The following is a 72089-nucleotide window of genomic DNA, read 5'->3' as shown; positions in this document are numbered from 1 at the left end:
TAAATATCAGAGCATAATCAGAGATGAATTTTCACAATAAATTAATCTTCCCTAAGAAAGATTGCGTAGTCTTCTTATTCACTAGGAACGAGATCTGAATAATAGATTTGACCCTTTCAGGATCAACTTTAATTCTACTTTTCGCAATGATGTGTCTTGAGAGAGTTCCTTTTAACACACCGAATATGCTTTTCTTGGTATTGAGAGAAATCCCATATTTGTGACGCCACTCAAATATTTTCTTCAAATGACATGCATTATTTGATTTTATTTTGGAAAACATAGTAACATCATCAAAATAAACGACTACACTTTGGCCAATCAAGCCATGGAAGGTGATGTCCATCACTCTTTGAAATGTAGCACCATCATTGATAAGCACAAATGGCGTACACTTAAAGGCGAATGTTCCCCACTTGGTCTTGAAGGTAGTTTTAAGACAATCTAGTTATGCTACTAAAACTTGATTGTAACCAAAAACGCCATCTAGTAGTAATAAAATCTCACACCCAAATTTTGTTTGGAGGATTTGTTTCATGGATAGCACAAGGTAATTATCTTTATATGATGTCTGGTTGAGAATGCGAAGATCGACACATAACCTTATCTCATCAGACTTCTTTCTAACTCGGACCAATTTCAAAACCCAAGTGGAATGTCTAACTTTGAAAATGATATGAGCATCCAACAACTTTATTAATTCCTTTTCAATCAAGGGCTCCAATGTAGGATGGACTTTCCTTAGTTTCTATTGGAAAGGTGTCACTACTTCTTTGATGGGAATGATGTGTTGGATAATATTAGTATCATATGTCTTTAAGTCATCGTACTTGGTCCAGCTACAGGCTGAGCAACTTCCCCAACAAAATTGCACATTTTTGGAGGGAAACCAACCTTCCCGCGAGAAATTTCACAATTCTGTTTGGCAGCCTGTTGGGCTCCAGAATTGTGCAATTTTGCCAGCCAACATTCCCAACAGAAACTGCACAAATTTCCACAGCAAGGATGCTCAGCCTAGAAGTTGCGTAAATCTAGGCAGCAGTCAGCTGCATTGCCTAGAAATTGTGCAAACCTCCTGGGCAGTCAACCCATCTCTCAGCCAGAAACACACATTTTTCTCAAGCAGTTGAGTGGCCGCATGCATCAGTGGTTTGGTTGACCAGTTCTACCCGGGACCAAGGAAACTTGACTTGGATGCATGCATGACTTGATCTTCTCAGAATAGAAAAAGGAAACATGCAAAAGGCATCACATGATTTAGGGAGCTATTTTTAGCAGACGGGGGTTACATGTAAAGTTTTTTTAGAAACTTCTCTCCAAGTGTCGCTTTTTCCTAGATTTGTGGGATGCACGTCATGAGCCCAAACTTATTTATTTGATGCATCAGAGCTCATTCTTTCATATTTCTCTTGGAGCTTTGACATCCCATAGCACATCTAGGACACTTCGACACATCCAACTCAACTATTCATGGGTAAGTGGCCTCAACTTGTCTTTTTTAGCATTTCTGTTGCTTTTTGTGTATTTGCTTGTGTGAGTGTTGTTTTCTTGATTTCTTTGAACACATTCTATCATTTACATGTATACTAGCTTTTCGTAGCACTGTTTCAGTTTTCGTTGCTATCTCACTATTGTTGCATGCATGAAATTGTTTTGCACAAACGTTCACCGAACCGGCGAATCACTTCACCCACATGCATGTTGATCTATTTGTTGAATCATTCATTCATGTTTTGTATGCACTGTCAATCACTTATGCTATCACTTAGTGTCGCCATGCATTCACTATCTGATTTTCTTTTAGTTTCCTGTCGGCGTGTTGGGCCAAACTTGGCCCGGGCTCTGCCTTCACCGAGACTGCATTGCGTAATTTGGGGAGGGAACGCTCTACCTTCCTCTCCAGAAATGCACATTTCTACCCAACACTGTCCTCCAGGATTTTTTTGTGCATTTCTGAGGGGTAGTGATTGTTGGCCCAGAAAATTGCGCAATGCAGTCCTTGAGTCTGTAGTCACTCCCAGCTAGAATTCTGCATTGCGTAATCCCACTAGCCAACAACCTATCTGGATTGCACATTGGGCAGATCCATTAGCCAATCCTATATCTCTGATAGCCTAGACTTCCTTTCATGTAGTTCTGGAAACCAGTCACCCAACCTCCCATAAGTAATTGCACAATCTTGCCCATCAGTTTCCCAGGTATGTGTTGTGTCATTCCCCGAAGTTGCTTTGTTTTCACTAACATATTTCCTGCCATGCATGTTGCTTGTCTCCAGGTCTTTCAGTTGTCCATCTATCTTAATGGCTTCTAAGAGAATAGGATCTTAGGGCACTGATGAGAATGTAGCTGGAGAAGCAGTTGAGAAAGTGTCCTATAGTATGTCGATCTATGAATATACAAAGTTGTATCTAGACAAGGAAATCAAACTGAAGAAGCAAGAGGTAAATGAAACATTTACAGGTACTTTTTGGGAACACCTTGAAGACCGTCAGGTGTATTTGAACATTCAAAAGTCCAGCTTATACTAGATTACATACAGATATCTCGTATTCCCATGCGCGGACATGATACACTAGATCGTCTCTCACACTGATCCTGAGACAATGACCTTCAGCAGTGTAAGTGGGATGAAGCTTGCGACCTTCTGGGAATGAGATTATGATGAGATGTATCAGATGTCAGAGCCTGTGACTATCATGGAGACTCCATTCAGCTTACCCAACAACAGTGACAACTCCAAAGACATTCTGAAGAATTGGGTAAAGGAGCCAACTCGATTCAGGTTGACACCCAACCAGGTCTACAAGACAAAGATACTAAAGAAGGCATACCAATACTTGATCATATTTTCTTGTCAACTGTATGGCCAAGCAAGAATGGAAACCTTCCCACAGAGTTGGGTGGTTTCTCTCAACCAATTGGCTAGAGAAGGAAAACCATGTAACTAGTCTAGCATACTGGCTCATCAGCTCAGGGAACAACTCACAAAGGCTCGACAGTCACCCGAAGGTATGCATGGAGAGATTTACATGTTTGCCTACATCCTAGATGTAGTATTTTCCTGATAAGAGTTCCCAGGCTTGGAGTGGGCATGGTCACCAGTGGATACTGCTCTGAACACATATTTCAAATTTTTGTCCGAATGCAGCTTCAAAGGAGTAATCACAGGGCTTTCTGATGCTTTTGTCGTTCTTGTGTACAAGATGATATTTGAACAAGATCTACCCTGCATGTCAAAGGAAGCAATGGAGGCATTGATAGGAATTGTAGATTGCTATGCCTCATCATTCGACATTTCATCCAAATGTTCAGTGTGGAGAATCCTCTACATGTTCTGCCAAAGTTTTCCTTTGACGTACTTGTCATGCAGGAAGTATCATATCACATATCGACAGGATTGATAGCTAGACTGCATCAGAAGAAGAAGGCACCTTGGCGCACTCTATTGTAGATTGGGTTGTATGAGATCCAGAGTATCAAGCAAGCGGATGTCGAAGCAGAATTGATGAAGAAGTACCCATTCAACCTCTGAATCTATAATTCGTATGACCCACATTGCATTGTGAAGGATCACTGCATGAGAGTTCAGTTCAACTAGATTTATGGGGCATATCATTGGGCCAAGGAGAGCAACATCAGTAGCAGTAGTAGCAGCAGTGGAAGCAGAGCCATGCATACCAGTGCACAAAAGAGGAGGAGGAGAAAAGCTGCAAGTTTCCAGAAGATCCACTTGTAGAGAAATATGTTATGGCTATAGAGGCAAAGAGGAAGTAGTGCGACAAGCGAATCGCACGAAGGTAGAAGCACAAGAAGATAATGGAAGAAGAAAAGAAGGAGTTGCATGAGTTAAGAGAGCAACTCTGAAAGGAAAAAGAGCTGCACAAACAGGAGAGGGAAGCACAGTAGCAGCATATATAGCAGGGGGTACAACATGTGCAAACAAACGAAGCAGCACCCATACAATTAGTTGATTCCTTTGAACAGCTGGCATCAGGAAAATATGGTGAACCATCGGAGAGGCAAGACTTTTCTCATGAGATAGAATAGGCACTTCAATAGTTTGATGCAAACATGGAGCAACAGGAGTTGGAATAAGATGCCGACCTCATGCCTCATCACAAAGAGGTCGACTCACCCACTTCAATGCATCCAGAAGAGGAGCAGTCTTGGATGACCAAGGAGGCATTAAGATCCTTGGTGATCAGCTGGAAGAAGAGATGCACAACATCTCATTTGATAAATACCAACATAGATTTGTGCAGTCTCGAAGATTGTCAGCTCCATAGGATCAAACATCTCCTACGCAAGTTGAAGAACGAGTGATCATGACTAATGTGCACAAACATCCAACTACCTTGGCTGATGCAACCAGAGTGTATGACGAAGCCACTAGCTCAAGTGTTCACTTCCTAATAGCTGAGAATGAGTGAATGGAAAAGGAAATACAAATGGCCAAGAAAGGAGGAGACTTGGTGACAATGTCCACCCGAGCTGAATTGAAGAAGGAATACTAGATGAAGTATTGTCCCTTGATACAATTATGCGAGCATTTTACTCCAAATTTGGTACTGTGCACAAGGAATTTGTCCATCTCAATGGATGGCAACAACGATGTGTTAGACAAGCATGCATCTTGATGAACGTGCATGTTATTTTTGATGACATGCAAACATGGACGATGAAGTACAAGGGAGCCCCACTTCACTTGCCTAAGATGATGAGGGTCCATGCGGTCGAGCTGAAGGCACGTATCCAGAGTCAGATCTGGAATTATGAATAGTTCCCGCAGTTCATCACTAGCATACAGACCTCCCATGTATGAGTATTCAAGAGTATGGATATTGTGGTGCACACGCATGTGATCCCATCAGTGGGACTCTCACCCAGGTGAAGACAAAGAAGCAGGTCTGACTAGAGCTTGACTCATACTTCAACGAGTTTATGCGCATCGCCACTCGCCCAGACTTACCTATCAGTGTAGACATTGTGCACAAGTATGTAGCTGGTCCAACCACATTGAAGACAATGATGCACATGCTTTTAGATGAGTCACACGAAGGAGCTCGAGCAGTGTACCTGGATGCTATGGAGGCAAAGGTCAGGTTTCAGATGGATGTCACCGCAGAACACACGGACACTATCATAGACTATAGAGCTTGGCATCAATGTGTTACTGTTGATCAACATGAGGATGTTGAGCAGTTGGACTTCTATAGTTGTCTAATTCAAAGTGATGTCTAGTTTGGCTTGCTCAAACGATTGTGTTCACATGGGTACATGTGCATTGTAATGTTGAGTCATGTCAAGTGTAAGTCAAATGTCATTAGTGGATGTAACAGTCATAGAGTAGGTGAAGAGTCATGAGGGTAGTTGAATAGTCACAAAGGGGAATGTCAAGGTCCACCCCACCCTTTGTTATAAATATTCCCTCATAACTCATTGTATAGGCTTTTGGTTAGCCAAGCTTCTGATAAGACTATCTTGGAAATATCTTGGATAGTATTGTAATGCGCCTTGGCTTCTCCACTGCATGGAGCTAGTTCATCTCTTTGGAGGAGTAGGTGGATGTGGTTGTAACGTTCCACTATTAGGGGGTTTACATGGATGTATTGTATGATTGGAACTTACATTTCTTTATATAATATGAGATAGCATGTTTTCATGCATATGTTGTTATTGTAGTTGGATTATTCTGGTTGTTGTAGCAATGTATGTTGTTTAACTTACATAGTTGTGTATGAACAATTTTGTATGCAATTATATGAATCTTGTTGTAGATGTTTTGTTGGTTTAACCATCACTTTGGATTGCCGGACTGACCTGCTTTCTAGCTTTTCATGCATCTTCGCTCATGTGTTCCCTTCCTAGCTGAGTACACTTATAGGTTGCCAAGGGGAGCACTCATCTCAACCCACCTATGTTAGGAACCTCTCATGCACCTTCCTTAACTCACTACAGTAGTCACACCCTTGCTACTGACAGAGTTATCTTACTTGCCTATGTGTGACATCGCAGTCAAGGCATTACCATATGACCCACTACTAGGAATCCTACACCAAATGGTCTGAAGTCTAATTGGCACTTCTTACTGGGGAGATCCCCTTGACATGTTGGCGGGTCTAGCACCGTTAACATTTGTGGCACTAGAAGGAGGGCTAGATGACAAGATGCGTCCTCTCATCTAGTTTTGAACCTGTGCATACCTTTCATGTATTCTTGCACTCTTCTCCCTCTGTGATGTTTTTTGAATCGTGAATATCTCTCCATCACAAGGGAGTCTTTTGATATCTTGTCCACTTTCATGTATGATGGTGAAGCTGAAGTGGCCTGGCTTGAGTACTTACATGTCTTTGTTTCCATGCTTGATGAGGAAGATGGGTGTTCTGACGAACAGGCCAGCATGCTTCTTGCACACACACTTCACGAGTCTCCACTTCGATGGTTGCTCAGCCTACTGGCTGATAGCATGCACTCACTTGAGCACTTTTGTAATCTTATTGAAGACACTTTCTATCATTTTGATTCAGACCATCTTGACCAAAAATTGTTACAACAATGAAAGGCTCCACATGAATCGGTTATTGATTTTTGGCAACGCTTCCATGACTTGCAGTTTCAAGCTCTAAGGACCTAGATGAAATTTGCCTATCTCTGGGACCAATTCAATTATTTCCTTAAGCAATCTACCCATCCCAAGAAGAAGCTTGAGATCAAGCCTCACTCAACATTCTTTAGTGAGGGAGCTGCGTAATCTCATGGGGATGTGGTCACTATCTTCACTGATTGTCTGTCTTCCTCTCATTCAATAGCTCCACCACTATTGAGTGATGTTGAGGATCATGCTCACACACTTATTTAGATTTCACATCCTCCCAACATCACTTAACTCAATTTTCGCACAGATTTGGTTGTGAGTCCTTCGAGTTCTCATATCCATTATGTTCTATGACCTCCATCTTCACACTCAAGTGTTCCTCCAGATGATGTTTTCTTGTGTTTGTCCATTCCGGACTCTTCACTTTTTTTCAAAGAGGAACAACCCATTGACGGAGTTAGTGTTACACAACCAACATGTGCTGTCATTCATGAATAGTATGAGTGGGAGCTTGAGCATCAACACTCGGCGAAGGAGGACTCCCTTCCATCCGAGCCCCCTCCATTCTTTCCTAACATCTTTGGTGAACCTTCCATCCATGATTTCGCATGTATGTCTTCATCCACAAATGCACCCATTGTTGATCACTTGCAGGACTCAATGGATGTTGGTCCATCATTCGAAAATGGAGAGAATAAGTTATTCATTGAAAATCCACTTGATCTTTCATCTGTCTTTTCTGGACACAGAGAGGATGAGTTTGTTCGCTTTTCATCTACATGTCTATTTGATTCATCTTATCATGAGGATGCCAATGAATTCATTGATTTTTCTGATCATGGTGGTCCTGATCCATTTACAACCATATTTGATCATGGTAATGACTGCATCACAATCGATCTTTAGAAGCCACCGGTTTATGATGATCAACCTGATGATGAAGTTGAAACACCCAAGACTATCGAGACACTTCAGGCTGAGCTGATGGTTATGTTAGGTCCTCCCTCTCTTGGGATTAGTCTCACTTCCGATCATGAAACTATTCAATCACCCAAGGCTCCTCATCACTCATCTGTATGCATTGAAGATCCATCTCACACACAAATCACACTTCCTCCACTAGAAATACACGATCTCATCGCTCATGCATTGGAGGAATCTTACATTCCAAGAGCACATGTACGATGCAATTTATATTTGTTTCTTTTGTTTGCTTGCATGTCTCGGTCAAGAGTGTGCTTGTGCTTCAAAGTTGCACGTAGTGTCACGCAACAGCATGATACGTCCACAGACTGCTCGTGTTGCACTTGCACTCATTTATGTCCTGTGGGCACTATCAAACATGAAGTGTGGTTGTCTTCATTGTTATATCTTTCTTGCTTGCTGGTTTGCACAACTAGGTTGCTTGCAGACCAAGCCTTCACCAACATGGGTCAACCAATGCACCGATGACTGAATTGGAAATATCACTTCACGTGATCAGGCCCATGCACAGTTAGTGTAGGAGTAGGAGTAGTGTTTTCTTTTAGTTAGTTTGCTTGCATGCCTGTTTGCTTCTTCACTTTGTTTGCTTGCTTGTTTTCTTACTTTATTTTATTTCACTTTTTCTTTTTCCGTTGCTTTTATTCATCGTTTGTTAGTTCGCTTGTTTTGTATAGTTCATTTGTTTCGTTCATAGGTTAGTTTGCATGAAACCATGTATGACTCTTGAAACGAGCTGGGTGAAGTAAAAGAGGGCTTGTACATCTATCGTTACTTGGTTATCTATCATCTTGTCTCTGTATGAAGAGCTTGTTACTTTTAGTCTGTGATACGTCGAAGGAGAATACATATTGTTCGAAGTGAGCCTTGGTGAAAACACAATGCTTGCACGCTAATTAGTGTCACCTTCTCTAGTTGGTTGTTTTTGGGTTAACCCTTTTCAGCTCAATCAAGTAGAGTAAGGTGAGGGGGAAAACCTTGACAGGCACGTCAGAGTTACAAATAAACTACTTCTCTGTTAGAAAAACTTCTTCTTCTCTCAATAAGACGATCTAGTTATGCTACTAGAACTTGATTGTAACCAGAAAAACCATCTATTAGTAATAAAATATCACGCCCAAATATTGTTTGGAGGATTTGTTCCATGAATAACACAGGGTAATTATATTTATATGATGTCTGGTTGAGAATACGAAAATCGAAACATAACATTATCTCACCAGGCTTCTTTCTTACTCGAACCAAATTCAAAACCCAAGTGGAATTTCTAACTCTAAAAATGATATGAGCATCCAACAACTTCCTTAATTCCTTTTGAATCAAGGGATCCAATGTCGGATGGACTTTCCTTAGTTTCTGTTGGAAAGGTGTCACCACTTCTTTGATGGGAATGATGTGTTGGATAATATTACTATCATATGTCTTTAAGTCATTGTACATCCATGAAAACACATCACTGTACTATTTGAATAAGCAGATGAATTATTGTCATTCTTGTGGAGAAAACCATGTACCGAGGTTTGCATACCTTGAATCTTCTTGAGTTCCAAATTTGACTTGTTGAGATGATAACTTCGAGCTCTAAGTCTTCGTATTGATTTTTCCTCTAAACTGATTTTGCATGTCATATCATTTTTCTAGGGCCACCACACCTTTAGGCATAGTATTACCTTTCATTGCATTAGATGCCTCCTGTAAAGCCTTTTCACAGTCATCCTCGTCAATGGAAACATCTATAAACATGTCTGCATTAGCCATAGAATGTAGTATCTGTTGGTCGTCATTGAAAACACAAAAATTAGTGGCGTTATCAAGCACAAATGGTTTATATATAATATCTATAGAAAAAACATTTCTCAATGGTGACATTCTAGCAATTTCATTTTCTAATGCATATGTTGTAACGTTCTTAACTCTAGGAACAAAAGTAATATTAAAAGATTTAAAATAATTAATAAATTTCCATACCTCTTGTAGTTATTTTTTAAGATTTGGTGAAATGTGGTGGATACTATCTCGTACTTGATGAGTGACCACTTTTGAGTCACTAAATACGTTGAGCAACTCTACCTTCTGTCACACGGAATCTGTCAAGGGTGCGGACACGACTGACCTTCCTAGAAGTCTAAGACATTCTAATGACAAACAAGACAAAATGGAGTGATCTTTCTCTAAATACACCTTTTACAACATGAAAACTACAAGTGTTTAGGCTTACCTTATTCCAAAACGCTGTTGTTGAAGTCCGTTCTTGACGATCCGGATGAGTTCCTCCTTCAAGTCAATTCCTGCAACCACAAACAATCAAACAATTACCAAGCACTTGCATTTCATATAATAAAACATATATTCAACATGCAGACCAAGGAACACATGAAATAACTCATTAACACAAGCTATTGAGAAAAATAACCAGTTTGTATTAATAACGAAACAAAGAAACTCTTACAACCTGGCCTTGGTGTTGTGCAAGTTCCTCCCAGGGTCCATCAAGGGTTTTCCTCCACTTTGACAAAGCTCACCCTCTCCCAAGTAGAATCAAGTGAAGACAATCTCTCCTCACAAAGGCTCTAATGGAAGACCTAAATCCTGCAGCATTTACCCAAAGAAAATGTATAGCTCCAACCTCCCCTCCTTCTGGCTCAATGCCTTTATTTATAGTGCTGTAAAGAGGTTATTCAGGTCCACTATCAATGGGATCATCCCCCTCTTTGGGTGGGATAGCTCCCTTATTGATGGGATAAGTTCCCCCTTAATAGAGATACATGAACCAACTGGAGGCGCATCCATTTCATCAAACCGACCTCTAGAATGTTCTAGAAGTAACCACAAGTAACTTTTTCAAGATAAAACTCGCGCATTTTGCCTTTTACAGAGGGACGCACCTGTCCCTTAACATACAGAGCGTCTATGGACGCAGATTTTGTGAACATGGTCAGCGTCCCCGCAGGTAAGGCTAGAGAGAACCTGCGACCCCAGAGATAAACATGATTTTTACAAGACTTTCTCTCTTCTTTGAGTTTGAGATGGATAACAGAGGCATGAGACTTGCCTAAGAGGGTAGCATGACTTGTTGATTTGAGCCATACTAACTGTAAGTAGTCAAGGTGACATTTTTTAGTGTAACAGATTGCCCCCTAAAGTGCGAAGCCTGGAATAGAATAGGGTTTTGTAATTCTAGGAAGGGTGAAGCGCTTTATCATTTCAAGGATTGCCTTGTGGATGGCCTGGTTGGAACCTGCAATTTTCAACACAAAATACATGGATAAGATTATATCATCACTGAGGTAGGCATTCCCATACTCAGATTCAAAACTTTAACTAATGGACTAACTATCCTGATACAGGAATGATCTTGCAGTACATTATTTTTATAGACTTTTGTAGACACAGTATGGACGCAGCCATCTGTTTATGATAAGTCTACATAGACAATGAATACAAAACTCCTCGCAGCCTGGATGGTAGAAACTAGATCCAGGGTCTTCACTTCTACTTCCCGAATTGGTACGATTCTAGTCATGTGATTAAATGATTCGATGTCGAACATGGTAGAAACCACTTGATTACCAGTCAATGATGTAAACTGTTAACAAGTGTGAGAGAAACCACCAGTAATGTCAATGGTTCTCAAAGTACCAAGCACAACCCGTGAAATGTGAATAGATGTTTTGATGTCGAACACTTCACGGAATCCTCTGATCGAAAGTCAATGATGTAAACTGACGTCAAAGGCGAGAAACCTGCCATTGATGCATGCAGACTTCAAGGTACTGTCGATTCCTAAGTCATCTTTCTAGATAATGTGTCGATGTCGATAGAAAGCGACCCGTTGCAGGCAAGCCCGCAACACGAAATCATTGTTCAAGTTGAAGAAATGTTGCTGTAAGGACTGACTCAGGGATGGTCAAATGGATGACAAGTATTTTGCAGATGAAAGTTTTGCTTGCAGACCTCTTGAACACATAACGACACAACAGATGGTTTGGTGACGAATAACTCAAAGTTGATCCCTGAACCCGGTTAAAGATTTTCAAAGTGATTTAGTCAACTGTGAGGTAAAAGATTTCCCAACCCAGGTGAATGAAAAGTGTCGTGTTCAAGAGCGGTAATAAAGTTTCTTCTGAGGCAAAAGGTGACAAATAGGTTCATTCTTCTCTTTTTTCCCCCACCATTTCTGGCAAGTACCTCTTTATTTTTAACAAGCTTGAGGAGGATAACATATGCTTGATTATAAGCTCATCCTTCGGACGAGTCCAACCTAGTTTAAATGCGAACCCTAGGAAGGAGTGGTTCGTTCCTGTTTGTAATTGAACAGGTCCTTTACTGTAAAAGTTTAACGAGCCCAGTATAGGAGAAACTCGGCGTTTTTCAATTTTAGAGAGTCTGAAAAACTTAAGGAAACTCCACGTTGAACTTTTTCGTATATTTGTGTCCCTCAAGCCCGAAAAAGTATAAAATAATACCTGGGGGAACCGCTTGATCTTGCGACCAAGGAGTACTTTCATAATAGTATCGTTGACCTGAAAAGTAAAAAGCGATCAAAGACACGTCGTTTTATTTCCTTATCGAGTTTGAAACGACAAAAACCCGGCAATCTTTTCCTGATTTTGCGGTCAGAAAAGAGCTAAAAGGGGACCGTCTTTTAATTCCGTTTTAACGAGTGAAAAAGAAACACTCGGCGATCTTTTCATGTTTTAGGAGTCAGAAAAGGGCTTAAAAGATGACTCTGAAATTTTGTTTGTGAAAAATTACAATTTCCCTCGAAATCCCTTCGTCCTGCACAAAAGCGACACATTACTCATACCTGTTTAAAATAGGCAAAAATACATTTGAAAACATCTTTTCATGGTAAAAAATGAACTAATTCATCCAAAAAACCTATAAAAAGACCTTTTACCATGTCATTTTTACCGTTTCACTGTTGAGGTTGAAAAAGGAGCTTTTGACAAGAAACTTCCCGTGGTTGCTGCGGAAAATCTGACCGTCGGAATCGAACGCCGCTTCACCGAGGTATTTTACACATCCCACTCTTCATTTTTATCCGTTTAGTTTTTTGTTTTTGGTCTCTGTTTCATTTTTTGGGGGGGTTTTGGGTTCAAAATGCGCCCCTCGGCGGACGCAGGTGCCCTTCGGGTGACCCGCGTCCCCCGACTTTTTCTCACACGGGAAAAAGGTCTGGGGACGCAGTCCGCCTTCAGGCGAGCTGCGTCCGGACGCCCTGTGCTAACAAGCCGGGGTGCGTCTTCCGCAAAGGGCGCATTTCAAAACCCTAACTCTCTCAAAAAACCACCAAATTTTCTCAAATTAATTTCTAATTGACTCTTTTGATGTGCAGGGCCCAAAACATGTTAGACTGGAGAGAGAGAGAGCACGTAGAAGACGATGAAGCTGCGATTAACCACCAACCCTCTCTGGATGCCTTAAGAACATGTGGATTGTACAAATATTGGACCATACCGGGCATGAGGGGCCAGGTAAGATTTTTGGAATGGCTGGTTGAGCGATGGAACGTTCAAGATCAATGCTTTTACATTGGAGGGCACCAGCTCGAGATAGAGCCCTCGGATGTATACTTTCTCACTGGCTTGCCAAACAGAGGTGAGCAACTCAACCTTGCGGGGACCAGGCCGGGTGGCCAATCCCTTGATGATCTCCGCGAGGAGTGGTGCAGACCAGGGACTCGCCATAAAAAAGGCGTGGAGATAAAGCACATCGCTCTGGCGGAACTTAGAGTTATTGCATTTACGGTCACTAGGATTTGTGGCGCGGCCGCCTTGCACATTGCCTCCGGATCCCAAATGCGGATGGCAGTTGACTGTTACCAAGGCACCATCTTCAACTGGTGCGAAGCTGTGTCGGCTCATATGAAGAGCCAACTAACCAAGGCAAAGAACGGACGACTAAAGACTTTTGGATATGGGCCTCTAGTCGTGAGCTTTGCCTTGGAGAGAGTTCCTATGCTGATCCCTCAGCAACTCACTGTTGATGACTTGGGTCCTCGGGAGCCAAAGCTTGTTCGATGGGTTGCGGTGATGGCCCGGCATCCTGACGAGGGTGCTGCAGTGGTTCGATTCTCAGACAGTTACTTCGACTGGCTAGAGGGCCAGCTTTTTGTGATACAAGACTTTCCATATGCCGGAATGGATTTCAGAGGTGATCCGGACATGGTTCTTCCACAGGGAGAACAATGGGATGACAGAGGTACTTTCATTTTCACAAGTTTTCTAATTATGTATTTTTTATTTTTCATATATATCGTCTCAAAGTAACAGTAAAATTTTAAAAATGCAGATGTTGGACCACAGCGTCCAGCCAATCTCCGGCCTTACGACAGACGACATCCAGCTGCACCGGCACCGGCCTTACAGGATGCGACAGCAGAAGTACTAGCCGATTTGGAGCATGATCTAGAGCGTCTCACGGCAGATATACCTGAGACTACTATGGATGATATTCCAATGAGGCTTCAGCGCTTCGTGGTCGCAGTCCCTGGACCGTTTAGGAGATTTCTGCGCAAGATAGCCCGCGCAGTGGTGTCGTACAGAGAGCACCACCAGTGATTGACTAGTCACTTTTGTAGTCACATGTGACATTTTTGACTTTTTGCACTATCATTTTGCCGATCATAAGGTGTGTTAAACCTATGATCGAAGACGATGTATATATTTTTGGACACACTTCTATCTATATCTATATATCACTATTATCGGCTTATCTTGTTTAACATGTATGATGAAATGTCTTTAAATTTACTTGCATGATTATTATAAATGTCTGTCCAACACTCGAGAAGCAATTGCATCTGCTAATGTATTCAAAGACCTTGGAATATGTTGATATTCAATGTAATCAAATTCACGTTCCAAGAGACGCACTCTCAAAAACAACCTTAATAACACAGGATTTCTAATGGCATAAACTCTATTAAGCTGTAATACAACAAGTTCAGAATCTAACCTCACTATCAAACGTCGAATTCCAAATGAAATAGATTCGGATAATAATTCAACCACTGCACTGTATTCTGCAATGTTATTCGTTGTTTGACCGAGGCTTACCCCATGCATAGAAACTAACTCGTCAGAGGGTGAATAGATAACCCAAGCTGCGGAAGAGATATTCCGTGTACTACGACAAGCACCATCAGCAAATCCAATGTATGTTTGGAGAGGCGTCGACATCTACAATATCAAGAGTAAAACCAAGATGAGCCAAAATAATGACGAAAAACCACACTTGCTAAGCTAAGCACACTGACTAAACTAACACACTTGCTAGCTAGAAAGGAAATCTAACCTATCTAAAAATTTCTCCATCCATCATTTTAAGCATAATACCTCTTTAGGTAAAGTCCATTTCTGGGTTTGCCCAAAGAGTCCCCATCAAAATCAACTAACTCATAAGCCCCTTTTGCTAGCTTTCGCTTTACAATGTAGGGCCCATGCCACATGGGAACGAATTTTCCAGCACCTAGCTTATCGTTCGCTTGATCATATAATAGTACTAGGTCTCCTTCCGAAAAACTTCGAGGGGTTACATTTTTATCGTACTGAGCTTTCATTCGTTTCGCGTGAGTCTCGATAGCTAAAGTAGCGTCACGTCGAGTCTCATCTAATTTAGCTAAGTATAACAACCGTTTCTCCTCTTCGGAAGTAGCTGGAAGTAATTCGACAGCCATTTGAAGTGATGGGATTTCGCACTCAATAGGTAACACAGCTTCTAAGCCATAAACTAGCTGAAAAGGGGTGAAACCTGTTGAATTTTTCACTGAAGTTCGATATGCCCATAGTGCCGAAAATAACATGTTATGCCAATTCGTTCGATGGATACCAATGATCCGTCGAATCATGACGACTAGAACTTTGTTGATTGACTCAACCAAACCGTTGGCTTGCGGATAATAAGGTGTAGAGCTATCGTGGCGCAAACCAAGCTGGCTTGTAAGTTCAGTCATCATGACATTTCGAAAATGGCTTCCATGGTCCGTAATGATTGCTTGTGGGACACCAAACCTAGTTATGATATGATTGAATACGAAAAGTGCAGCTGTCTTGCCGCTTGCGTCGAATGTAGGCATCGCCTCGGCCCACTTAGTAAAATAATCAACCGCAAGGATGATATACGCATGCCCCCCGGCCGAGTGAGGGTTACAAGTAATAAAGTCAATGCCCCATTTGGCGAATGGACCAGCGGCAATTATAGGGTGGAGAGGAGCAGGTGGAGCGCGCATCTTGCGATCAAACACTTGACAGTTGTGGCATTTTCTGACGGCAAGGATACAATCTTTAAACATAGACGGCCAGAAATAGCCAGCGCGCAACACCTTCTGAGCTGTGGCATACCCAGACATATGACCGCCACATGCTCCAGAGTGACAATCATTCAAAACTCTCTCAGCCTCATCGTGAGTTAAACAACGTCGAAAAACTAAGTCTGCCCCCAGGCGATAAAGTGTATCTCCAATAATTCTGTATTGCTGGGATTGAAACCGAATTTTTCGACGGTTTTCCTTGGAAGTTTCAGGCCGAAAGGTTTGGGTTTGGAGATAGATGATTATATCCCCATACCACGGATCTACAGTGCTAATAAGAAACAAAGATTCGTCCGCAATGGACTCCTCTGCCACAGTCTCTGTGTCAGCACTCGGGAAATCACACATCAATTCCGCGAAGACTAAAGATTTCTTAGACTTGGACTTCTCAAACTCCAAGTCGAACTCTTGCAGGATGACGATCCATTTAGAGTACTTGCCCCCTAGCAGTTGTTTTGTCAATATATAAATCATAGGGTTGCAATCCGAAATAACAGTAGTTTTGCGGAGAAGAATGTAGTGACGAAAACGCTGGACAGCTTGAACGGCTGCCAGGGCCAATTTCTCCACATGCGAATATTTTAACTCAGTTGGATTTAAGGTTCTGCTAAGGTAATATATCACATGCTCTGCCTTGAATTCATCTTCTTGAACTAACACCATTCCAATGGTGGAATGCGAAGCTGCGAGGTATAAGAAGTAGTCCTGGTTGTAGTTGGGAGGATGCAATAACGGTGCATGGGTCAACGCGTGTTTCAGTGCATCAAAAGATTGTTGAGCAATCTCGTCCCAAAAGAATTGTACGTTCTGTTTCAACAACCGTGTAAAACCTTTAGTGACCTCGGCGTAGTTAGGGATGAATCGGCGTAAAAAGTTTGCTTTCCCTTGCAAACTTTGGAGTTGGCGCAAACTCGAAGGAGGAGGCAATTGGATGATAGCCTCGACTTTCGAGGGATCGACGCGAATGCCGGTTTTGGAAACAACAAATCCCAGCAATCGACCTGTTTCTATACAGAAAACACACTTGTGGGGATTCAACCGAATTCGATAATGCCTACACCTCATAAAGATTGCTCGTAAATGGACAAGGTGATCAGCTCGGTGTAAAGAATGAGCAGGCAAATCATCGAGATAGGGTTGCACAATGTGCTTGATGTCATGAAATGCATAAGACATGGCCCGTTGAAAAGTAGCACCGGCATTCTTAAGGCCAAAAGGTAATTTGCAATAAGCAAATGTCCCCCATGGACAAATGAATGCCGTTTTTGGTTGATCGGCAGGTAGAATATTGATTTGATTATACCCGAGAAACCATCCATGAAGGAAAACATCTCACTTCCGGCACAATCATCAATAATTTGATCGATATAAGGCGTAGGATAGTTGTCTTTTGGACAAGCTCGATTGATATCCCTATAATCGATACAGATTCTTATTGTTCCTTGTTTTTTATTGACGGGAACAATATTCGATACCCAATCCGTTAACGGGATCGGATAAATGAAACCTGCTTTCAACAGCTTTTCGACTTCGGCTTTGATTGCAGCTGCTTTTCGAGGGTGAATCTGACGCAACCGTTGCCGAATGGGTTTAGCATCCGGGTAGGTTTTGATTTCATGAACAACAATGGCAGGATCAATTCCCGGCATTTCTTCGTAAGACCAGGCAAACACGTCGCGGAATTCTTGGAATAGGGCCTTGTAAGTTTCAATTTCTTCGTCAGTACATGCGGCACCTATATGAATGTTCTCCTTGATTCCGGGCTTCACTGAAATATCAATGGGAATAGTACGAGAAATATTCCCTAAATTCAGCTCTGAATCAGAATGTTTCGTTGGATCCTGAGCGTCTTTGACATATTCAGCGGTAAAGATAGATGAAAAATCATTTTCAAAGGCATCATCCTTAGGTAAAAACGAAGATCTGTGATGGAGATCGTCCCATGGTAGATCATCTACACTTAGGATTTCGCGAAGTTGTTCGTCAGATGACACTTCTTCGGGAAACGTTATCCGTTCTAAGGGTGAGGTGAAAAGTGACTCTTCACTGACCACATTCATTTGGTCGGTTGAATGAAAGTCGGTAAAAGACATAAGAGCTTCATAAGCAATCTCATACGGACTCAACGGCATAACATCACCGAGTGAGTCTAGCTCAGAGTCAGAGGGAACATACCAAGGATCATCATAAATAATGTTTTCTGACGTGATCATATGAATTGTTGCGAACGAAGGGTCTGCATTGAGTGGAGGGAGAGGAAAAGTTCCCAGTAAACCGGAATCCTTAACTAAACCTACACCAATGTCCCTATAAGGGATTGTCGTTTTACCAACATGCTGGATAGTTTCTAAAGAGGTTGGGTCGGATGAAAAGTATGTCAGCTGATCAATAGTCACGATCTTACCGTTATGTGGAAACTTAATGACTCTGAAGACCGATGAAACGACCGCTGTCATAGCATATGACCAACTTCGACCCAAAAGAAGGTTGTAGTCTAGAGGGGCATCAACCACTTCCACATCCAGACTAACGGTTTTACCTTCGACCCCTATAGGCAATTCTTGTAGAATACCAAACGGACGGAACCCACGGCCATCAAAGGCCTTAAGGATGGTGGGGGATTGGTTCAACGAAGGAGAACCAAGCGATCTCCAACATTGAATCGACATAATACACGTAGAAGCTCCCTCATCAATCACAGTCCGATGAATAGGCCTGTTTTTGACTATCACTGGAATTTGGAAAGCCATTTGATGGGGGAGACGCGGTGTACTACTTTCTAGATCAAAGATCATTAGGTTCGGGTCCTGAACATCGACAGCTCCAATAGCCGACAAAAGCAATTTTCGTTGCGCTGGACATGATTGCAGCACTTCGAGTGCCGACATTGCTGAAGGTGAAACAGCTAAGTCTTCAACAATGTTGTAATTCTGGGCTGCTCTCGCATGTGGATTGAAAGCAGACCTTCGAAGTACACCCTTGGCGGGCGGCTTAATCACTAAGTCTGGGTTAGGTTTTTCGATCTGTAGTGGATCGGAACCAGGAGCTGAGGTTGATGGGTTAGAGTTAGAAGATTCTGCTTCTTTACCATCAACAGGAGCCTTACTACCATAATCTTGCGATCGAGTCGCAATCCTGACATGAGACATCATCAAAATGGGTTCTTCACTGGCATTCGAAGAAGAACCTATCATCTTATTTTCCTGCTCGGGGAATGGATTCTTTAACACAGCAGGAGTCGGAGAACCTTTAACTATTTTCACTACCTCGGCCCGATGAGGGCAGTCTCTCGTAAAATGATCTTCTTCACAAATGAGACAAGGATAACGAGGTTTGCGCTTTTCGTCATTGGTTTCCGACTTTTCCGTTTTCTCCTTTGGAGCCTTGTCTGCTTTAGCCTTCTTCTTTCCTTTCTTCTTTCCACCGTTTTTGGATTTGGCCGTAGATGACTCTACAGCGTGAATGTCGGCGGTAAGTTCAGGAGGAGAAGACTCTCCTGTCGGAGAATCAGGCAAAGTGATAATTGGAGTATTGGAGGTCTTGGAAGACTTCTTCTTACTCTTCGTAGTCACGATACCGATCATACCATCAGCGGCATGAGATCCCGAAGGAGCAGCAGCGATTTGGTTTGACTTTGGAAGATCCGGAATTTTCTCGTGTAACGTACCCGACTGAGTGTAAACTAAGTCAAGGTATTGTGCCTGAGCAATGACTTGCTCCTCAGTAACTACGCCGGCCTTAGCTACATCTTCAGTAATTCTTGGTAATAATGATTTTACAAACCATTCAGCTAAAATTTGGTCCGGGATAAAAACTTTCACTAATCTTCTTCGACGTCTCCACTCATGGATGTGATCAGAAATGTACGTGGATGTCGATTGTTTTAGCGAAGTTAATAATTCCGTACCATTATCGTATCTGACTGGTAACTGAAAATGAGTTAAGAATGAAGTAGCTAACTGGCTAAAGTTGTAAAAAGAAGCCCGTGGCAACTCAATGTACCACTTGGCTGCGAGACCAATGAGTGTACGCTGGAAAAGACGTAAGCGGATAGAATCATCTGAGATGGAATTTGATGCACACCAGAGGTGGTAAGTCATCACGTGATTAGACGGATCCTCTCCAGACTTACCTTCGAACTTGGGTATATCGCTGGGCAACTTATTTGGCATTGGCGGCCAGAACGGAAGATATTGAATTGGATCGTTCGTTAGGCGCGTCAAGTCGGGTAAATCTAAAGTCGCAATAAATGGTAACTGCCGGTTAGGATCTCTGAAACTCTGAGTCACAATACCAGCCCCAGGAGGAGGATATCCAGGATAACTAGGAACAGGATTCGCATTGGGGATATTATATCCTCCTGGAAAACCAGGATTAACCGGACCGTACTGGGGTTGTTGAGGTGGTTGATAATTGTACCCAGGATACGGTTGATACTGGTAAACCGGTTGTTGGGCAGCTTGACCAGGTTGATACTGTCCCTGGTACGGAGGTTGAACAAATTGAGGTTGAGTAGTAACAACCGTACTTGTACCAGGTTGACCTGCAGGCATCTGGACTGTGGTTTGAACCGTGGGTCCAGACAACGGTACAGATGTCTGAGGAGCGGTTACAGGGACAGTAGAAACCGGAGCTGCCGATACTCCAGATGTAAGCATGGTAGATGAAGCGGTAGTTGCTGCAGCCGTGTGAGGTGGAGTACTCGGTGCAATTGGCGGCTGAGTAACTACAGAAGTTACAGGGGTCTGAACACTTGACTGGACAGGTTGCGGTTGCTGGGGTGGACCAGGAACTGCAGGTTGTCCTGCTTGAGGTACCGACTGTATACTTGGTTGCGACATCTGTTGACCCTGTGACGGATCCCATGTTAACATTCCAGGGTATTGACTCGTAACAGGTTGAGGATACTGAGATCCATAGCCGTATTGAGGATAGGGTTGATAACTGTAAGGTGTAGTCCCATATGATTGCCCTTGAGGTGGTTGATAACCTTGACCAGGGTATTGACCCGTAGGTTGATAACCTTGAGGTAAATACGAATACTGGGGTTGACCTTGACCTTGAGGTTGGTATCCTTGAGGTTGATACCCTTGGGGTTGATACCCTTGGGGTTGCCATCCTTGAGGTTGCCATCCTTGAGGTTGATACTGATACTGAGGTTGACTTTGGGGTACGTATTGAGGCTGGGGTTGATACCCTTGGGGTTGATACCCTTGAGGTTGCCCCCCAGTCACAAATGAAGTACCTTGAGGTTGCCCCCCAGGCATTAACGAAGGTTGCCCCCCAGGCGGTAATTGGCCACCTTGAGGTTGGTTAATGGGAGTTGAACCTGACATCATATAAACTTCACCTATACTCAATGGTACATTACCACTGTTTCCAACTAATAACCCATGATCAACAGGTTGAGGAGATGCTCCCGCAAAGGTACCAGAAAGTGACTGATACCCAGTAGGAACAGAAGGACCGCCATGTAAAAATGATTCAGGACTTTGTGAAAACACAGACGACTGACCAGACATATTTACAGGAGAATGAATTCCTCTAGGTGGAACCGGAGTACGAGGTGTAGAAAAACCTACTGAGTTGTCTAAAAAATTGGTTAATGCAAGGTACCAAGACTCACTTCTAGGAGGACTGTAAAAGATGGATTCACGCTCCCTTAGATCAAGGGTAATTAGATCTTCAGAATCAGAAACGCCTATTTCTTCCTCTGGAACAAGTTCTTCTATAGCAATTAATCCAACAGGAAGATTTTCGGTGATAATTCTTTCTATTCTTGGTGAATCAGGAACACTAGGAGTTGGAGTAACAGGTTCTGAAATTTCAGGTTCTTCGCCTGTTTCACTGGCAGATGAAAAACTACCAGCAAGCTCGGAAACTGTAACAGCTTCGGGATTGTAACCTGTTTCTAATCTTTGGTAATCTGGATGGACTACCAAAGAAGATTCTCCTTCTTCAGGTGAACCTACTCTACTGCCACTAGGAGGAGTTACAAGGACCTTTAACCCTTCTAAATGACCCGGAATGTTTTCAGGAGATTCACCCCGCGATTTACGGAGTTTTCTTAACAAATCTATCCCGGTAACAATCTCAGGAGACTTGCCCCGAAGTCTACGGGACTGTCTCGGTAATTCCGCCACAATTAAAGATTTTAACTACAACACACGAAATCAAAGTAAAAAATTTCAAATCAAACCACCTAAAGTCTTCTAAAGAACCAATCAAATTTGAAGCACACGCCTAAATAATCTAGAGCGTCAAACCACACACAAACAGTAGTCTTCCGGACCAAAAGCGCTAGTTGGTGATTAGGCCCAACCTCGCAGGATTCAGTACAGAAATAGTGGGTGGAACAGTTACCCCGGCAACCTGCTTAATGAATAGACTGGACCAAGTTCCTCCACTTTAACCGTCTCGAAGTGAAGCGAACCCCCCAGAAAATCCAAGTGAGTATAACCGACGTCTGCTCCAGGTACAGTGGGACCTTCCCTCCACCGTCACCTTGGGTAGAATCCTAGATATTATGGCCACTAAGGTTACCAATCACAACAATTACACCTGGGGGAACAGTCTAAACTCCGACAGCACGCAAGGGCAGAGTAGCAAGCTCCAATCCCCTTACCGGCTCCTTGACAACAATCCAAGGTTTACCGATAAGTGACCCCTGGCTCCTCGACAATGGTTAATCCGAGGTTTACCGTTTGTAATACGTACTGCCTGGCGTCGTTCCCAACGAGGGAGGAATGATCCCCTCACTGGTTCGGACACGAGCTCGTGTTTCTCCTTTAAGAGGAGCTTTCCCAGAATGTAACTGAAACAATTGGATTTGTTCTACTCAAGATAGACTATCTGTTTGGTTTTGTAGTCTTGGAGAGTTAAGTACTCACCTACTCCAAGACCCTAGCCTAAGCTATGTTGGTGCTTCAGAGCCCTAGAAAAATAAAGATTACTAGATTGATTTTAATTTAAGCGTTACTTTTAAGGTTGTTTCTTAAGTCAAAAGGTGATGGAAGTGAAACTAGTGGTGTGTTGACTCGACTCGAAACCACTACAAAATGCACCTAAAATGATTTATCCACTACTTTACTTTTTCGATGAATTGCTTAACTAAAAAGTTGAGAGAATGCAATCTTTATAAAAGCAACTTCTTAATTGAAGACAATCAAAGAAACAATTCGTTTTTCTTTTCCAAGCATAAAAACATAACTTCTCTTTACATGCACGAAAAAAACTCTTTTCTTCTTTTGAAAACAAAAAGCTACTTGAAACAAGACTTTTTAAGAAGATGTTTTTGTATTTTTCTTTTAATAAAGCAAATAAATCTAATATAACCAAAAAAACAATCTTAACAACTCTTAAAATCTATGAAAATGCACTCATAAGCAAACTAAAGGCAAATTTACTCTAAGCAATCTTAACGAGGCCAAAACTAACAATGATTATTTCTAAGGTGTTTTACTTGATCACAATCAAATCAAGGACTAGCTTATTGCAGAACCAAAAACTAGTCAAAACAAAATTCTAATCTTTTTGTCCTTTTTGAAAATGGAAATCAATACTTTAAAAACAAGCAATTCGAAATTTGACCCAAAACAACTCAAATGACAAGTTGCTCAAACAAGGAGACTTTACGGCAGGCTCAACTTCTAAGAAGGTTGACTAACCAGAGATATCTAAGGCTGGACAACTTTCTAAGCTCAAAGTCACTACAAAGCCTTTCCAAAAATCAAACCCTAGGTCTAAACTTCGTTGAAAACCACTAAAACACTCAAAGCTCACAAAACGAGTTCAGGTGAGAATTCTTGACAGGGTACTAAAGGATCTGGGCAGAAAACACTAAGAAAAAACAAAATCTAAAAGTAATTTAAGGCAAAAATGGAATTTTCTTAACTTTTACAGGAAGACGCAGGCCACCCGTTGTCACAGGTGCGGCCCCGCACTGTGCAGTCGACAACAGCGCGTCCAAGGACGCACTGTGCAGCACACAGAGACTGCGTCTTTCTGGAAAAAGGAAGAAAAACTAAAGCCAACTAAATCTACAGCTAAGCCACCCAAATACTAATTCTCACAGTCAAAAACCAGAAAATAAAAATGATTTTCTCAAAGCAAAGTTCATATAAAGGAAAAGACTCTCTCATTAATGGATTCCCCAGCGGAGTCGCCAATTTGTCACACGGAATCTGTCAAGGGTGCGGACACGACTGACCTTCCTAGAAGTCTAAGACATTCTAATGACAAACAAGACAAAATGGAGTGATCTTTCTCTAAATACACCTTTTACAACATGAAAACTACAAGTGTTTAGGCTTACCTTATTCCAAAACGCTGTTGTTGAAGTCCGTTCTTGACGATCCGGATGAGCTCCTCCTTCAAGTCAATTCCTGCAACCACAAACAATCAAACAATTACCAAGCACTTGCATTTCATATAATAAAACATATATTCAACATGCAGACCAAGGAACACATGAAATAACTCATTAACACAAACTATTGAGAAAAATAACCAGTTTGTATTAATAACGAAACAAAGAAACTCTTACAACCTGGCCTTGGTGTTGTGCAAGTTCCTCCCAGGGTCCATCAAGGGTTTTCCTCTACTTTGACAAAGCTCACCCTCTCCCAAGTAGAATCAAGTGAAGACAATCTCTCCTCACAAAGGCTCTAATGGAAGACCTAAATCCTGCAGCATTTACCCAAAGAAAATGTATAGCTCCAACCTCCCCTCCTTCTGGCTCAATGCCTTTATTTATAGCGCTATAAAGAGGTTATTCAGGTCCACTATCAATGGGATCATCCCCCTCTTTGGGTGGGATAGCTCCCTTATTGATGGGATAAGTTCCCCCTTAATAGAGATACATGAACCAACTGGAGGCGCATCCATTTCATCAAACCGACCTCTAGAATGTTCTAGAAGTAACCACAAGTAACTTTTTCAAGATAAAACTCGCGCATTTTGCCTTTTACAGAGGGACGCACCTGTCCCTTAACATACAGAGCGTCTATGGACGCAGATTTTGTGAACATGGTCAGCGTCCCTGCAGGTAAGGCTAGAGAGAACCTGCGACCCCAGAGATAAACATGATTTTTACAAGACTTTCTCTCTTCTTTGAGTTTGAGATGGATAACAGAGGCATGAGACTTGCCTAAGAGGGTAGCATGACTTGTTGATTTGAGCCATACTAACTGTAAGTAGTCAAGGTGACATTTTTTAGTGTAACACCTTCGAATCAATGGATTTCTTTAGTCTAAGCATGAGTGCTTCATATTCGGTAGTATTATTTGTACACTCAAACTCAAAATGGCCATCTTGCATCTTTGAACCATCAAATTATAAAGTCCAAATATAATTAGCTACTAAAGTGCTTCCTATACTATTATTACTATTACTATGTACATCTATATTACAGGGTTCATTAGCACTAGTTGGAATACAAGGAAGTATCTCCAATTGTGTATCAGGTGGGATAATTGGTGGTTTTGCTTGATAACACATGTGATCTGTTTCCAAGAAACAATTTCCAAAGATTAAATCAGTAAAATAAACAAGATCATTATGAACCTCAAGTGGTGTCACAGTGTATTTCATGTATGATTCACTCTCCACTCGAATCTGGTTGTTTCTGCCCTTGTATGGAATCAACAAATGTGACCAATATGTAGGAAAATACCCTTGTAATTTACTAGAATAGTCTCTACTCAAGAGTATTCCATATGCTTCAGGAATATCCATAATTATAATGTTTATACATTGTTGTACTCGATGATCATATGATAATTGTATAATAACATTCTTGAGTTCACTAATACCTTAGACAAGAGATATCCCCATCTTAATGATTTGTGCATTGGTTTTATCCCATCTAACATTAATTTTATTAGAAACAGATAATGGCATTACACTCACAGATGCACTCAAATCGAATAAACAATTATGGACATTGTAATTAAAAATTTTAAAGGTTAACAAAAATGGATGGAAGAGAGTGTTAGCATCTAAAGTGACAACATTGACTATACATTCAAGGGCTCTAGAGGACTTACTAGAAACCTTATGAGAAGAAAAATATTTTTCACCTGATGAAGGCTATGAAAAGGCTTGGATAAGAAGTGTTGGGTTGTGTTATATTTTTTTGGACCCTATATTAGGTTGGGCAGACCTACCTATGGCTTTCGGTCCATGGTTTTGGACGCGATGGTTTTTGGTCCATGGTTTTGGATGTGATGGTTTTCAGTCCATGGCATTGGATGCTTCGGAATGTATAAATATGTATTGTAACATTGAAAGGAATATAATGAAAAATCAAGCCGGTAGTCCCGGTTTTGGGATCTAGGGAAAATCTCTGTGTATATGTGTTTTATTTGTTATGCTCTTGCATTGTTTATTTTCTGTGTTTTAGAATTTGTATGAAAGTAATTTCTGTACGGGGTTCAAACCTACATTTGGTATCAGAGCCGTTTTGGCTTCAAGATGACGCCATTGTTACTGAGGGGTTTCGCTCGGGCCTGTGGTAGACCCTGTTCAATGGGAGATCTGTGGGATCGATTCTGGTGGTGAAAGAAGATGGTGAGCAGTGGAAAGATAGAGATCGATAAATTTAATGGTCAGAGTTTTGAGTTATGGAAACTCAAGATGGAGGATCTGTTGGTGGATAAAGATCAGTGGATCACGGTAGATCCAGGTACTGAACCAACGGGAGTGTCCAATGAAGAATGGAAGAAGTTGGATCGGAAGGCAAAGAGCACAATACGATTGTGTGTCTCAGATTCAGTATTGCTGAATGTATAAGGGGAATCTACGGTGAAGGCTTTGTGGGACAAGTTAGGGAATATGTACCAATATAAGTCTCTGGTGAATAAATTGTTCCTATGGAAAAAGTTGTATAACCTGAGGATGAAAGATGTAGACTCGGTGACAAAGCATCTGAATGCATTTAATACTGTAGTAAGTCATTTATTATATGTTGATATTAAAATTTCAGATGAAGATAAGTGCATCACTTTTTTATGTTCTCTACCAGATTTAAGGGATAGTCTGGTTATTGCAATAGGTAGCAATGCAACTGCCTTGCAGTTTGATGAAATAGTCTCATCCTTGCTAATGGAGGAGATGAGACGGAAAAATATGGAGAGCCAGAATGGTGATGCCTTTTCTGTACGAGGACGGTCCCAGAATAGAAACAAAAATAAGTCATCGAGTGGGAGATCCAAATCTATAAGGAGATCTAAATCTCCAGGAAAACTTGTAAAGGTGGTGTGCTGGAAATGCAAAAAGGAAGGGCACCACAAAAGGGACTATAAATATAAAGCTCCTAACAAAGGAAAGGGATCTGATGATGCTTCTTCTGCAGAGGCAAAAACCACCTCAGATGAAGGTGGGGATATGTACTTAGCTTCCTAAAGTACACATGTAGATCATGAGGCATGGTTGATTGACTCAGGTGCATCCTTTCACTTCACTCCCGATAGAGAGTGCTTATGCAAGTATGATAAATACGATGGTGGTGATGTCTTCTTAGGGGATGATAGGAAGGATAGAATCATTGGTCGGGGAAAAGTAAAGTTGAAGTTGCAAGGTGGAAGGGTTAGAACACTTCTGGGTGTTCTTCATATTCCTGCATTAGCCAAAAATCTGATTTATGTAAGCAAGCTGGATGATGCAAGTGTAAAAATAGTGTTCGAGAAGGATACCTGCAAGATGGTTCGAGGAGCACTGGTATTGATGTAGGTGTCATGCGGACAGATTCGTTAGTGCGGACACAACCGACCTTCCTAGAAAGCCTAAGACTCTCTAATGACAAACAAGACAAATAAGAGCAATCCTTCTCTAAATATGCTTTTACAATATGAGAAATCAAGTGTTTAGATCCTACCATTAATCCAACGCTGTTGTAGTAGTCCAGCTTCGTTGATCCGGATGAGCTCCTCCTTCCCTTCGAAACCTGCATTCACCAACAATCAAACGATTAAATAGCACCTGAATATCACATAAAATAAAACATATTTAACATGTAGACCAAGGAGTACATGAAACAACTCATTAATAACAAATTGTTGAGAAGAATGGACTAATTTGTATTAAAAGGTAACAAAAGGAACCATTACAACCTGAGCCTTGGTGTTGTGCAAGCTCCTCCCAGGGTCCACAAGAGTTCTCCCTTACTCTGATCAGCTCAACCACCTCCCAATGGAAACAAGTAAAGATGGTAATCTCTCCTCACAAGCTTCTACAAGGAAGTCCTAATTCCAGCAGCATCTACCCTTAGGAATGTTCAGCTTTCAACCTCCCCTCCCTTTGGTCCAATGCCTGTATTTATAATGCTCTAGAGGAAGTTATTCAGGTCCACCATCAATGGGATAAGCCCCTCTTTGGATGGGATAGCTCCCCTATTGATGGGATAAGTTCCTCTTTGGTAGGGATACATGAACCATCTGGAGGCGCTTCATACACGTCAAACATGCTTCTAGAAGACTCTAGAAATGACCACAAGTAACTTTTTTAGAGTGAAAATTGCGCCTTTTGACCTTTATAGGAGTACGCACCCATCCCTTTACATACAGAGCATACAAGTACGCAGGTTTTGTGAACTTGGATTGCGTACCCGCAGGTGAGGCTAAGAGAAACTGCATACCAGAGATAATTGACTTTTAAATGACTTTTCTCTCTTTCTTGAAGTTTGACATGGAAAGCAGAGGCATGAGACTTGCAAAGGGGGATAGTATGACAGTTGATGAAGCCATACTAACTGCAAATAGTCATGGTGACATTTTTTAGTGTAACATATTGCCCCCTAATGTGTGAAGCCTGTAGTAGATTAGGGTTTTTGTGATCTAGGAAGGGTGAAGTACTTTATCATTTCAAGGAGTATCTTGTGGAGGACCCGGTCAGAACCTGCAAATATTCAACACAAAATACATATATAAGATGATATCATCGCTGAGGTAGGCATTCCCATACTCAGATTGAAAACTTTAACTAACAATCTAACTACTGCTCTGATATAAGGATGATTTTGCAGTACATCACAATCATAGACTTTTGTAGACACAGTATGGACGCAGCCATCTGTTTATGATTAGTCTACTGTATAATGAATACAAAACTCCTCGCAGCCTGGATGGTGGAAACTAGATCCAGGGTCTTCATTTCTACCTCCCGAATTGGTACGATTCTATCCACGCGAATAAATGAGTTGATGTCGAACATGGTAGAAACCACTTGATTACCAGTTGATGATGTAAACCGTTAACAAGTGTGAGAGAGACCACCAGTGATGTCAATGGTTCTCAAAGTACCCAGTACAATCCATGAAATGTGAATGAATGAGTTGATGCCGAACATGTCACGGAATCCTTTGATCGAAAGTCAATGATGTAAACTGTCGTCAAAGGTGAGAAACCTGCCATTGATGCATGCAGCCTTCAAGGTACTGACGATTTCTAAGTCATCTTTCTAGATAATGTGCTGATGTCGATAGAAAGTGACTCATTGCAGGCAAGCCCACAACACGAAATCATTGTTCAAGTTTAAGAAATATTGTTGTAAGGACTGACTCAAGGATGGTCAAATGGATGACAAGTATTTTGCATATGAATGGCTTATTTGTAGAGACCTCTTGAACACATAACGACACGACAGATGGTTTGGTGACGATTGACCCAAAGTTAATACCCGGAAACAGTTGAAGACTTTCAAAGTGGTTTGATCAACTTTTAAGGCAAAGGATTTCCCAACCCAGGTGAACGGAAAGTGTCGTGTTCAAGAATGGTGATAAGGTTCTTCTGTAACAAAGGATAACAAATCGGTTCATTCTTCTCTCTTTTCCCCCACCATTTCTGGCAAGTCCCTCTTTATTTTTTACAAGCTTGAGGAGGATAACATATGCTTGATTATAAGCTCATCCTTCGGATGAGTCCAACTCAGTTTAGATTCGGACCCTAAGAAGGAGTGGTCCGTTCCTGTTTGTAATCGAACAGGTCCTTTACTATGAAATTTTAACGAGTCCAGTATAGGAGAAACTCGGCGTTTTTCATTTTTAGAGAGTCTGAAAAAACTAAAGAAGACTCCAAAGAGAACTTTTTCGTAAATTTGTGTCTCCCAAGCCCGAAAAAGTATAAAATAATACCTGAGAGAACCGCTTGATCTTGCGACCAAGGAGTACTTTCATGTTTAGTGTCGTTGACCTGAAAAGTAAAAAGCGATCAAGGACACGTCGTTTTATTTCCAATATCGAGTTTGAAACGACAAAAACCTGGCAATCTTTTCGTGTTTTTACGGTCAGAAAAGGGCTATAAGAGGACCGTCTTTTAATTCCATTTTAACGAGTGTAAAAGAAACGCTCGGCAATCTTTTCATGTTTTAGGAGTCAGAAAAGGGCTTAAAAGATGACTCTGACGTGAAAAATGATAATTTACCCTAAAGTCCCTTTGTCCTGCACAAAAACAACACATTACTCTTACCTGTTTAAGATGGGCAAAAATACATTGAAAAATATCCTTTCATGGTGAAAAATAAACAAACTTAGTATTCATTCATCCAAAAAACCTATAAAAAGACCTTTTACCATGTCATTTTTACCATTTCACTGTTGAGGTTGAGAAAAGGGCTTTTGACAAGAAACTTCCTGTGGATATTGCGGAGAATCCGACCACCAGAACCGAACGCCGACTCATCAGGTGTTCTACAACATCCTTCTCTTGCTTTCCATCCGTTTAAAATTCATTTTTAGGTTTTTATTTGATTTTTTGGAGGTCTTGGGGTTTCAAGATGCGCCCTTCAGGGTACGCAGGTCATGCACTGCTGACCTGCGTACCCTGATATTTTCTCAATGGGGAAAATACCGGGCGTACGCACCCGGCCTTAAGGGAAGCTGAGTCCGGATGCTCTGTTCCTAAAAGCCGGGGTGCGTACCCCGCAAAACGCATTTTGAAAACCTCATTTCTCCAAAATGGACCAAAATTTTAAAATTTTATGGACTCTAACAGATGTTTTATGATGTGCAGGGTGCACACCATGCTTGATTGGCGTGAAAGAGAACACGAGGACGTTGATTTGGCCGCAATAGGTCATCAACCTTCTATTGATGCGTTAAAGGCATGCGGTCTCTATAAGTACTGGGCCATACCTGGCATGAGGGCCCAGGTGCCATTCCTTGAGTGGCTGGTTGAAAGGTGGAACATTCAGGATCAGTGTTTCTACATCGGAGAGCACCAGCTCGAGATAGAGCCTTCCGACATATATTTTCTCACTGGCTTGCCTAACAGGGGCGAGCAACTCTCTCTATTCGGGACCAGGCTGGGTGGCCAATCCCTTACTAGTCTCCGGCTAGAGTGGATATGGGCCTTTAGTTGTGAGATTTGCCCTAGAGAGAGTTCCAATGCTGATCCCCCAGCATCTTACAGTTCCAGTTGGGCCTCCTCGGGAGCCTAAGTTGACGAGATGGGTTGCGGTAATGGCCTGGCATCCTGATGAGGGAGCAGCAGTTGTTCGATTTCCTGACGGTTACTTTCACTGGTTGGAGAACCAGGTCTTTGCGATTCAGGATTTTCCTTATGCCGGAATGGATTTTCGGAATGATCCGGACATGGTTCTTCCACAGGGAGAACAATGGGATGACAGAGGTATTTCATTCTTCACAAGTTTTAAATTATGCATTTTTTTTGTTTTTTATATATCGTCTCAAAACTAACAGCACAAATTTTCAAAATGCAGATGTAGGTCCACGGCGTCCGGCCAACCTCCGGGCTTTTGAGAGGAGAGTACCAGCTGTACCAGAACCAGCCCCACAGGATGCGGCCGCAGAGACCTTAGCCGAGCTGGAACAGGATCTAGAGCGTCTGACGGCGGATATACCAGAGACCACTATAGATGACATTCCTATCCGACTTCAGCGCTACGTGGTCGTAGTCCCAGGACCTTTTAGGAGGTTCCTGTGTAGGGTAGCGCGGGCAGTGGTCTCGTATAGAGAGCACCACCAGTGATTGGCTAGTCGCTTTTGTAGACACATATGACATTTTTGGCTTTTTGTACTTATCATTTTTGCCGATCATAAGGTGTTTTTCAACCTATGATCGAAGATGATGTATATTTTTGACACACTCCTATCTATATATATCATTATTACCGGCTTATTTTGTTAAACATGTGTGATGAAATGTTTATAAATTTACATTTATGATTGTTACAAATGTCTATTTAACATTCGAGACACCATTGCATCTGCTAATGTATTTAAAGACCTTGGAATATGCTGATATTCAATGTAATCAAATTCGCGTTCCAAGAGACGCACCCTCAAAAACAATCTTAATAACACTAGATTTCTAATGGCATAGACTCTATTAAGCTGTAATACAACGAGTTCAGAATCTAACCTCACTATCAAACTCCGAATCCCAAATGAAATAGATTCAGATAATAATTCAATCACTGCACTGTATTCTGCAATGTTGTTTGTTGTTTGACCGAGGCTCACCCCATGCATAGAAACTAACTCGTGAGAGGGCGAATAGATAACCCAAGCTGCAGAAGAGATATTCCGTGTACTACGACAAGCACCATCAGCAAATCCAATGTACGTTTGGAGAGGCATCGACATCTGCAATATCAAGAGTAAAACCAAGATAAGCCAGAATAACGACAAAAACACACTCTTTAAACTAAGCACACAGCCTAAACTAAGCAAACATACCAGTTAAAAACAAACTTAACCTAACTAGGACTAAATAAATCTCCATACCCACCATTTAAGCATAATACCTCTTTAGGTAAAGTCCATTTCTGGGCTTACCCAAAGAGTCCCCATCAAAATCTACCAGCTCATAGGCCCCTTTTGCCAGCTTTCGCTTGACAATGTAGGGCCCATGCCACATGGGAACGAATTTTCCAGCACCTAATTTATCGTTAGCTTGATCATATAATAGCACTAGGTCTCCTTCCGAAAAATTACGAGGGGTCACGTTACGGTCATACTGAGCTTTCATCCTTTTTGCGTGAGTCTCGATTGCCAAAGCAGCGTCACGTCAAGTCTCATCTAATTTAGCTAAGTATAACAGACGCTTCTCCTCTTCGGAAGTAGCTGGGAGTAATTCGATAGCCATTTGAAGTGATGGGATTTCGCATTCAATGGGCAACACTGCTTCCAAACCATAAACTAGTTGGAAAGGAGTGAACCCTGTTGATGTTTTTACTGAGGTTCGATACACCCAAAGCGCTGAGAATAACATGTTATGCCAATTCGACCGATGAATACCAATGATTTGTCGAATCATGATAACGAGAACTTTGTTGATGGATTCAACCAAACCGTTTGCTTGAGGATAATAAGGAGTAGAACTATCATGGCGTAAACCAAGCTGGCTTGTAAGTTCTGTCATCATAATGTTTCGAAAATGGCACCCATGGTCAGTGATTATCGCTTGTGGGACACCAAACCTAGCAATAATATGATTGAATACGAAAATCGCTGCTGTTTTGCCGCTTGCCTCGAATGTAGGCATCGCCTCGGCCCATTTAGTAAAATAATCAACCGCAAGGATGATATACGCATGCCCCCCGGCTGAGTGAGGGTTACAAGTAATAAAATCGATACCCCATTTAGCAAAAGGACCAACGGAAATTATAGGGTGGAGAGGAGCAGGTGGTGCGCGCATCTTGCGATCAAACACTTGGCAGTTGTGGCATTTTCGGACTGCAATGATACAATCTTTAAACATGGACGGCCAGAAATAGCCAGCACGCAACACCTTCTGAGCTGTGGCATACCCAGACATATGACCGCCACATGCTCCAGAATGACAGTCATTCAAAACCCTTTCTGCCTCTTCATGAGTTAAGCAACGACGAAAAACCAAGTCCGCCCCACGACGATAAAGAGTATCTCCAATAATCTTGTATTGTTGGGATTGGAATCGAATTTTCCGGCGTTCCGACTTTGAAGCTTCGGGCCGAAAGGATTGGGTTTGGAGATAGACGATTATATCCCCATACCACGGATCTAAAGTGCTGATAAGAAACAGAGATTCGTCTGCAATGGGTTCCTCTGCCACCGTTTTCGTGTCAGCACGCGGGAAGTCACACATCAATTCCGCAAAAACTAAGGATTTCTTAGACTTGGACTTCTCAAACTCCAAATCGAACTCCTGCAGGATAACAATCCATTTGGAGTACTTGCCCCCTAGCAATTGTTTTGTCAAAATATAGATCATAGGGTTACAATCTGAAATCACTGTAGTTTTACGGAGAAGAATGTAATGACGAAAACGCTGGACAGCTTGAACGGCTGCCAGTGCCAACTTTTCCACATGCGAGTATTTTAGCTCGGTTGGATTTAACGTCCGACTAAGGTAATATATCACATGTTCCATTCCGAATTCGTCTTCCTGAACTAAGACCATTCCAATGGTGGAGTGGGAGGCGGCGAGATACAAAAAGTAATCCTGGTTGTAGTTGGGAGGATGCAGCAACGGTGCATGGGTCAACGCATGCTTAAGTGCATCAAAAGATTTCTGAGCTATCTCATCCCAAGAAAATTGAGCGTTTTGTTTCAACAATCGGGTGAAACCCTTTGTAACCTCGGCGTAGTTAGGAATGAATCGACATAAAAAGTTTGCTTTCCCTTGCAAACTTTAGAGTTGGCGCAAACTCGAAGGAGGAGGCAATTTGATGATAGCTTCGACCTTTGAGGGATCGACGCGGATGCCGGCTTTTGAAACGACAAATCCTAGCAATCGTCCCACTTCTATGCAGAAGACACATTTGTGTGGGTTCAACCAAATTCGATAATGCCGACACCTCATAAAAATAGCGTGTAAATGGACAAGGTGATCAGCTCGATGTAAAGAATGAGCAGGCAAATCATCGAGATACGGTTGCACAATGTGTTTGATGTCGTGAAACGCGTAAGACATTGCCCGTTGGAAAGTGGCTCCGGCATTCTTAAGTCCGAAAGGTAATTTGCAATAAGCAAACGTCCCCCAAGGACAAATGAAAGCCGTTTTTGGTTGATCGGCAGGTAGAATATTGATTTGGTTGTAACCGGAAAAACCGTCCATAAAGGAAAATATTTCACTGCCGGCACAATCATCAATTATTTGATCGATATAGGGTGTAGGATAGTTGTCTTTTGGACAAGCACGATTTATATCCCTATAGTCGATACATATTCTTATTGTTCCTTGTTTCTTGTTAACCGGAACAATATTCGATACCCAATCCGTTAACGGGATCGGATAAATGAAACCTGCTTTCAGCAGCTTCTCGACTTCTGCTTTAATCGCAGCCGCTTTCCTAGGGTGTATCTGACGCAGACGTTGCCAAACGGGTTTAGCGTCCGGGTAGGTCTTGATTTCGTGAACAACAATGGAGGGATCAATTCCCGGCATTTCCTCATAGGACCAGGCAAACACGTCGCGGAATTCTTGAAATAGGACCTTATATGTTTGAATTTCGTTATCTGTACACGAGGCACCTATATGAATGTTTTCAATAACTCCGGTTTTGACTGAAATGTCAATGGCAATAGTTTGGGAAATGTTTCCCAAATTCAACTTTGAATCAGGATGTTTCATGGGATTCTGAGCGTCCCTGACATATTCAGCTGTAAAAATTGATGAAAAATCATTTTCAAAGTCATCACCCTCAGGTAAAAACGAAGATCTATGATGAAGATCTTCCCATGGTAGATCGTCTACACTTAGGATTTCGCGAAGTTGTTCGTCAGATGACACAACTTCGGGAAACGTTATCCGTTCCGAGGTTGACGTGAAAAATGATTCCTCACGGACCACATTCATTTGGTCAAATTGGGTTGAACTAGAGTCGGAAAACGACTGCACGGCCTCATAAGCAATTTCATATGGACTCAAAGACATTGTATTACCGAAGGAGTCTATTTCAGATTCAGATGGGACAATCCAAGGATCATTGTAAATAATAGCGTCTAAAGTAATCATATGAATGGATGCGAATGAAGGGTCTGCATTGATGGAAGGAAAGGGAAAAGTTCCCAGTAAACCAAAATCTTTAACCAATCCTACACCAACATCCCTGTAAGGGATAGTCGTTTTACCGACATGCTGGATACTCTCTGAAGAGGCTGGGTCGGATGAAAAGAAAGCCAGCTAGTCTATTGTCACGATCTTACCATTATGTGGGAACTTTATAACTCTGAAGACCGATGACACAACCGCTGTCATAGCGTAAGACCAACTGCGACCCAAAAGAAGGTTGTAGTCTAGAGGGGCATCAACCACCTCCACATCCAGACTAACGGTTTTTCCTTCAACCCCTATAGGAAAATCCTGTAGAATGCCAAACAGATGGAACCCACGGCCATCAAAGGCCTTAAGAATCGTCGGGGATTGGTTCAGTGAAGGAGAACCAAGCGATCTCCAACACTGAATCGACATAATACACGTAGAAGCTCCTTCATCAATTACAGTCCGATGAATAGGCCTGTTTTTGACTATCACTGGAATCTGGAAAGCCATTTGATGAGGGAGACGCGGTGTACTATTTTCTAGATCAAAGATTATCAGGTTCGGGTCCTGAATATCAACAGCTCCTATAGCCGACAAGAGTAATTTTCGTTGTGCTGGGCATGATTGCAGCACTTCCAAAGCCGACATTGCTGAGGGTGAAACAGCTAAATCCTCAACAATGTTATAATTATGAGCTGCTCTCACATGTGGATTGAAAGCAAACTTTCGAAGTATACCCTTGGCGGGCAGTTTAATTATCAAGTCCGGGTTAGGTTTCTCGATCTGTAGTGGATCGGAACCGGGAGCTGAGGTTGATGGATTAGAATGAGAAGATTCTGCTTCTTTGCCATCAACAGGATTCTTACTACCATAATCTTGTGATCGAGTCGCAATCCGTACATGAGACATCATCAATATGGGTTCTTCACTGGCACTCGAGGAAGAACCTATCATCTTACTCTCCTGCTTTGGAAATGGATCTTTCAAAACAGCAGGAGTTGGGGAACCTTTAACGATTTTCACAACCTCTGCCCGATGAGGGCAATCTCTTGTGAAATGATCTTCTTCACAAATTAAACAAGGATAGCGAGGTTTGCGCTTTTCGTCGTTAGATTCCAACTTCTCTTTTTTCTCCTTTGGAGCCGTGTCTGCTTTGTCCTTCTTCTTGCCTTTCTTCTTACCACCGTTTTTTGATTTAGCCGTAGATGACTCTACAGCATGAATATCGGTAGTAATTTCAGGAGAAGATTCTCCTGTCGGGGAGTCCGGTAAGGTTATGATTGGAGAAGAATTCTTTGAGGATTTATTCTTACTTTTAGTATTCACCGTACCAATCATGCCATCAGCAGCATGAGACCCCGAAGGAGCAGCAACAATTTGATTCGACTTAGGAAGATCTGGGATCTTCTCGTGCAACGTACCCGACTGAGTATAAACTAAGTCAAGGTACTGGGCTTGAGTAATGACTTGCTCCTCAGTAACCACTCTGGCCTTAGCTACATCTTCAGTAATCTTCGGTAATAATGATTTTACAAACCATTCAGCTAAGATTTGGTCCGGGATAAAAACTTTCACTAAACGTTTTCGACGTCTCCATTCATGAATATGATCGGAAATATAAGTGGAGGTCGACTGTTTTAATGAAGTTAATAGCTCCATGCCGTTATCGTATCTGACCGGCAACTGAAAATGAGTTAGGAACGAGGTAGCTAACTGGCTAAAATTGTAAAAAGAGGCCCGTGGTAACTCAATGTACCACTTGGCCGCGAGACCAATAAGTGTACGCTGGAAAAGACGTAAGCGGATCGAATCATCCGAGATAGAATTTGAAGCACACCAGAGGTGGTAAGTCATCACGTGATTGGACGGATCCTCTCTAGACTTACCTTCGAAGTTGGGTATATCACTGGGCAACTTATTTGGCATTGGCGGCCAGAACGGAAGATATTGAATTGGATCGTTCGTTAGGCGCGTCAAGTCTGGTAAATCCAAAGTTGCGATAAACGGTAACTGCCGGTTAGGATCTCTAAAACTGTGGGTCACAAGACCAGTCCCAGGAGGAGGATGTCCAGGATAACTAGGAACAGGAATCGCATTAGGGATATTATATCCTCCTGGAAAACCAGGATTAACCGGACCGTATTGGGGTTGTTGAGGTTGTTGATAAGTGTACCCAGGATACGGTTGATACTGGTAAACCGGTTGTTGGACAGCAGGACTGAATTGGTACTGTCCCTGGTACTGTTGGTGAGTAAATTGAGGTTAAGTTGTTACAACAATACTTAAACCAGGCTGCCCTATAGGCATCTGGACCATGGTTTGAATCGTAGATCCAGACAACGGTAAAGATGTCTGAGGAGTGGTTGCAGAGACAGTAGAAACCGGAGCTGTCGATACTCCAGAAGTAAGTGCGGTAGATGTTGCGGTAGTTGCAGCAGCCGTTTGAGATGGATTACTAGGTGCAATTGGCGGCTGAGTAACTACCGAAGTTACAGAAGTTTGAACATTTGACCAGACAGGTTGCGGTTGCTCGGGTGGACCAGAAACTACGGGTTGTCCAGTTTGAGGTACCAACTGTATACTTGGTTGCAACACCTGTTGACCTTGTGATGGATCCCACACTATCATTCCGGGGTATTGACCCGTAACAGGTTGAGGATACTGAGATCCATAACCGGATTGAGGATAGGATTGATAACTGAAAGGCATAGTTCCCATACCTTGAACATATGACTGACCTTGAGGTGGTTGATAACCTTGACTCGAGTATTGACCTTGAGGTTGATAACCTTGGGGTAAATACTGATACTGGGGTTGACCTTGACCTTGAGGTTGATACCCTTGAGGTTGATACCCTTGGGGTTGATACCCTTGAGGTAAATATTGATACTGAGGTTGACCCTGGGGTACATATTGAGGCTGGGGTTGACCTTGAGGCATGTATTGTACCACGGGTACATACTAAACTTGAAGCTGCCCCCCAGACACAATTTGTGTACCTTGAGGTTGCCCCCCAGGCGTTAATTGAGGCTGCCCCCCAGGCGGTAATTGACCACCTTGAGGTTGAGAAACGGGAACTGAACCTAACATCATGTAAATGTCTCCTACACCCAACGGTTTGTTACCATTGTTTCCAGGTAATAACCCATGATCAATGGGTTGAGGAGATTCCCCCGCAAAGGTACCAGAAAGTGATTGATACCCGGTGGGAACAGAAGGACCACCGTGCAAGAAAGATTCAGGAGTTTGAGTAAACACGGACGACTGACCAGACATATTTACAGGAGTATAAATACCTCCAGGCGGAAAAGGAGTACGAGGTGGAGAAAAACCTACCCCTGAGTTGTCTAAATAATTGGTTAACGAAAGGTACCAAGTAGTACTTCTAGGAGGACTGTAAAAGATAGATTCACGCTCCCTGAGATCAATAGTAGGTTGATCTTCAAGGGTAGATACGCCTAATTCTTCCTCTGGAGCAAGTTCTTCAATAGCTATCAAACCAGTAGGAAGATTTTCGGTGATGACTCTTTCTACCCTAGGTGAATCTGGTACACTAGAAGTTGGAGTAACAGGTTCAGATATTTCAGGTTCTTCGCCTATATCACTAGTAGATGAAAAACTACCAGCAAGCTCAGAAACTTCAACTGCTTCAGGATTATAACCTGTCTCTAGACTTTGGTAATCTTGATGGACTACCAACGAAGACTCTCCTTCTTCTGGTGAACCTACTCTACTACCGCTAGGAGGAGTTACAAGGACCTTTAAACCTTCGTAATGACCCAGGACGTCTTCAGGAGGTCCACCCCGTGATCTACAGAGTTTCCTCAACAAATCAGTTCCGGTAACAATCTCAGGTGACTTGCCCCGAAGTCTACGGGACTGTCTCGGTAATTCCGCCACAGTTAAAAACTTTTAACTACTGTACGCGCAAACAAAGTAAAATCTCAAAACAAACCACCTAAAGTCTCTAAAGAACCAAACAAATTTGAATCATATGCCTAAAGAATCTAGGGCGTCAAACCAAGCACAAACAGTAGCCTTCCAGACCGAAAACGCTAGTTGGAGATGAAACCCAACATCGCCGGATTCAGTACAGAAGTGGCGGGTGGAACAGTTACCCCGGCAACCTGCTTAATGAATAGACCGGTACAAGTTCCTCCACTTTAACCGTCTCGAGTGAAGTGAACCCCCCGGAAAATCCAAGTGAGTCTAGCCGACGTCTGCTCCAGGTACAGTGGGATCTTCCCTCCACCGTCACCTCGGTAGAATCCTAAAGATAATGGTCACTAAGGTTACCAACCGTAACAAATGCACCTGGGGGAACAGTCTACACTCTGACAGCATGCAAGGGCAGAGTATCAAGCTCAATCCCCTTGCCGGTTCCTTGACAATAATCCAAGGTTTACCGACAAGTGACCTCTGGCTCCTCGACAATGGTTAATTCAAGTTTTACCGTTTGTAATATGTGCGTGTCTGGCGTCGTTCCCAACAAGGGAGGATTGATCCCCTCACTGGTTCGGACACGAGCTCGTGCTTCTCCTTTAAGAGGAGCTTTCCCAGAGTACAAATGAGACAATTGGATTTATTCTATCACAAGATAAGCTACTTATTTGGTTTTGTTGTCTTGGAGAGTTAATTACTCTCCTAGTCCAAGACACTAGCCTGATCTAAATTGGTGTTTCAGAGCCCTAGTAAATAAAAGTTACTATGTTGATTTTACTTTAAGCGTTAATTTTATGGTTTTTCTTAAAGACAAAAGGTAGTGGAGATGAAACTGGTGGTGTGTAGACTCGACTCGCAACCACTACAAAGATGCACCTAAGATGATTTACACTACTTTTCCTTTTTCAATGAATCTCCTAACTAAGAGAGTTGGAAAATGCAAATTTTATAGAAAACAACTTTCTTAGTAAAGACAATCAAAGAAACAATTCTTTGAATCTTTTCAAAACGCACAACTCATGACCACTAATTACTCTACGAAATTTCCTTTTTCTCCCAAAAGTTTACAAAATGCTACCAAAGCAAACTTTTTCCAAAAGAATTTTTTGTGTTTTTTCTATGTTAATAAAGCATGTAAAACTATTTTATCAAATCGAATTTAACAAATCTAAGGCAATCAAATCAAATTCATTCAAAAGCAAATCAAAAGCAAATTTACCTAAAAGTAAAAATAACGAGGACAAAATCCTACAAGGATGATTCCCGGATGTTTTACTTAGTCAAAATGAAACTAAGGATCAGTTCATGCAGAATCATAAACTAACCAAAAAACAAAATCGAAATCTTTTTGTTCTTTTTTCTCAAGAATGGAATTCAAGGCTTTAACAAACAAACTTTTCAAGATTCGCAAAGAGAAGACACAAAGGTAGGTCTCTCACTAAGGTGACTTCTATGACAGGCCCGACTCCTAAGAGGACTGATCAAAACCAGGGAGATCCAAAGTTTGACAACCCCTAACGCCAAAGTCACTACAGGACCAGTTAAAAATCAAACCCTAAGGCAAAATCCCTATGAATTCCACCAAAACCCTCGACACTAACGGGACAAGTTCAGGTGAAGATCTTTGACAGTAAACTGATGGATCTGGGCAGTAAAAACAAAGTAAAAGCAAAATCTAAAAGAGCAAAAAGCAAAAATTGAAATTTTCTCAAAATTGACAGGGGTACGCAGGTCATCTGTTCACACAGGCGCGGGTACGTACTGTGCACAAAGACGCAGTGCGTACAAGTACGCACTGTGTTAAACCCAGAGACTGCGTACTGCTGGCAAGACTAAGAAAAATAAAAAACTAAATTGACTCTAAGCTAACCCACCCAAATACACAGCTAGACAACCAAAAATCAGAAAACAAGCAATTTTTCTCAGATCAAAATATCAAATCAAAAAGAACTCAAACACATTAATGGAGTCCCCAGTGGAGTCGCCATTTTGTCACGCGGAAAGAGTCGTTAGTGCAGACACAACCGACCTTCCTAGAAAGCCTAAGACTCTCTAATGACAAACAAGACAAATAAGAGCAATCCTTCTCTAAATATGCTTTTACAATATGAGAAATCAAGTGTTTAGATCCTACCTGTAATCCAACGCTGTTGTAGTAGTCCAGCTTCGTTGATCCGGATGAGCTCCTCCTTCCCTTCGAAACCTGCATTCACCAACAATCAGACGATTAAATAGCACCTGAATATCACATAAAATAAAACATATTTAACATGTAGACCAAGGAGTACATGAAACAACTCATTAATAACAAATTGTTGAGAAGAATGGACTAATTTGTATTAAAAGGTAACAAAAGGAACCATTACAACCTGAGCCTTGGTGTTGTGCAAGCTCCTCCCAGGGTCCACAAGAGTTCTCCCTTACTCTGATCAGCTCACCCACCTCCCAATGGAAACAAGTAAAGATGGTAATCTCTCCTCACAAGCTTCTACAAGGAAGTCCTAATTCCAGCATCATCTACCCTTAGGAATGTTCAGCTTTCAACCTCCCCTCCCTTTGGCCCAATGCCTGTATTTATAATGCTCTAGAGGAAGTTATTCAGTTCCACCATCAATGGGATAAGCCCCTCTTTGGATGGGATAGCTCCCTTATTGATGGGATAAGTTCCTCTTTGGTAGGGATACATGAACCATCTGGAGGCGCTTCATACACGTCAAACATGCTTCTAGAAGACTCTAGAAATGACCACAAGTAACTTTTTTAGAGTGAAACTTGCGCCTTTTGACCTTTACAGGAGTACGCACCCATCCCTTTACATACAGAGCGTACAAGTACGCAGGTTTTGTGAACTTGGATTGCGTACCCGCAGGTGAGGCTAAGAGAAACTGCGTACCAGAGATAATTGACTTTGAAATGACTTTTCTCTCTTTCTTGAAGTTTGACATGGAAAGCAGAGGCATGAGACTTGTAAAGGGGGATAGTATGACAGTGGATGGAGCCATACTAACTGCAAATAGTCATGGTGACATTTTTTAGTGTAACAGCAGGGAGTTTAGACTAGAACTCTGTACAAGCTACAAGGTAGCACTGTTGTTGATGGGTGCAACAGTTCTGTGGTTCTTGAAAGTGGAGCAAAACATCTAGTGGTCTCTGGAGAGAAGACCATGTTGTGAAAATTATGTATATGGAAAGCAGAATCGGGTGAGTTTCCTCTCTGGTGGTAAGAGGGTGAAACAAATATTAGAGCTTGTGCACAGTGATGTGTTTGGACCTGTGAAGGTTCCATCATTGGGTAAGTCTATGTACTATGTATCATTTATAGATGACTTCTCAAGGAATACATGGATATATTTCCTTAAGAAGAAATCTGAAGTATTTGACAAGTTTAAAGAATTTAAGGCTCTAGTGGAAAACCAGATAGAGAAGAAGATAAAGGTGCTGAGGACAGATAACGATGGAGAGTTTTGCAGTAAGGAATTTGAAGAATTATGTAAGAAGTGTGGTATAGCACAGTAGAAGACTACTCCATATACACCTCATCAAAATGGAGTTGTAGAAAGAATGAACAAGACGTTGATGGAAAGGGCAAGAAGCATGCTCATTGGTGCCGAGTTAGGACAGGAATTCTGGGCAGAGGCGGTGGAGATAGCATGTTACCTGGTCAATAGATCACCTTCATCAGCATTGTAGGATAAGACTCCACAAGAGGTATGGACTGGTAATAAACCATCTCATTCACATCTGAGGGTATTTGGATGTGATGCATATGTGCATGTTCCAAAGGAGAAACGAGCCAAGTTGGATAGTAAATCTGAAAAGTGCATCTTTACTGGGTATAAGGATGGTTTGAAGGGTTATAAGCTTTGGAACCCATAAATAAGGAAGGTTGTGTATAGCCGAGATGTGGCGTTCAGAGAGGTGAAAGATGTTATTAAACATGAATTCCAACCAAAGGAACTTGAGAAAATAGAGTTTGAGATAAAGGAGGAATTATCAGACTCTACAGTAGAAGAGGAATCAGAAGATGAAGAGCAACAAACTCCAGGTGTAAGAAGATCAATTCGAGAAAGAAGGCAACCGGAAAGGTATAGTCCTTCTGCTTTCTATTCAAATTTTTATTTATCTATTACTGATCCTGATCCCAGAACGGTGAAGGAAGCAGTAGATACAGAGGATGGAAAACTCTGGAAAGAGGCCATGGTTGATGAAATGGCATATTTGCACAAAAATGAGGCCTGGGATCTGGTGGAGTTGTCAGCTAGAAGGAAACCCATTGGCAGCAAATGGGTGTTCAAGAAGAAGACGAATGCAGAAGGAAAGGTGGAGAAATACAAAGCTCGGTTGGTAGCAAAAGGTTATTCCCAAGTGCCGGGAATTGATTTTGGTGATATTTTTTCTCCTGTTGCCAAGGTGACTTCTATTAGATTACTTTTATTTGTTGCTGATGCTTTTCATTTTGAGGTAGAAAAGATGGATGTGAAGGCAACATTTCTTCATGGGGATTTGGAAGAGGAGATCTACATGAAGCAACCTGAAGGCTTTGCGGTGAAGGGTAAGAAAGAACTGGTATGCAAGTTAAAGAAGTCTCTTTATGGGTTAAAACAGTCACCAAGGATGTGCTATCAGAAATTTGATACATTTATATGGGGACTTGGCTTCACCAGAAGCAAAGCAGATCATTGTGTGTATTTTAAATTAATTGGTGACTGTGTTATTTATCTGGTCTTGTATGTGGATGATATGTTGCTGGTTGGAAATGACAAAGAAATTATCCAGGATTTGAAGACCCAATTTTCCTCCAAATTTGACATGAAAGATCTTCGTGCTGCAAACTATATTTTGGGCATGGAAACTAAAAGAGATTAGGCAAAGAGGAAGCTCTGGTTAAACTAGATGAAGTATGTCGAGAAAATGATTTAGAGGTTTAATATGCAGGAGAGTAAACCGGTGAAGGTTCCTATTCCTGTAGGTGTAAAGTTATTTGCTGAACAGTGTCCCAAGACACAAGAAGAGGAAGCGGATATGTCCCATGTTCCATATGCAAGTGCAGTCGGTAGTCTGATGTATGCAATGGTCTATACTAGACTAGACATTGCACATGCAGTGGTAGTATTGAGTAGGTTTATGTCAAAACCAGGGAAGGAGCATTGGACAACAGTGAAGCAGGTTTTCAGGTATTTGCGTGGCACTAGTGATTATGGTTTGTGTTACCAAGGAAGGCCAGGATTGGACGGAGTTTTGGATATCCGTGGCTTTGTCGATGCAGACTAGGCTGGAGATTTGGATTAGAGAAGATCTACAAGTGGGTATGTGTTTAACCTATTTGGAGGTGCAGTCAGTTGGATGAGTATGAAACAATATGTAGTGGCACTATCAACTAAAAAGGCAGAATACATGGTAGCCACTCATGCAAGAAAGGAAGTAGTTTGGTTGCAGATATTATCTTCAAGTATGGGGTTAGTATAGGGAGCTAAAAGGATAGATTGTGGCAGCTAAAGTGCAATTTTCTTGGCCAATAACCCTACTTATCATTCAAAGACAAAGCACATTGATGTCCAGTATCACTTTGTGAGGGATGTGATAGAAGACAAAAAGGTGTTGTTGGTAAAGGTGGAAACTTTGAAGAATATTGCAGATGCATTGACAAAATCTATGAGCTCTGAGAAGTTATCCTGGTGTAGAGAAACAATGGGCATTTCAGGGCTAGAAAAATGACTAAGCTCTCCTGTGGCCCCCTATGGAAAGAAAACAACAACTACGAGAATGTTGGGTTGTGTTATATTCTTTCCACAACTAAAATACGTAGTGAACCAAGGGGTTAGAGGGGGGGCCGGAGTCCCCCATTCATTGCGCCGATTGCGCAGCAGGGGGGTCGTAGGGGGCGACAGCCCCCCCTGTCTAGAGGGTTTGAGGGGGGCAGGTAGCCCCCCTCTATGGGGTCCGGGGCAGCACCCCAGGAAATTTTTTTTTGGACCCTATATTAGGTTGGGCGGAACTACCTATGCTTTTCAGTCCATGGTTTTGTACGCGATGGTTTTCAGTCCATGGTATTGGATGCTTCGACATGTATAAATATGTATTGTAACATTGAAAGGAATATAATGAAAAATCAAATTGGTAGTCTTGGTTTTGGGATCCAGGGGAAAATCTCTGTGTATATGTGTTTTATGTGTTATGCTCTCGCATTGTTTATTTTCTGTGTTTTAGAAATCGTATGCAGGTAATTCTGTATGGGGTTCACACCTACAAGCAGTTCACATTGCCCTGCTATCTTCACGAGCTCAAAGATGGAAATGTTGGTGCAAGCTCTCTTCAAATATTCAACAATATTATAATCAGTTTTGTAACACCCTCCTCCCACATCTATCCAAGTAAGCATGCCAACTAAGTAAACATGCGACGAGAGGCTACTATGATTGGATTTAACCTCCTATGTGACCTTAAATAAGTGGAATCTACGGAACAAATCAACCAACATATCCACATCAGCAACAAAACCCTCGATAGGCATGTTAGCCACTTAGACATCCTATCCCTGGGTCCCACTGATGTTCAGGACATCTTAGACCTCAATCTCTCTCATTCTATAGGAAAGAGAGCATCGAAAAACCCAAAGTCTCTCTCACGGGCTTTCTTGGTCACGAAGACTAAATTTGTCATTGCTATGTCAACAACTCCGGGATTTGAGCCACTTTTTTAGGCCCAAAGTCCAGGTCACTGCCCAAAATGGAATGATAACTCAGGAATAATAAAATAATAGGGAAACAATGATGCAAAATCAATAAGTTGAGTAAGACCTTAATAAAATCCCTACGATCCATGACAGGAATTTCGTCAAACATATCATCAGCATGTAACCTATAGGTGTAAACAATGAAATTAAGTGTAGGGATCTCATACTTATCTGAGAATCACTATGAAACATTTTTCCGTCATTCCATTTGCTGCATTATCATCTATTAGGCCATAGATACATTATCCATTCATTTACAAGTAAAAACATGTTGAGATCCATATATAGTTGTTGTCATTAAACACACATATAACCAGCATAATAACAACAAAAATACTCATGAAATTATAGCCATATAAACCACATATAATCCATCAAAATGCTCATAGAAATACAAGGAGAAATAACCTTTCATTAATGATGCAAAAACCAAACTCGGAATGGGACTTCCACATTCCACCATACCATAGAATGGCTAAGCCAAATCTCTCTTTAGTCATTCATCCCTGTGCCATATTCCAAGCATGAATGTGGGACTCAAACTGAAAGAACCAACTAGGGCATACCGAGGCTAAACCACCTCACCCTCATCAATAGAAACTAGGCTTTACTGTAACCCATCCTGAATCACTAGGCCAACATAATGAACACATCATAACAGGCTTTATCGTGATCTCCACCCAATCATAGGCCAAACAAGCATGGATGCCACTGGATTTCTCCACCTGCACCATGAGGAATTTTCCTACCTCCTAATCTCTCAGGCTCTACCGCAATCCAAACTTGGATCTCTAGGTCGTAAATCGAGACCCACTCTCGAGGCTTTACCACATATCCTAAACCTGGGATTACTAGGCCAAATGGAGGGAAAACCACCTCTTGGATTTACCGTATATCCTATCATTCACTAGTAAGGATTCCTAGGCCATCCAAAGAAACAAAAAATCCAGCTTTACCACAACCCATAGTTCGACTCAACGGTTACCAGGCCATCTGTTCTATCATTTCAAAGATCCACCTCACTCATCTTTAAATCCATCTAGCAATCCATCTCAACCAAAACATGAGAACCCCATCACACCATGGCTATCTAGAAATGGCAAGGCTAGGTTGGAAACATTGTTACACCTGGAAAAACCAATGCCACAACAACAAAGAACCACATGCAATATAATCCATGCCAAATCTAGAAAGGAAAATACACATGCAAATCGATACCTTCACTGAATCCTATTGTAGCTGCTTGATCATGTCTTTCCCTACTTGACCTTTTCTTCCTCTTTCCTTGTTTTCCTTTCTTGCTTCAATGCCAAAATGATCCAAGAAAAATCTAAGTGTCCAAGGGTGAGAGAGAGAGAGAATAATGAGAGAGATCCAAAACAGAACTAACAAAAGGTTACCAACTAATCCTTAGAAGACTTTTTATGAATGAGGCCTCTATTTTCTTCATTTTCCATTATGTTCCTTCAATTTTCTCCTCACATGAAACTTGTGACCTTTCACCTCCTTTTTCTCTTAATTTCCATTATTTTCATAAATAAATGTGCCAAAAATGCCATTTTGCCTTTCCAAAGCCTTAGTCATTTCCTTTTCCAATTTTATTACATGGAATTTTCACCAAGGATGTTACAAATTGTTTCACTTTTAGCAGGTAGCGTTGAAGTGTTTGGAGGAGTAGATTTATCTGGCACTTCCAGAGTAATAGGCTTGTTTTTACTGCTATAGGAAGTATTATTATAAGCAATAGCATTCCCATACTTACTTTTTTCATTCTGAGTAGGATTAGTGTCTGGTGAGATCCTTCTTAACAATTACTCCTTCAATTTCTATCTTATCGCCTCTTGTTCAAAAATGGGCCCTTGGATCCTCAAATTATATTGACCATTATGTTTTTGAGGAGGGGCTCCTCTTTGTAGTGGTGCTTCAATGCTATTCTTGTTAGCATTGAGAATACAATCAAATGCATTAACTACATGTCCAATACATGTACTTTCTTCAGCCACTGCGGGTTCATATGTTTCTTCCATTTGTTTAGACTACTCATATGTCACTAAAGTATAAACAATGTGAGTGGCCAGAGAATTCATGATATGGTTCCATTATGGGCATGTTTTCTCTTAATGCCTTCCTGGTGGAAAGAACAATAGTTATCCATGCCTATAATTTCAATATTCAACAAAACATTTGAACTCTAGGCAGACTTAACTGACTGATTATTGTTGTTATTGTTATTCCTTCTGAATGGAAAAGAATTGGGGGGATTTCTATTGGTAGAAGTCTCTTTACCTTCTCTTTAATTATAAAACTTCGTTGGTGAGTTCCTTCAATGTCCTGTTCAAGCTTTCAATACATAAGGAATCCTTTTATTTAGCCTTACTTGAAGAAGGCTGAGATTTCTTGCTAGTCTCCTTGCAATATTTAGATTCATCATCGTCAATAATAACTCCAATAGCATTCAATTCTCTCTCCACAATGGTTACTTTTGTAAATTTTATAGCCATTGTCTCCTTTGCAGTGTATTTAACAAAAGAGGAAATTTTTGTGGGCAAGGAAGTTGTATAATAGTCAATAGTGATAGAGTCGTGAGTTGTGCTCTCGAGGGAAAGTTGTTCAATATGTTGTTGAACTTTTTATTTAAGTCTTTAACTTTCTCCTTTTCCCCCATATTGATGTTCTCGAGTTTTTTTAATAACATGGCAAAAGTCTTTTCATCAACGAATTTCTAAAAAAAAAAATCTTAAACTCCCTTCAACCATGGATCGAATTTACAAGCAAACTATGGTACCATGTTGCTACTCTACCTTCTATTGTAAAAGGAAAAATCCTATAATCAACATCATCATACCATACCTCTAACATCCGTAGATGCATGTAGAAATCGTTAATACGATCTTATGCCTCAGTCTTCTTATCTGGATCGAACTTTCATAACAACTTCTCTAAATGTCTGGGAATTTTATGAAGGTTATCTGAAAGAGAAAGAGACTCTTGGGCCATCCAATCCAGGTCTAGATTGGCCATGTCTTCATCTCTTGATTATTCCTCCTTTTCAGAATTTGGTGAGCCTTCTCCTGCACCATTTAAACCATTGTTAAACTCAAAATCAACTCCCAGTTGTTCTTCATCAAAAAGAAAAATGTCTTCCTCGTACTCTTTGTGAATGGGTGGAAGTGTCTCTTGTTGAACTATGCCTTTTGAAGACTCTGTTGATTCATCAAGAGTGACAAAAACCAAAAGTTCCACTAATACGACTAATAGAGTGGTACGATTTGTTTCTTTATTCTTAGGATGATGTGCAATATTGTGAGAAACAGGGAGTAAACCAATAGCTTTTGCAAACCGACGGGTTATAGGTCGAATCACCCAAAGTTTTTTGTAAGTAACCTCGTAAGCCAACTTCGAGGCAGGCTAAGAATACCGTCCTACTTTGGGGATAGGAGTTGGAGTAGTGCTCAGAATAATATTGCCATGTCTAGAAGATGAATGATTGGGATGTGTAGAGTTATTAGCCATAAAATATTGGTTTGAATCCTCCTAGCGTGATAATGTTGACGGTGCTGGATACTACCAACATACATGGGATCTCCCTGATATGAGTTCCCAATTAGACTTCACACCATTTGGTGTAGTATTCACATCTAGAAATACAGCTTATTTGTTTTTTACTTAAAGATATGCCTTAGCTTAATCAGTTAGCATGAGAGAGAATCGCACATGTGCTTTTGAATGAGCAAGAGAGTGTTCCTTGTGAAATGTTCAATTGTAGATGTACCAAGGTTATTTCACTATGAGGGAGAAAATAAGAGCCTCTAAAAAATAAGTAATAGTACTAATCTAGTGGAGACAAATGTAAATAAGAGAAAGAATCATTGGACATCAAGCGAAATAGTTCACATAGATGCCACAGTCGTTAAATAATTACAACACATTTATGATAAATTTAGCACCAAAGTCATCAAAATAGTTCAATTACTCCAGTATATGTGAAAGCCAACATGAATCAAAAACATTGGAAGAATAGCTTAAAATATCCACAATCCATGCATGAAAATGTGTTGGCCAAAAGGCTTTGAGTATTAAGTGAAAGTTTGAAGATACATAAGTACATTTTACACCACTAGCTCCAATAGTGGACCATTAGAGCCATTACTTTCTCCCCAAAATTACTATCTTTATCTCTCTAATGCCTATGGGAGAAGCCAAGGTTAAAAGTCCTTTGCTTAAGAAATGAGATCCTTTTATAACTTGAGGCATGACTTTACATATCCCCATGAATATTGATCTTCCAACTTCTAATGAACTTTGGACATCTATAACTCTTAGTTTTCCACATGACTTTTGGAATTACATATGTTATTCGAAGATCAAAAATAGGCTCAAAATGAAAATTTCTCAAGATGTCCTCAAATTAGCATAAATTCATAGTGTTCATCGTCCTGATTCCAACAATTCTTGAATTGCCTCAATATGATGTTGTATTAAGAAGTTATTATGTTCTAAAGTTTTGGTCAAACAGCTAAAAAGTTAACATCAGGGTTGACTGGGTTGTTGACTGTGTAGGGTACGGTTGGTAGCAAACTAATCAGGTCTTGACACATGCCATGTTTTTATGGGTGGAAATTGGCATGTTTTGGTTAGTTCATGTAATTGTGAGGTGGCCCAATCAGAGGCTGTCACGTGGCCCTATCGGAGGTGCCACATGGCCGTCTATGATTGGCCAAAAAAATTACAATGGGCCTAAAGGCCTCGGAGGTGTTCGACCCCTCAACCTGTAGCATAACAACTCATGCTCTACCGTAATGCCTCTATGTTGGTTTTTAACAACTATAGCCCATGGGTTATATTTAAATTCAAAGTTTCGGACTATTGGGAGGAGGGACCAGGTAATGAGCCTTGGCCCTAATTCACGTTTGGCACACATGACCGCAAGCGGAGTGGAGAGGGGTGAGCGGGAATCTCTAGCCATGGTCTCAGGTGTTCACCATGAAACTGATGGTGAGAGCTAAATAGGAGGGGTGAGCCACTTTGCCCTAGCCTGAGATTCCTCGACACCCATGCAACCACAAGCGGAGGTATGGGTGGAGGGTGTGGGTAGATAAGCCATGCCCCTTGGTTTTTGATGATTAGAGTGACCACGGTTGGAGAGAAGCTAGCAGGGGTGAGAAGTTAACCTTGACCCTTGGCCACATGGGCATGACGTGACCACCCTCCAATGGAAAAGGAGTGAAAGCCGACGAGGGTGGACAGCTAGACCTAGCTCCTTGGCTTTATGCACGCCACTTGACCTAGTTTTTGCGCATAGGGGTTATTGGGAAAATTAAAGAGGAAACAAATTGCACTTTTTGCGGTGGGAATCTCGTTAATCCCAAGAGAAATTTTCGCTCGACAAAATGAGAAGCGGGTGAAATTGTCACACAATTAGAAAATTTTGTCAATTTGTAGGACATATAAAAGAGCTTGGCCCAGAGAAGCATTTCTTGCTCAATTTTTAACCCTTTTGAGCTCAAGAAGAGCCTAGATGGGGGTTTTAGAGTGTCTTGGACTCAATGGTAGCCTCATTTTTCTTATTTGAACACATTATGATGGACTTTTTCAGAATCAATTATTTTAGTACTAGAGGAAGAGTCAATTTTGAAGTAGTTTGGAGGCATATTTGAGCATGGAGAGAGCCTAGTTAGAGGTTTTCCAACATTTGAGTTTCATCTACAGTAGTTGTTACATCTGTAGAGGAAATATTTTAATTCTTTTCTAAATGTATTATTCATTATAGAGGATTTTCATGTTTATGCTTTTGATTTCTAATGGAGTACAAGGAAATATTGTGTGAGAGTCCTTTTTATGCTAACATGATCATGATTTATTCTAGGGAGTCATTTTTTTGAGTGAGAATTCTTTGTCGAAGAATGTTTCTTTGTAGGAGAAACAAGCTACTCTACTGTCAATGAGTTGTATGTACTCATTTGCTGTTGAAATCAATATATTAGTCTAGTTGTTGGAGCAGGCTTAGAGATGTATCCCAAGAGGGGTGAAATCCATCATGAAATGCTAGTTTCTTCTCTTCATGATTTTCATTTTGAGATACATGTAAATTTGTGTCTCTTTAAAGTTCATGTGGAAAAATTAACTCACATTGTTGAAGAGGTTGTGAAACCTGTTTACCTTTAAAGACACATTTTGTTAACTTGCAAAGTATTAGAGGACCATCAGTTTTTGATATGAGGAGTGTTCTCTCTATTTTCAGATCAGGTGTTATCAGAGAAAGTTCTGACCAAGTTGCAAGTATGGGAAATAAATTGAATCATGAAAGACTTCAAGAGTTGGAGGAGATTAGTTTGTCTCTCCGAATGGAGAACGTTGAGCTAAGGAGATTGTTTGAAATTGTAGAGGAGGAGAAAAGGAGAATGCGCCTACAGTTGTAGCATATAGTGGAGGAACAAACTGATGAGATCTCCTTCCTGGAAGCAACAAAGAATCCCTCCAATATGGAACCAGTTTTTGGACATGATCCGTACATATGATATGGACCCTATGTTGAGAATGATGCTTGTGAATTTTTTTAGTGTATGAAAGATTATCCTTATGTCCTAGTTGGTAAAAGTGGTTGTCTTGAGTTATCATCCACTTCTTCATTAGAATCTGAAATAGAAAAGATGGGTGATATTTCAAAGGAGGTAATTATCATTTATAGTTATACTCCTTCAGCTAATGTTGATAACACATCTTTTGCAACCTTTGAAAAGCATACTAAAGGTATTGGTATGAAGCTTTTAACTCAAATGGTTTATGATGGAAGAGGCCTTGGAGTCAATGGCCAAGGTATCACTAATACTATCAAGGTGAAATAACGACCACGATATGAAGGGTTGGTTTATGGTCATGGAGAAATTGGAGAGTAGTCTAAAACTGTTGTGGCAAGGAAATCATAAAGTGATGATATGTCACACCATGATGATAGTGATGATGGAAAATTGTCTTAAAAGAGAGATGAATTTTCCAAGGGACATGCAAAGTCCAGTCCTCATTATCAAAGTCACAGCTGTTATCGGGAAATCTAGTGTCCACTCAGAGCTGCTAGTCCCACTAAGACTGGTAGCTATCTTAGAAACAAACAAACTAAAACTACTTTCATTTTCCTTTATGAGAAGTAGATAAGAGTGGAATGAAAGACACCAACCTCAGTCTTGCGCTTGGTTCCTTGCTCAATTCCTCTCCCTTCTGACAGATCCTTGCCGCTTCTCCTTCGTCTACCTAGCTTCAAAGAGCACCTGTGGAATCAAAGCAACATAATGCTATCGAAGAACAAAGATCTACAATCATAAATAATATAGGACCAGATGTATATTGACCACACAAATGCATATATCATCAAACATACAAGAATGTGGAGGAAAACTTGAATAGATTTATTAATATCAAGAATAAGCAAAGAGGATTACAACCAATTGTTCTGACCCAGCGTCACCCTCCAGCATGAAAGCCTTTCTTTCACCTCATGAAAAGCTTAGATAACCCAACACTATGATATTCCAACAAGAAACCAACAACACTTCCTTACAAGATACAAAATTCCAGCCCCTGGATCTCTGGGATGAGGGATCCATATATAGATGATTGTAGGGGGGTGAGTCAGCTTCTGGGATTCTAATTAGTGTCCTCTCTCTGATAGTTCTTGATTCCACTTGGAGATTGATGATCTCTTACTCATCCCTGGGCGAATTCAGAGAGGCAAGTGTCACAGGAGAAGTTTTTGGAAGATTCCATGATCATCCACCTCGCAAACTGTCTCTGCCATTTGTCCACTCTTGCCCATCGCACCCCATAGAAGGGATTTTCAGTATGCATCGCACCTCCTGTGTGCATTAGGTGGGATGCATCACACTTTGACCATGGAGCGGCTGAGATGGTCCAGTCTTGACCAGTTCTGAGCAGTTTTTCATGGAGAACTTGTGGGAGATGATGTAATCAGCTGACCTTGTTCTTTTAGGGTATGGAACAACACTTTTAGGGACTTAGGAGCCCTTGGTTTATGGAAATGTTTGATAGGGGTTGTAGTGCCCAAAAATGTCTATAACAGTTGCCCCTTAAAGCATGAGGTCGTTAATCTTTTGATGTCGGGTGAAATGCTTTATCATGAGGATCCAAAGTTTTTTCGAGATGGAAGGCGACCTGTAATAAGATACAATACAATACATTATCTTCATAATATTTTTCATGATCTAACTGAGGCGGGCATTCCCATGATCAGCTTTATAAATTCATTTTCATGTACATAAGACAGACAACCGTCTGTGCGGGAGACTGATGATTCTGATAGAGCCATCATCCTTTGATTCGGATGATCATTTGTGCAGCAATTATGTACATTTGATGTCTTTATTTTCCTGAATATATCGCAGCCCGAATGGATGAAACTAGATCCGGGGTCTTCAAACTCATTCAATCTTCACTCAGAGTACAAGTTGATCCATGTGAAAGATGTTTTGGAGTCGAACATGGAAAGACATCGCCTGATTACCAGCCAATGATGTAAGCTGTTAATAGGCGTTAGAGGAATCACCGATAATGATGATGACCCTCAAGGTACTACAGTACAATTCACATGGTGTGAATAAGGGACTTGGCATCGAACACTGCACAAAATCTTTCGATCGAAGGCCATTGATGTAAACCTGTCGCCGGAAGTGAGAAACTTGCCATTGAGGCATGCAAGCTTCAAAGTACTGAAAGGGTTGTTCCTAAGTCGACTTCTTGGATAATGAGCTGATGTCGACAAGAAGCGACCCGCCGTAGGAGGGCCTTAATGAATCCCACATCTACGACACGGAATGGAGTAAATGATTTTGGAGGTGAAAATGACTTGATGATACAGGGTTCAGGGTGGCGATCATGAAGGAATGGGGCGTGAATGTATTGCAGCGGATGAGACACGGGTGAATTCTATGAGCGACTTCTCTTGAACATACCGGCGACACTGACATGATGGATTGGTAGCGTTAACCCCAAATGTGGATGGTGTGATGGACCAATGGTGATATGACCAGTGAACGGAACAACCCAACCCGACTTGGATGTGGAGTGAAAGTGTCATGTTCAAGAGCAACTTGCTACCAATAAAGTTTCTTCAAGTTTTCTTCCCAATTTTTCCCCAGTCATTGTTGACCAGTACCTCTTTATATTTGTCAAGATTGAGGAGGATAACATATGCTTGTTCTATAATTTTCCCTTTGGGCAAACCCGTGAAACTCATTCTTGTCTGTCCGGACAAGTTTGTTGCTATTCGGTTTTAACGAGTTTAACGACAAAGATAACTCAGTCCTTTTCAATTTTAGAGAGTCTGAAAGGGACATAAAGGAAACTCCAATAATCCTTTTTCGTCATATAATCCCTTAAGTCCGAAAAAGTATAAAATAATACGAAAGGGATGAATTTTCGGTAATTTTAACGAGCAGAACAAGACAAGCGCTCGATCTTTTTGTGTAATAATTCCTTAGGTCCAAAGAGATTAAAATCTAGAGGAGGGATAGCACTTCCAGTCACTTTAACGAGCTGGAAAGGCCAATCGCTCAACAATATTTTCATGTTTTATGAGTCAGGTGAAAAGAGCTTAAAGGAGACTCATTTTTGAGGAATGAGTGATAATTTCAGGTAGCAGCTGGTTCCAGGTAAGGTTTGGAATTTTCCAATCAAGGCAGTGTCACAAGGATGGCTAACAGGATCACTCTTCGCAGTTGTTCCTCAAAAAGGGGTAAACAATCAAATGGAGGTGAATGATCGGCTAAAACAGAGTGGAGGTGATGGTAAGAACACGACCATGGCTCAAAAGTTGATGATAATGCATTCACAATGGTTATTTACCGGAAATTGGTTCATTTCTTAATGAGCTTAAACTCTGGGGGAAACATTTTCTCATTGCTTATGTTTAATTTTTAACGAGCTTGAACTCCACATAAAAACTGCTCGTGGTGGGTTTTTTTTTTTAACGAGCTTGAACCCTGCAGTAACACTGCTCGCGGCAGGTTTAATTTTTAACGAGCTTGAACCCTGTGGTAACACTGCTCGTGATAAGTTTGCATGCCCCCAGCATAATAATGTAAATCAAGGTGCAAGCCCCCCATGCCTCACTGCATTTAGCATGGTGGTTGGAATGAAGGTTTACCTTCGAGATCTTTGAAAGACTCGACTTGGATTTTACGAGATTGTAATCAAAGACTTAATTTGGAAAGGGAGTTGTTTCATTTTTTAATGAGGTTGACACAGGAAAATAACTATCCTCAGAATTCACCATATTTACAGTATTTGATAGAAAATCAAAAACTGAAGGATGATTAAGGTTGCTGGAATAATCTTCGTGGTAATCCGGAAGATGGGAATGATGGTGGTAATCTTCCCATGGTGCCCTGTCGATCATCATTGACTGAACAATTCCTTCGTCTGTATAATGTACTTGCGACTAAGGATCTGAAGGGGTGCCATATTCCTTAGACCTATCTATCCAAACGCTTGATGAGCGTTGATTTGGGTTTGCCCCCCAGGCCAAGAAAATTTATTGCTACAATATTTCTAAAATGGCGATGATCCATGCTGACAAAATGTTTAGGAATCTTCCAAATCTGTTAGATATAGAAGATATCATATTACAGGTCTCCACCGTGGCTTCTTCTGCCATATTATTTGGAGGCGGTAGGGAAAAAGTACCCATCAATGTAGGGTCTTTTAGTAGGCCTACTCCGATATTTTGAAGCGAGTGAGGGCTTCCGTGGATCATCAAAATGCTTCCCGTAACTTGTGAACTGTTGGGGGGAAATGTCTGTTGGTCGACGATTGTAATTCCTCCTTGAAAGGGAAATGAAATCTTCCTGAAATAGGATGACACAACGGCTGCCATAGCATATATCCAGGGTCTTCCCAGTAGGATGTTGTAATCGAGGTTTCCATCAATTACTTCAACATCTATTTCTACTGTTTTCCCCCCCAGTTCGACTTGAAAGTTACTTAAAATCCCGTATGGGGTGTATGTTCATCCATCAAATTCTTTTAATGTTGTTGAAGATCGCGACAAGGGTGGAGATCCTAAAGTTTTCCAGCAACTCATCGACATAATACATGTAGATGCCCCCTCATCAATAATTGTCCGATGAACAATTTTGTTGAGGGCTTTCACTTGAATAAGGAAAGCTAGTTGATCTGGTAACTGAGGGTCATATCCTTTGTGATTAAAGGACACAAGATTGGAATCCGTTGGGTCAATCCCACCTATCGCTGATAATAAAGCCTGCTTTTGAGAGGGGAAACTTTGCAGTACCTCAAGTGTCGACATAGCGGATGGCGATTGGGCCAGATCCTCCACTATATTATAATTCTGTGCTGCTCTGGCATGAGGATTAAATGTCGATTTGTGTACTACTCCCTTTGGCGTCTTTATCGTTAGTTTAGGAATGATGGGTGGCACAACTTCAGTCGAAGTTGTTGTCGAACTACTGGGTTAATCATTGGCCTTGTTTTCCGACAGCTGTGGATTCTCGTAATCTTTATTCCTTGTCGATATCAAAGCATTGTTTTGCTGCTTTGAAACTGACAACATTAGCTCTTGGGAGGGGGAAGCATTGTCACTAGCAACCAGATTTGTTCATGGATTTGGAAACGGATCAGTCAATACTGCCGAGGCTTTTGAATTCTTGAATAATTTTCTAAGCTCAGCTTTATACGGACATTCTCTTGTCCAATGATCCTCATCACATATTAGGCATGGATGATTTGGTTTCCTATCTCCAGAAGGGTTTGCGGAAGATTTTTCAGGCAACGACTCTTCCTGTTTCTTCTTCTTTCCTTTCTTTTTCTTCTTGCCTCCTGGTTTCTTGGTTTCTTTTCCTTTGTCAGTTGATATGGCATTTACTTCCGAGGTGAGAAGTTCTTCATTTGCATTTTTACCTGAAACCGTACGGGCTTTCTTCGACTTAGCCTTTACGGTTTTCGTGCTGGTCATTCCTATCACGCCATCCCCAGCATGAGAGACTTTGCTTGATTTAGGAGATGGAAGAACGGAAAATTCCAGTCTAGGAGCATCAGGGATTTTATCGTAGAGCGTGCCAGACTGAGTTTAGATTAAGTCTAAATATTGTGCACGAGCAATTACTTGCTCTTGAGTGACAACTCCTCCCTTTGCCACATCTTCCGTAATAGAAGGTAACAATGACTTAATAAACCATTCAGCCAATAGCTGATCAGGAACATATGTTTTTACCATTCTACGACGACGTCGCCACTCATGAATATGATCGGATATGTGAGTGGCCGTCGTTTGCTTGAAATTGGTAAGAAGCTTTGTTCCTGTTTCGTACCTTATGGGTAACTGAAAATGGGTTAGAAAGGTTGTGGCTAGGGTGCTGAAGTTATCAAATGAAGCTCTAGGCAATTCGATATACCATTTTGCTGCTGGACCAGTTAACGTTCACTGAAAAAGGTGAAGCCTAGTCGAATCATCATTTAGAGTGTTAGATGAACACCACAGGCGAAAGGTCATCACATGATTCGATGGGTCTTCACCTGGATTTCCATTAAATTTAGGAATATCTGACGGATGTTTATGAGGAATCGCTAGCCACCAAGGGGCGTGAGCAATTGGATCATTTGTTAGCCGGTTTAGATCTGGTAACTCTAAAGTTGCCACGAAGGGCAACTGTTGATTCAGGTTCGGCGAAGCGTACCCAGGATAAGATGGGATTGCCTGAGCAGTGGGTCTTTGCATACCAGCATAGTGCATTTGATACTGATAACTTTATTAAGGTTGATGGGCATAACCATTATGAAATGGTTGATGTTGTCCGTTTTGAATATAGGGGTGCCCATTACTTGCAAATAATTGGTGTTCAGATCCTTGGTAAACTTGTTGAAATTGTGGTTGTTGATATTGCACCAGCCATGGTTGTGAGACCATGTGCTGTTGCCCAATACTGGCTGTCTGACCAAGATGAGGGGTAATGGTACCCGTTTGAGCCTGGGTCACTCCAGTTAAGGAGCCACTAACCGATGATTGTGGTGATGTTGCAGGGACAAGGGGTTGTTGGATTGCAACCTGAGAGACTTGAGGTTGGCATACAAAAGGTAACGCTTGTACTTGTGACACCGTCACAATAGCCGGTGTAGTGGGGATATTTGACATAGGCATACTTTGTTGCATTGAGTATACAACTCTTGGTTGTTGAGGCAATATTGGTATCCAACCATTGGATGTAATTCCAGCATAACCTGAATTCTGTTGTGAACTCTCGTATGTTTGACCTCTCGGAGGCAACAATGAAAGGGCATATTTCCCTCCATACGACGGTAATCTGTTGCTTAAGGGAATTATTTTCCTTTGAGGACCGGACTGCCCAAATTGACATTGCGAAGGATCAATTTGCTGAGACTCAACATAAGAGATTCAAGATATTATTCCAGACGAACAAACAGGAATAGACCATACCGTCAAAACAGCCCCTGGATGGATCCCATCCAGTGATTGAGAGCTAGTTATGACATATGGTACGTTGGCGAACATTGTCGGAGTAGCAACAAGAAGTTCTGTCACTGTTGTCTCAGATGACATAGTCCTAGATGTCGACAGTTGTTCAGACATATCTAGTCTATCCAAAAGGTTTCCTAGCGATTCTACAGGAACTTCCGATAATGGTAGACTAATTTCTGATGAAGAAGGATATAGAGTGACCCCTACTCCAAATTGCGATGGAGTACTAGATGGTGGATCCTCTACAATCTCTTCTATAGCAATCAAACCGGGTGGAAGAGGTAGACCGTCAGGTCCGTAAAATATTTCCGGTGCCGAAGAAGGTATAGATTCTACAACGACTGATGTTTGGGGAACAACACCTTCCGAATCAGCTATGGATGGAGCCGGTTCAGGTATAGAAGTGTTTACCTTCACACTAGGATCAGTTCTACTATCCTCTTGTGGCTTTAGAACTTCTTCTGTAAAGGCAGGGGCACCAAAAATGTTTGGAGTAACCGGAGTCTCCGAGGGTGTCAGAACACTTGTTCCAACCCAACCAGGGGACTTTGAGCCGGTTAAACGAGTTCGCTTTGTCCGGAATAGTTTTGATTCTGGGGACAAAGACGGTTGACTCGTAAGTCTCCACGAACAACAGAGTTTCAATTAACTTTCTTCCACGATTGCAGATTACTCAATCAACTAAAAATAAAGGGGAAAAGGTTTTCGAATTAAATGAATTTTAGACGCTTTGACACAACTTGTTTTTTCAATTTTTAAGAGTCGAGAAAAAACAAAAGATGACTCTAGTCGCCTTCCATTTTTAATGAGCCTGAAGTGACAAGTGCTCAGATGGACCTTTTCCTTTAAGGAGTCTGAAAAGGAATGAAAGAGACTACTATGGAAATCTAGACAGAGGGATTATAAAACCAATCGCAAAACTACAGAATACTTTTTACGGTATGGCAGTCAATCTTCCCGAATGCTGTGTTCAGTGCATTGCGATTGATAGGGCGGCAGACATGGTTTCCTATGGATAAAGGATATATCCTATTGTGGTCTCCAAATATATACTCAATGGTACGTGGGAGAAAAAGTTTGCACTGGCACTTGTCATCTCAAAGAGGAGGAATCACCCAACCAACAGTGAAAGCGACAGTTACCAGGCTTTAAGATGCCGGAATACATCTCTAGCCTAGACTTCTAGATGTTGTGCGTTAGGTTCCAAAGCGTTTTTAGGTTCATTAAATTTATTTTACAGTTGATCTTTCTTAAGAAATTTTCCTTTCATTTTCACCGCGTGATATAGATGTACAATTCCTAAAATGCAATCTAAGATGATAAAAAACTGTTTAATCTTCTTTTTGCAATGAAAATCCTAGCTACTAAAGAAAGAGAGACTGTATTCTTTCAACATAGAGCAGAGAGCACACACTAGATTCACTGTCCTAAATCAAACCAACAAGCAGTCTAAATGCAAATGCACATGCATGTATTTGTTTTCAACTTTCTTAATGTGTGAATGACAAGAAGAATTCTAAGTATAAATCTGAATTATCTTTTCAAAGTGACAGTACTAACAAATTTCTCTTCAAAAACGAAAGCAAGATAATCACGACACTTTACTATTTTGAATTGAAAACTGCTTTCGACACTTGAAAAACTACTAATTCAAATCAAATACAAGAGTAACTGTATAATTGACCATCAAGAATAATATAATTCTTTTCTTTGACTGAAAAATGACACTTGCGACACTTTCAAATCAAAAGACGACAGTTCGACTATGCTACTACTTTGTAAAAGAGAACTAAAAATGGTGGAAAATACATAAAAACATTCACAGTTATTTGCACAATGGAGGCAGAAAGATGGAAAAGAAGGGGTTTCCATAGTGGTATACTGATCACAGACAACAAAACTCCTTAATAGAGCTGAAAAGAGTGAAGAAAAACCAAAACCTGGAGGCAAAATTAGCCTTTTCTGATCATCGCACCTGTAACACAGGGAAACAGGGATGCATCCCACCTACTGCACACGGGAGGTGCAATGCATACTAGTTTCCTTGAAGAGAGGGTGCGATGGTACCAGGACAAGACTTTACTTGGCTCTTGGTCATAGTTTGCAGCTCAGCTCAGGGATTTAGGTCGAGGAAATGATGTACAGTAAATAGAAATCACAAGGGCTGATCTAATGAGGTTACTAGAGCCACCACTAGGGCAACTAGAAGGTTTGAAAATCAATTGTTCAGTTTATAAACAAAACCCGGAGATAGACTAAAGCAGCATTGATCTACTTTACACTTGCATAGCAAATGCAGTTTGAAGGCTAGTTGGCTTGACTTCAGGCTCCATCTGTAAGTTTATAAAACAAACAAATATAGATAAACAAACAATCTATTCACTCCCCAGTGGAGTCGCCATTTTGTTATTGGGAAATCTAGTGTCCACTCGGAGCTGCTAGTCCCACTAAGACTGGTAGCTATCTTAGAAACAAACAAACTAAAACTACTTTCGTTTTCCTTTATGAGAAGTAGATAAGAGTGGAATGAAGGACACCAACCTCAGTCTTGCGCTTGGTTCCTTGCTTGATTCCTCTCCCTTCTGACAGATCCTTGCCACTTCTCCTTCGTCTACCCAGCTTCAAAGAGCACCTGTGGAATCAAAGCAACATAATACTATCGAAGAAAAGAGATCTACAATCATAAACAATATAGGACTAGATGTATATTGACCACACAAATGCATATATCATCAAACATACAAGAATGTGGAGGAAAACTTGAATAGCTTTATTAATATCAAGAATAAGCAAAGAGGATTACAACCAATTGTTCTGACCCAACGTCACCCTCCAGCATGAAAACCCTTCTTTCACCTCATGAAAATCTTAGATCACCCAACACTATGACATTCCAACAAGAAACCAACAACACTTCCTTACAAGATACAAAATTCCAGTCCCTAGATCTCTGGGATGAGGGATCCATATATAAATGATTGCAAGGGGGTGAGTCAGCTTCTGGGATTATAATTAGTGTCCTCTCTCTGATAGTTCTTGATTCCACTTGGAGATTGATGATCTCTTACTCATCCCTGGGCGAATTCAGAGAGGCAAGTGTCACAGGAGAAGTTTCTGGAAGATTCAATGATCATCCACCTCGCAAACTGTCTCTGCCATTTGTCCACTCTCGACCATCGCACCCCATAGAACGGATTTTCAGTATGCATCGCACCTCCCATGTGCATTAGGTGGGATGCATCACACTTTGACCATGGAGCAGGTGAGATGGTCCAGTCTTGACCAGTTCTGAGCAGTTTTTCATGGAGAACTTCTGGGAGATGATGTAATCAGCTGACCTTGTTCTTTTAGGGTATGGAACAACACTTTTAGGGACTTAGGAGCCCTTGGTTTATGGACATGTTTGATTGGGGTTGCAGTGCCCAAAAATGTCTATAACAATAGCCCAAAGGAAAAGTATAAGTGTCATCGGGATTTTAGAAATTTTGGTGATTTCGATTATTTATGGGAAACATTTCCTTGCACATGTTGTGATGCAGCTGACCATTGTGTGGTTTGTTGTCCTTTGAGATAACCTAAGGTCAATTAGTTATGCCAAAGCATCTATAATGTTTTGTAGTTTTAAATGATTGGATGACCAGTGAACTGTTTATAAACAAGTGCTTTAAACTTAGATAGATTTTTAATAAAATAAAAGGTTGTTCTTTAACTGCACATGGTTATGTTGATTTTAGTGGGATGAATAAGTAGAATATGGAGAAGTATAATTTATTTAATATTCAAACTGAGTATTTAACCATTTATACGCAGAAATTAAGAAAACAGTGTTTTCTAAATCAACAAAATATAATTAGACTATCACAGAGATCTAGTGCAATTTATACTCAAAGAGGAATTACAATAACAAAGAGTTCTGTAAATTTATCTCTTATTTAAATTACAACTTCACAGAGGATTCAAAATGAAACTGAAATTTAATTAAATTTTAAATCAGAATTCTGCAAGAGACATGATTTATATGAAGAAGAAATAATGAATAAACAAGATGAAATACAACTCATTGAGGGACAGACCATATGAGGCAAATCTATAATCTTTTATTATCTCAAAAATGCTCCAGCTTAGTACAAATCTTCTTGATAACTTGTTCAAGGGTTCAACCCTGAATACTTCGACATAATGAAGTATTTAAACAAAATTTACAAAAATATTATAATTAATGCCTAAGTGACACGACATTCTCTTTTTTAACTTTGAACTAATGGAAAAGAAATAATCTGATCAAAAGGAATGAATCTAGTGAAGTGATCTGGACATCTGGCCCTTCTTTGTAGGAGAACGACTGCTGAGTGGCCACTTTTCAAGTGTTGTGCTAGTGAAGTTGACCTGTCCTTTTGATCCTAGAATTCACACAACTTGTCCCACCGCTCTTCTTTTGGAATAGTAATCTTTTTTACCTTGTGGTAGATCTCATCTACCTTGGTATACCGAGAAAAAGTGGGTTTTACTGCAAAAATGTGTTTTATCTCGTGTTGGATAAAACTTATGTTGTTGATGGCTTCGTAAAAAGCTCTCCTTGTCATAGAACCTTTAATGTTGGAAGACTTAGTTGTATCCTTCGCAATGTCCTGAAGCTTCTTCATGTAGTCTTCCCTGGTCATTAATTTGTCATTGATCACAAATAAGGAAGGCAGACCCTTCTTGTTCAATGCATCTATTCTAGTGAAAACCCTATTAATTGCTAACTCCAGAGTGTGACACTTCTCTCTCAGTTGTACAACCAAGTTCTTCTTTGTTAGAACTTTCTTTACTTCCAGGATGGTTTCTATTATGTCATCTACTCCTAGATCATCCAGATCATATATGTTTTTGGAATTGAGGAACTTTATGATGGTGTTGGTTGTAGCGGACGTTTCTCCCAATTTGGCATTGATAGTAGAATTGGTTTTCTTGGCTTTCTCCATCAATTCCTTCTGCTCAAATACTATCTGGATACATGGCCAGATTTCATATATTTCTTCAATGATATTATTCCATATGATTTCTTTAACATGGGCTAGTGTGTAGCCAATAAAAGACTCAGTTGTTGACTTCATCCATGCATCTATCTGATTTTGAGCTCTCTAAAGCTCTGCTGCATGAAAAGTCCCAGTCTTTGTTTGATGATCCTATAGAAGTTCGATTTGAGCCTGCAAACTTTTGATCTCTCCAGTCTAGAGAGACATGTTTTGTACTGCATTTACCAACTGATCTAAAACATCCCCTGTAGTTGTTGTAGAAGATATGGATATAGGAATAGCTATGCTAGGTAGTGCTTCCAAAGGGAGAATAGCCATTTTGGAAGTTTTATCCTTTTATTTAATCAATTTTTCCATCTCTGTCTCCATTTGCTTCAACTGTGCACTCTGCTCCATGATGAGTTTCATCATATCTGCCTTTTGTGTCTTTGTTTCTTCAATATCCTTAGCCAAATGATCTTTTGTAGCTGGCAATTTTAACTGCTTCCTTAATGTTGCTATGTCTAAATTATTTTTCTTTATAAGTTCTTCTGTAGCATTGATGTTTCAGGGGTTATAACCCACTTTGATCACCAAGTCCTCCAGATTTTTGATCTTGGTGTCTTTGGCAAGTACAGAGACCTTCTCCATCTTTAGTTGTGATTGGACATTTGCTAATGTAACCTGAAGTTTAGGAAAACTCATAGCAGTGCCGGTGACAGTCGAAAAAATAATTTCCCCAGTCTGCTTATGCATCTCCATTTGGTCAATGGGATGTATATCTTTTACATCAAACTCAAATGTTGTCCTCTTGTAGTATGATGTTGCCTTGGGCTAGGGAACCTGTGCCTGGAGGAATGCCATTTACATTTTTCCCTTTTCTAAGTCAAAGGATGATAGCAGCCTGCTTTGAGAACCATAAGTCTACTTCTAGAACTGATTGTAGGTATTAATATTTAAGGCCTCATTCTTTACTTTTATCTCCTTAAAAATGTCCATTATACTTTTCTCTATCTCCCCTGTAGTAGATGTGTTGTGAAGCCGTGGAGGTAGTGGGAGACAGTGTGGTCTGATCACCCACTAATGAGGAAACAAGTGGCTCATCAGTGGTGATAATGTTCTCCTGCTCTGAGTCCTTGCTGAGGCTTAGTTTGGAACTAAGCTTGGCCTTCTCCCTATACATAATTTTAAATCCTTCACTGAAAATTTCAGTCCCTGAAGGGGACTCTTTTTCTCTGATTCTCTTAGTTGTTTTCTCCTACATGGTAGGAGTCTGTATTGTAGAGGGTGATACCATCTGCTCCTCTCCCTCTTGTAGGGTATTCTCAACCCATTCTAGCTAGTTTTTGTACTTCTCTATCTCTGGTCTAGTTGTGTGAAAATAAGGAGTAGATTTGGTTTTTACTCTTAATTTATAAATGATCCCTAATGGATCATATGACTAGGTAAATCTAAGGTTGAACTGAATTTATTTTAGTATCTTATCTACTTCTTCCCCTGCTGCCTATTTGTTGCAAATGAAAGGCCCAATCTGTGTTTTAATTTTGAACTGGGACTTCTTCTTGGCAGCTACAAAGTGGATCTCATCCATATTGAGCATCTTCCTTATGTACTCTAGAGAAAAAATCCTCATTGTGAGGAATTTAGGTAGCTTGTAAGGTGCAAGCTCACACCCAAATATTCTCAATTATGTATAGTTTTGATAGAGGTACCAATCCCATATTTGAACTTGGTTTGATAGTTGCAACGCCTTTCTAATTTCCTCACTGGTCCTCGGTTCTATTCTGCTGCTTAAGAGACTAATTTCTGGATGCACAAACATCTCTATGAATTTTTTATATGTATATTCCTTTTGTTCCTTCATCACCAGTGTAGTCCAGAAGATGACTTACTGTTGTTTTCCTTCTTCATCCACCTTTTTTAAAGAAAGGTTGATGTTGTCTCCCTGAAAGTATAAGAACATATAAACTAACATAGAAGCATCCTTGAATACCTCCTTAGTTAGGAATTTGATAAGTTCCTGGTGAATTGAATATGCAAGACATTGGCTAAAATTAAAGATGATGGAGGGCTTAGAATCAGTAGAGAAAATGGACATAAATCTTATGATGGCCTCATCTACCCACTGATCTGAGTAGTAGCCAAGAAGGTAAGAGATAACTGTGATAATCTTCTTTTCTCTCTCAGGGAAAATGGAGGAGGGATAAGGAGAATTTTTCTTTGGCAATAAGGCATCTTCTATCAAGAAAATTTCCAGGGTTTTGGCCCTTTTAGCAAAGTCTAATTTTTGTTACAGTTCAACAAGTGCTTCATAGCAAAATGAGGTAGCATTCTCTACTGTGGGGGCCTGCATCATCTAGTCTATGGCTTGAGGAGTGATAGTAAACATAATTTCTTCAGTGGGGGTAATGATGCCATTTTAGCTTGGCAAATAACATGCATGACACTTCCTAACAAATTCTGGGGTGCTGTGGGTACGAGGAAAAATATAACGGTGTAAATTTGATTCCTACAGCTGAATGTCATCGGATTTGTCTATGTATTTTTGTTCGAACTAGCAATACATCTCAAAGAGGTCAAATTCGTAGAGCATTTCATGGATTTTAAGGTCTCTGTCAGCTAAAGGGATGTGGTGAAAATCAATGGGAGGATAGATTAGAGGATTGACGAGTTCTTCTAGTCCCTTTTCCTTTGGAGGCATCTTGGGATAAGGCTAAGGATAGTAGTGAAAATTGGATTGGAGGTTTCAATACATAGAGAGAAGTCAGGTGTTGGGGGCAAGAACAGAGGTAATAGGCTGAAAATTATTGAGCAGAAAGTGTCACTCACGGGTGAAAATGTCGAAGTTTAGTCCAGCAAACCTGTAACAAAGCAATAATACTGACAACATATGAGTTCAGTAACCAGTTAACAATTGAAAGGGAGGTTTATATAACAGTGTGGTTTCTCCATTGAAGGTGACGTGGGTCCGTTGGATTAATGGCTAAACCATTTACTACTTAACGACTTAATTTTGGAGGGAGTAGATGCAATTGGTGGAGTTAACGGGAAAATGATGTGATAGAAGGTGAATGACGGGAGTGCAATGGGTAGGAGAGAAGTATCGAGAGGCGGAGAAAGTGCTTTGCGGGGGGGGAAGCGGTTAATGGTTTTGCCCGAGGGGGGTCCGAAAAGATGTGGTGTTGACACGTAGGGGCGGGCGCGATTTCGAATACCGCCCATTTCGGACCCCCCCAAACAGTAAAGTTCAGATGGTGGGGGGGGGGGGGAATGCCATGTGGGATGTTAGATCTTGGGAGATGGGCAGAGATGAGGTGAGAGGTGGCGGAGAGTTAATCGTGAGGTGACGGGTTGCTCTTGGTGGGGTCGGGAATTAATAATGTAATGCATAGGGGGAATATTTGGTGTATATGGTGGGGTAATAAACATAGGAATAAGTGATTAATACACCAAAGTATGAGTGGAGGGGCAACTTTGGGGTTTTTAAAACTTAGGGATAGGGAATTAATACACCAAAATTAATTGATATATAACTCTTTAGAGAAAAACCTTTGTCCCTTTGCCTTTTTCTTCTGTGCATGAAAACAATACTTGACTTTTCCTAATGTGGTGCATTTTGACTAGTAGCATGTGCATTTATAAAAATATGAAATGAAGCCATTCTTTTATTTTTTCTTCCCTAACATTTTATTTTTCTTTTTCCTTATTTGTTTAGGGCAGCTAACACCTATCATTTTATTGATATGGATGCCTATAAAACATTAAATTGGCCTAACATTTTAAATTTTCTTTCTTTTTCATCCAAACCAAATAATGTTACAACATTGGCTCCAGCTAGGGACTGTTTCCCCTTGTGGGATGCAGAGAACAAGCAGGTCCAAGTGCCTTCTCCTCAGGCTATGGAGTCTTTGTTGAAACATATACTCACTTGCAATTTTTTTCAAAAATAAAATAAACTCTCCAGATATTTACAGATGATGAATGAATGGATGAAAAATTAATACTGAATGTAATGTTTCAAGTATTTCCCATTGACTGGCAATGAGGAATACTCTCCTTCCAAATTTTGTAGGATGAATGTATTGTTCCCTTTGACTTTTGCAATGCTAAATGGACCAAACCAGAGGTTGTCAAATTTTGCATGCTTTCCTTTATCTTCTCTCCTTGTATCCCATCTAAGCACTAGGTCACCTTTCTTGAAATTTCTTTCTCTAGCCTTTCTATCAAACAGTTCTTTCATCTTATTTTGGTATTTCCTTAGCTTGTACTGAATTTCATCCATGTCTTCATTCAACTCAATAATTTGATTAATCCTTCTTGAGAAATCATATTTTTCTTCATAGGATTCCTGGAGGAATCTCATAATAGGTAAAGCTAAATGAGTAGGAAAAATTGCTTCCTTGCCATAAACTAATTGGAAAGGAGACTTTCCTGTTGATCTCTTAGGAGAAACTTTATTTGCCCAAATTGCATGGATTAGATGGTTGTCCCAACTCTTTTTATGGTCTTCAAGAGTCTTCTTAATGACCTTAACTAAGCTCTTGTTGGAAGACTCTACTAGCCCATTACCCTGTGGATAGTATGGTGTAGAATGGTGTAATAGGATTGAATACTTTTGACAGAACTCAATCATTTTAACACTGCTAAAAGTTGTTGCATTATCTGTAACAATCTGTTGAGGACATCCAAATCTTGATAGGATGTTTTCTTCAAGAAATTTAATCACAAAAGTATCAATTTCATTTTTAATAGGTATGGCTTCTATCCATTTGGTAAAATAGTCTGTAGCAGTTAAAATCCATCTACGTTGATTACTTGATTATGGATGAATTTCCCCTATAAAGTCCAACCCCCATTGTAGAAAAGGAGAATGAACCAATACTGTAACTAAAGGAAGTGATGACAGTTTTTGTTTTCCTACAAATAATTGGCATGGTGTGCAACTTCTTACTCTTGCTCCAACTTCATTAAAAAGTGTGGGTTAGTAGAAACTGACTTTTAAAATTTTGTAGGTTGTTGTTGTCCAGGCATAGTGTCCACCACAAAACCCTACATGGAACTAATCTATAATTCCCTTTGTTTCATTTTCAGTTAAACAAAGAAGAAGGATATTAAGAGGGTCTTTATAGTATAGATTAGCATTGATAATGCAGTATTTTACTGCTTTAAATTTTAGGGCTTTGCACTGCTTCAAGTTAAGATCAGCTGGACATTGAAAATCCCTAAGAAACTGCACAATATCAAAGTACCAATCATAGAGTATATATTTCTGATCTATGTGAACAAGAATGGCTTGATCTAAAGAAAGAGGTTCTTGTAGGTTCTCCCCTTCTATAAGAGGAGGAGGTTCTTGTGGATTCTCGTCAGTTATTAAGGAAGGTTCTTGTGGATTCTCCCCAGATGAAATTTAAGAAACCATATTTATCCCAAATACTTTGCAGTTGGATTTAGCCAACAATTTAGCTAGGCCTTGGCCTTTTACTAGCTTTGTGGTCTTAATTTCAAGGTCAAATTAAAGGATTTTAGCAATGCATCTCCCTCTTCTTCCATCAGTATCAGGCTGGGTCAAAACAATTTTAACAGCATGCTTAGGGACATAAGTTGTAATGTGTGAATGCAGGACATAGGTTCTAAAGGCTTTGAGGACTTGAATTAAGGCATAAGCTTCTTTTTCAATAATATCATACCTGAGTTCAGCAACCCTCATAACTTTGGAAAAGAAGGCTATAGGCTGGTCATCACCATTTTTGTTCTTTTGTAAAAGTACAGTAGCTAAGGTTGTCTCGGATGCAAAAAAGAATATGCTAAAAGGTGAAGAATAATCAGGGCTAGCTAATGTAGGGGCCTTAGATATAGAAATTTTTATCTGATCAAAAGCATATCTAGCAAAAACTATCCATTTCACTTCATTGTTTTTCTTTAGCATATCAATTATATCCTTAACTATCTCTACATAATTAGGCACAAACCTTCTGAGAAAATTAATCTTTCCATGGAAGGTTTGTATCTCTTTCTTATTCCTTGGTAGAGATAGGGTCTAAATGGCTAAAACTCTCTTTGGTTCAATTATAACTCCCTCCTTGGAGATTATATGCCCTAGTTATTTCCCTTCCTTTACAACAAATAAAAATTTCTTCGGATTAATGGATATGCCAGATTTCCCACACCTGTAAAAAACTTTACTCAAGTGTTTTAAATGATTTTCATCAGAATCAGAGAAAACAGTTAAATCATCTAAATAAATGACAGTAAATTCAGATGTTTAACCTACAAATTCTAGATCCATGGCTCTCTAGAAAGTGGCTCCAGCATTGGTTAACCCAAATGGCATTCTAGCATACATAAATGTACCCCAAGGAGTGGTGAAAGTAGTTTTGTCGAGGTCATCTTGACTTACCATGATCTGGTTGTAACTAGCAAATCCATCTAGCATAGAAATCCTATTTGCACTTGAAACTTTCTGAAGTAGATGATCCATTTTGGGCAATGTATAGTTATCCTTTAAAGATGATTTGTTCAGATTTCAGAAGTCTACACATAGCCTAATCTCACCATTTTTCTTTCTGATAGGAACTAGGTTGGTTACCCAATTAGAATACATTAAAGGTACTACGATATGAGCATCAAGCATCTTTTTAAGTTCTTTCTCAATGGTTGGAAGTAGTATGGGATTGATTCTTCTTAGTTTTTGCTGAAAGGGTTCTGCTTCTGGCTTCAAAAGAATCTTATGCTCAATCAAAGATGTACCATAAGTTTCTAACTCATTATAAGACTAGGAAAAAACATATTTGTGATTTTTAAGAAGATTCAAGTATTTGATTTTTAGATCCAAAGGTAAGGTTGATGACAATTTAACATTTCTCACATCATTCAAAGTCCCAAAATTGCATTCTTTGATTTCTTCTTCAGGTGAGTTAAATAAGGGGTTTTTAGAGACATCATTATTATCAAATAGTTTTTCCAATGGAACTAATCCTTTAGGAATAAAATTATTAGATAATTGGATGATATCATGATCAAGAATTTTAGGACTGAATGAAG

The sequence above is a fragment of the Pinus tabuliformis genome, chromosome 6, assembly GCF_031772625.1.
Source record: "Pinus tabuliformis cultivar Carrire ecotype Pingquan chromosome 6, CPIR1, whole genome shotgun sequence".
In the NCBI taxonomy this organism is placed as follows: Eukaryota; Viridiplantae; Streptophyta; class Pinopsida; order Pinales; family Pinaceae; genus Pinus; species Pinus tabuliformis.
This window is presented reverse-complemented; position numbering follows the sequence as displayed.